This window comes from Larus michahellis, chromosome 10 (assembly GCF_964199755.1).
Source record: "Larus michahellis chromosome 10, bLarMic1.1, whole genome shotgun sequence".
NCBI classification, from domain to species: Eukaryota; Metazoa; Chordata; class Aves; order Charadriiformes; family Laridae; genus Larus; species Larus michahellis.
The window spans coordinates 4,539,042-4,602,100 of record NC_133905.1 but is presented as its reverse complement, the minus strand read 5'-3'; the positions used below and the strand labels follow the sequence as shown (position 1 = coordinate 4,602,100).

The window sequence follows — 63,059 nt, the reverse complement described above, 5'->3', positions numbered from 1 at the left end:
CTGGTGTGTCCCTTCATCGGGGGATTTCTGGGCAGAGCTCGGCTCGTTCTGGTTGTCACTGTTGACAGAGGACACAGATGGGAACATGTAATGGATGCCATCTGTGTCCTACTTGTGGGACCCAGCTGGGCTGGGGTGACCCGTGCTGCACCTTGCCCATGCTGGGCTTTGGGGTTCCCCCCTTGCAGGAGGGGCTGGGGCCATGAGCGGATGTGGTGCGACTAAAAGGGCACAGCGAGACGTGCTGTTCTCTGGGGTACCCCTTGGTGAGCAGCCAAGCGTCAGCCTCGTGCCCGTGCACTTAGTGCAGGGAACGCACTTAATGCTGAAAATTGCTTCCAGCCTCAAGAGAAATGATATAACCAAAGGAAATGGTTTCAATAAAAGGGGATTATTTTTTTTTCCCTTTTCTTTTTCTAAGGGCAGCAAAAGGCTAGTTATTTGCCTGTTCAACCTGTTTACTCTTTCTCTTTCCTCCTTTTCTTTCTTTCCCTGTCCAAATGAGAAAGGGCCTTTGCCACCAAAGGTTATATGTAACCCCGGAGCACGGCTTGGATCAGCGTTCATGTACCTCCGTCTGAACCTGCTCCTCCAAGAAAGCACCTCCAGCCCTTCCAGCGAGGGGCAGCACTGCTCCCTCCCCCGGGAACCGCTGCCTGGGTGGCACTGAGCGCAGCCCCCATCCCAGCAGGGCGAGAAGCCACTGAATCGTACAGGCATCGTCCCCCTTCCCTTCCCTTAACAGCAGGGAGTCGGTGCTGAAATGCCTTAAGGATCCTCGGCTTTCAAGAGCTGTCGGTACATCGCAGCAGGCCCTGCCTGCCTTTATGCTCCCCATGGTGGTGTATTGGAGGGATTTTGTTGGGGAGGAGATACGGGGAGGGGGTTTGCTTTCCTCCCTTTTCCTTCCCAAAATTCACATGGCTTCAGAGCCAACCTGTGTGGGTAGCAGAGCCCAGACGGGGTGTGGGCGTTTCATAGTGATTTCTGTCTTTAAACCAGCAGGAAAGTCCCTGCCAGCAGTGGGCCTGGCTTCTCTGCCGCTGTGTCTGTGTCATTACTGGGCCCAGCTTTTCACTGGGTTGTAGCCACCCCGCCACAGTCACCAGCACCTCTGTTTGAGCTGACAGTGACTTTTCTTGGTATTTATTCCTTACAGCTCCCAAATAAGCAGCTGCCTTAAAAAAGAGGAGGTGGGAGGAGAGAGCTCCTTTCTTTCTGCTCTTCAGTCCCTGGCTGCTGACCAGCCCGTTGGGGCTCGGTGCTTGACCTGGGCTAAGAAACCCATCGCATGCTGCGAGATCCCAGTCGAAGGCTTGCCTTGATTTAATCTCTAGGGGGAAATAAGGCAAACGCGGCGTGTCAGCAGAATGAGACTGGCTGGTTTTGAATAAAGCAGAAATTTAAAAACAACCCAAAAAACTGCTTTGGGCTGGATCCTCCAAGCCCAGTGCAGCCATCAGCCAGCTGATCTGGGTTGTAGTAGGCAGTGAAAAAATCTAAAATTTCTTTTTTTTAATTTCCCTTGTTTTTCCTTCACGGTGTATTAGCAGCGAGGTTTAGATTCAGTCCTGAGATCAGCCACTAGTGGTCCCCGAATAAACTAAATCTCAGGTTCGTGTCAGTGCTGTGGGATGGGGGCGTGGAAGGGCCCGGGAGTTTGGGAGGGGGTGGGTGCCTGCCCTGCACCACCGCCAGGCCGGTGTGTTGGGGTGCTGGGGTGGCAGCTGGGACCTCGGGGACATCCCAGCCACGTGGAGGAGGAAGGTCGGTCAGGGGCTCCCTCATTCCCAATTGCAGGAGGGTTTCTCTTCACAAGCAAAGAAGGGGCTGTCACCAGCCGTAGAGAGAGATGGGAGCAGGGGGTTGTTTTCAGGGGTAGTCAAAGCATTTATTTTCCTCCCAGCTTCCCCTCACTGCCTCCATCCTAATACAGTAATTTTCCAGAAACTCTACTTTGTGCGAGATGCACCATCCTTACCGGGGACAAGTGAAGTGCCAGCCAGCAAACACAAGCAAGTCTGAAAAGCCTCCTTCAAGCGCGCCACTGCTTCCAAGGCATACTTGAAAACATTTTATTTTTTTTTCCCTTCAATGGAAGTCTATTTAATCCTCCAGCTGGTAAAAGACCCAATCTGTGGTGCACAGCAGGCTCTGGAAAGAAACACCCCTATCGCTGAAGCTCTGTCTTGTTCCACTCTAAGGAGAAACTCACATGGGCCACCAGGGATGGGGCCAGTGGCCAGCGGCTGGAGCACGCAGAGCTGTCAGCGGCGCTCGGAGGAAGGGGCCGGCTCGCCATTAGCTGCTGAGCCACGTGTGACTGTGGCAACGCTCAACATTGCAGGGAGGGGGGTGCGTGTGTGTATATAATAAATAAGATGTTGTCCACACACGCATATGTAGACATACATAAACCAAATGGCTATTAATTATTACAATCATACACAAACATGATCACTCAACACATATATAATAACATATAATATGTAAGTATAATCATAAATGCTGTTTAATTATTCTTGTGATACATACTTTATACACATTTACCTATTACATATAATGCATGTATTATTTATTCCAATTATTTGCAATAATTCTATTATAATATAATAATTATTTACATTGTATATGGACATATCAAAGTGAGGTTGATCTTGCTTTTTGCATCCCTGGTGCTCTGACAGCTCCCCAGCAGCTCCCAAGCCTCGCGCCGAACCCCAGGGCCAGCCTGGTGGGGTGGGCACTTGCCCCCCGAGCCCCTCGCCGAGTGCACCTGTGGGGCACTCCCCCCACATTGGCTGCGTGACGCAGGTGCTCTGCGACTCAGAACGCCGCTTCATATGGCAGCAGCCATGTTTTATTTCTTTAAATATTTATTTTTAATAAGCACTTGATGGGGGCGGGAGCGGAGAAAGGAGAGTTTAAATAGAGTTTGCAAGGTTATTCCTTGCCTGAGGCTGAACCGTGCACAATCGTCACGTCTAACGTGGATTTTTCCGTTTGTCTTTGGGCTCCTGTTGCTGAGACGGGGTGACCTTGGCAGCATTAGCTGCGGTGGCTCTCCCTGGGCTACCTTGGTTCTCCAGCCCCAGCCCATCACTGCCAAAATGCCAGTGAGGACTCCAGCCCGGTCAGAAAACAGTGCTGCCCGGCCAGCAGGTCCCATGTGCCCCCCACACCCCAGCAGACCAGCTGCTTGGTTCTGAGGTAGGTGTCTAATTGCAGCCTCGCTAATTGCAGCCCTGCCTCTGCTCCTTTTGGCAGGGTCGGTGCACTTACTGCAGTGGGGACGCCTCCGTGCTGCTTCGGCAGCCACCTTGTCCCCCAGCCACCTCGTCCCCCAGCCCAGCTGCTCCCCACACTCCCTGGGTATGGGGCCAGCGGGTAATGGCCACACTTACCCCTGGGCAGGGAAGGTTCATTTCCCTGCAGAAATACCAACTTGGGGTTTTTTTTTTTGGCAGTGTGAGGCTTGTATTTAGGGCCCCAGGAAGTCCACAGGAGGAAAAGCCTCTGCTGCCCGGGGGGTTCTCTCTTTGCTCTTTGTCCAGGTGACAGCAGCTGAGCTCATTCCTGGTGGGATGTTTGGTCCTGTCTTCACCTCGTTGGTCACGGGGCTGCTTGAGAAGAGTCTTCACCTCTGCTCATCACCAAACCTTAGCCAAAATGCAGCGCAGTACATGCCATGTGGCCCCACAGCGCAGCTGCCCCAAAGCCCCATTGCCACTAAGAAGCAGGGTTGCGTTTTGGTCCCATTCCGGATCCTGGCAGTGCATTCCTGCCCTTCATCACCAGACCACCATCTTCCTCCTGGAAACGCTCCCAGCTCCCAGCAGGGTGCTCGGGCAGGGCCGAGGGAATGACACTCTGCTCCGTCCTCCTGGGGGGCAGTCACCGGGCATCTCCTTGTGGCACATCAGGTGTCACCACATTCCCAGTCCTAAAGAGAGGAGAAAACCAAATCCAATTACACTTTAGAGGTGGCCTAGGTAACCTTGATATTTTTCTCATCTGGCAAGAAAAAGGGATGCAGGGAAACAGTGAAAAAAAAAACAAACCACAACCCCAAGCAACTAGGAGCCCCTCGGAGACGTGGTTCCCAGCACCCGAAGGACATTAAAATGCTTGCAGTTGGGATCACCCGTCACACGGTGTCCTCCTAACTCCGTTTCGCTGCAGCCCTGCAGTGGGTTTCGGTGCGACCCGGGGAGGGGTCGGGCCGTCTCCGCCCGGGGGGGGCCGGGGCTGCCCAGGGCCGGGGCTCCGCCGCCCCCCGGCACCGACCGGCACCGGCTGCTGCCCGGTTTTGGCACGGGCGAAAGGTTTCCAGGCCCGGAAAGCTCCAGCCCCGGGCTGAAGGCGGTTGTTTCAGAAATAAAAAGTGGCCATTTTCTGTTTGCATGGGCAGGTTTTGCTTTGGAAAGCGGTGTTTAGGCAGGGGGAACGCCAGGGTATGACCTAAATGGGTTGGGTTGTGGCTGTTGGTTGGTGGGGGTTTTTTGGTTTTTTTTGGTTTTGTTTTTTTTTTTTTTTTAAAAAAAAAAGCCCAAAGGTGGGTATTTCCAAAGGTCCTACGTGTCCTAAAAGACGCCCTGTTGTAGGCCAAATCTCAGCAGGGTATTGCCCTTAGCGGGCCATGGCTGAGGCTGCATTCACCCCATACTGGTGTGGCTTTGCTGTTGTCTGGGGCACTGGGTCAGCTCCGATGGGGATGCCGGGGGGACAGGCTGCCGCTCAAATAGCCATGACAACCGGGACCGTCTCCAAATCGCCACCACTGTGGGAAAGGTTAGAAACCAGCTGGCTAAAAGACAAAGCCCAGAGCGTGTCGGTCCCTCCTTTCACTCCAGAGAGGGCCCAAAGGGGCTCCCAGCCAGCCAGATACTGCCTAAACACCCACAGACAGCACAACGGGGAGAAAGGCTGTGTATCTGTCCTTGCCACTCACTTTTAAGTGCCATCAGCTTTTAAGACCTACCTGCAGGGAACAGTATTTAGGAAAGAAAAAAAAAAAAAAAATCCATCCAAAAATCCATCCCTTTGTGACTCTGACCCCAAATTATAATTCATGACCAAAAGCGATGAAAAGAGCTTGTGGTGACTTGAACAATGATTTTTCCAAGCAGAGGCAGTGCTAAGTGGGGAAGGCGAGACTCCTGAGAAAGCAGAAGGAATGCACTCCAAGGCTGGACGCTGCAGATGAAATTTGTTGCATCATATAATCTGATTCTGTGCTCTGAGTTTCAGCTAGACGAGGACATACTAAGATAGCACGAGAAAGGCCATTTCCGCGAGATCTCCCATCCAGATTGGGAGAATCTGTCAGGCTGCCAGAATCACCAGCAATTTTATTTACTTTTCTTTTTCATTGCTTTGCTAAACCCAATCTCCAAACGGAGCAACCAAGGAGGGGAGTGTCAGTGTAGAGGCGCTGCTCAGAGGCAGGGAGGAAAAAGGTTAAGATATAACAGCCAAAAGTTGTTAGATGAAAACATTATTTTTTTAAAAGAGCCTGAGAGCACTGGGGTTTTATAAAACCTCCCATTGTATTGCACTAATAAGTCAAGTGTTCGCAGCCAAGCCGGCAGACACACTCTACAGCATCTATTACTGGCGTGTTTATTTACAAAGGCAGCCACTGAGCCAAAGCCGAACAGAAAAGAGGAAAGACTGAAATATGGTTTTAAAGAAATACAGCTCCTTGGACTGGTTTTAATTTAAAATCGTAGGACTGCATTTGTCATTTTCTTTTGTGTTTCGCCCCCTCCTTCCCATTTCTTCTTCAAGGAATGGAATGTCCAAAGCCAGCCAGGCAAAGGGGAATTTTCCTCTAGGTGTCTCTGTCCCCATTTTTATTCTCAATTTTTTCTCATACACACACGCCCCCACACCCACACCCACACCCCCCGTGCACACGCAGACGACATACACACACTCTCTCTTCTTCCTTGGCCTTCCCAGTCCAGCATCACCTTTTCATTACCACAGCAATCATCTCCCGTGTCCCAGCACAGTGCTCCCCAAGCATTTTCTAATTCAAACCTGCCCTGGCACCTTTCTCCGTCCCCAGGTGTCATGTGTTGACCCCATGCAGGAGGCACCGGCTGCGCATGGGAGCAGCGCATGGTGGCAGGGGACGAGAAGCCGGTGCTGCCAGCTGGGTCCCATCAGCCCAGCGGGGCCGTGGGCAGGACACCGTGGAGGACATGATTTCATCTGAGCAGACACCTGCACCCGTGCTGTACGTACAGCTTTGCAAAACAGTTATCACCTGCTCTTAAAAAACAGACAGCGTGGGACCTGGATTTACTAGATCTGACCAGAAATCCAGAGACACGCACACACAGAGGCACCGACTGATCTGCTGTTGTAGTTCAGGAGAAAGACTGTGTCTCTATCAGCCCATACCTGCTGTAAACCTGCTCCTCTCTCTCTTTGGAGTATTTTGCATCCCGACCAAGAGTGTGTGGAAGGAGGGGAACAAAAAAACCCTCCAGGCTTTGTCAGGGAGAAATGCGTGGTCACAGTAACACATCACCACCTTTCCCGGCAGTGGGGACGGCACGGGGAAGCTGGAGGAGGAGGGAGGAGAACAAGGCAAAAAGAAAAGGTGGGAGCACCTTTAAATGAAAGGAAAAACTTACATTAAATTATTGCTTTATTTCTGGTTCTATGCAAGTCTCTGACATGCTCCACCCCACCCCCCAAGACACCATGTCCATCCCTAAACAGCCCAGTAAGGAGGAGAAAGACCTGAAGGGATCCTGCCCGAAAAAGGAGCCTTTCCAAGACTTGGATCTACAGAGGAGTCTCTTAGTTAAAAGGAAGCCCCCAGCCAAGGCAAGCCCTCCTACCCAGCAGTGTCCAGCCCCACCACCATCCCTTGAGGATGTTGAAGGGTGAAAAGGAAAAGCTCCGGCCCCGGTGTTGTGAGAGGTGTCCTCCCTCCAGACCATGCATGAACAAGGCATCAGGATGTGGAGCAGACCATAACGGAGAGGGCACGGGGGTGAAGTCAACTAAGAGATGAGCACAGGGTGGGAGGAGAGGATTTTGGCAAGATGAGAGTTACCCAGCTCTCCTTCGCCTCTCCCCCCAGCCCCTGCCTCATCGGATGCGGAGGTACGAGGGGATGGAGTAATTGAAGAGCAAGTAGTCCATTTTGTATAAATTAAAGAGTCTCCTTTGGTAGAAGGGGCTAATGTCCTGGAAGAACTGGGCCGTCATGTCGTCCGTCGTCCTGGTGGTCTTGGATGAAGATGGGAACTTGACGCTTGTGTCAGCCCCAACAAGCTGGAGGATGTAGTTGGCGTCTTCAGCCAAGGTCTCATACTTGCCCACCACATCGTAGTGGACGATGCAGGGGTGGCAGAGCGAGTGCACCCGCTCCCAGTGCTCATTGAAGGGCTCCTCCCGCTGCGTCCGTGGATCCAGCAGGTAGTAGACGAACTCCTCGAAGCGCACATCATCCCCGCGCTCCAGGGCCTTGTCACTGGGCTCCTGCCGGTGTCGCCGAATGATCTTGGTCCCGTAGCGCTTGTGGAAGGCTGTGTTGTAGCTGCGGGTGAACTTGTTGCGGTACGCCGAGACCAAGCGCTCAAAGGGCTCCCGCACGAAGATGAACTTGAGGTAGCTGCGCAGGCGGTGGTTGATCTCGGGGATGCTGTACTCGGAGAGGGTGCGCAGGTTGGACGAGACGTGGGCCTCATTGGCGGGGATTTCCAGTGGGTCCCGGTACTTGCCTTGCCCCGTCAGGACCATCATTACCCGCTTCCAGTTAGTGCAGGCCACTTTGGGCACGTAGCAGTAGAGCAGCCCATGCGTGTCATCCACCACCAAGTGCCGCAAGTCATCCGGCCGCAGGAGACGCCGCTTGCGGGTGTAACGGTTGCAGATGTTGCTCAACAGCTCACGTCTCTGCTGGTGAACCGCCTGCAGTGATGACTGCTCAAACTGAGGAGAGAAAAAACCAGAGATGGTCACTAGCTTGCCCAAGCTGATCATGGCCTACACACAACACTTGCCCCAGAGCTGTCCCCATCCCCTCCCCTTTCCAGGGTTTGGCAGTCACCCATGTGAGATTTCTGGGGACAGCATTGATTTTGAACACAACTTGCCTTGGTGCATTTAATCCTTGGACCTGCTGGGGGCAAAAGACAGAATAAAATGTGATGAGGAGCCAGATGAGAAGACAAGCCAAAGGGGGTGAGGGAAGAACAGGCGGTGCAGAGAGGACCAACATCAGAACATTTGTTACAGCACCCCCCCACACACACACAGTGGGCTAAAGCTCTCCTTTACATCCGTCCAGGGGGGCATACATGGCCCCTGGTGCCACAGGCCTCCCGGCTGCCATGGGGCATTGCCACGTTGTGCCAACGCCTACACCTGCAGGCTGGCTGCAAGCACCGCAGCCAAGAGGCAGAAACACGGCACACAAGTGTGGGCATGCGTGATGAAACCAGCGCCGGCGTGCTGCCAAGGAAAGGCAAAGGGGTGGAGGAAAATGGTCTTTAAACAGAGACGGTCGAACCCTGGGGAGCAGTTGGGGAGCTGGAGGGGATGGGGGGTGGCAGGGCGTGATGGAGAGGAGCGAGGTGCTGCTGGAGGTGGTGGTGGGGCTTTTCCCGAGGGCTTTGTGTTTCTTCTGCTGAGGGACTTCTTCCGCACAGGCCAGTCCAATGCCTCAGCTCTGGTCATATTCTCCTTTCTTCACAGGGATAAGAAATCCATATATGGTCCTTTTTGTTATCCCTTTTGATCTTTGCATTAAGGCCTGGCAGCTGCTGCATTGGCTTCCCTGGAGCCCAGAGCCCCCCAACTCCAGCCCCAGCTGAAACTCCCCTCCAGATTTGGGGACATGACCTTTCCTGTCATGGTTTTCATCAGAAATCCCAAAATGTCGCTAAAACATCTGGGGAAGGAAATTATTTCCAGGAACTCAGAAGGGGAAGGTCCCCTCCTCCTCCTGCCCACTCCCTCCCCGTTTTGCTCACGAGGGTTGGGAGATTTCGTGTTCAGCCCCAAGGTCATCGCTAGGAACCTCCAACAGCCTCGTCCGGGCCACGACCGCTAACGGCTTCACCGCCCCTTTGCTAACCCGGGGCAGCCCTGTCCCCGCAGAGCTCTTCCTGTAATTCAATGCAATGACGCCCATGTCACAAGACGATGGTGGCTTCCACTTTGGGGTTGTGAAGACAGTCCTGCTGGCATCATAGGGTGCCACGGCAAATGTGTCTGCAGCCTGGAGACGTGACGACCTCAAGATGATGGGCAAGGGCAGGCCACCTCCTTGGATCCCTACATCCTTGCTGCTGACTGCTGTCATCGCTCAGGCATGCAAAAGGACACCCTTTGCCAAGCTTCAGGTGCACCCTTGCCTCTCCCTGGGGACCATACGGGGTTTGGGGAGGCACCAGAGCCTGGGAGAGGCAGTGTTGTGGAGATGGGGCTTTGTAAAGCTCCTGCCAGGAGTTAGGATCCGGAGACAAACTACCCATCCTGTGGATGATCCAGCAGACCCATCACCTTCAGAGGGGCACTAGCATCTGGGCAAAAAGCTCCTCCTGCAAGGGACGAACAACAGACAGACCCTTTTGGATCTCATTTACACTAAGAAAATAATCTTATCCGGGTCACCTTAATGACCACCTTCTCTAGGAACCTGCATGGCCAGAAACCTGACAGGGGCAGGAGAAAGAATCCCATCCCTGCACCTTCCAAGAGGGAGACGATAAGGGAAAATGCTCAGATGGAGGAAATGCAGGTCAACAGACTCTAACTGCCACCAGGAGATGACTTTGACATTGTTGGCTACTTGGATTTGAAGAAGAGAGAGAACCTAGGGAGGTGACAACCATAGCTGAAGAGTTATTCTTATGGTACACCTCCCTGTGACACAGTCAAACCCTTCAGCAGAAATGTCTTTTGTTTGGAGGCTCCCTGTTGCCCTTTAAAACTGGAAACCCTTTTTGCAAGTGCTTAAAAAAAAAAAAAAAAGAAGACATTTTAATAATGTGATTTTTTTTCAGGTGGTTTTCCCTGTACTTGCATAATTCAAAACTATTGGACCAGAGAGACAGACAGACACACTGTCTGCAGGCATGGCAACAAATAAATGTGACTAGTTTTCAACAGCCGCCCACTGGAATAAGTGCATGTCTTGCAGTTATTTCGGAGCAAAATTGCTCCCTTCATTTCCTTTAAAAGCCAGAGAAATTAGGTATCACTTTTAAGGAAATAACACCATGACATTCCAGTAGCGTTAGGGTTTGCCGGCATCGGGGCCAAGGAACTTCACATCTGCCATTTTTCCCAGAGCAAAGGCAATTCCGCTGCTTATAGACATTACAGCATCCACCTAGATGGTAGCACGAAGCGTTGTCTATGGAAAGGAGACCTGGCTCCAGCTGCAGCGGGCACCGCCGGTGGGTGGCAGGGAGGCAGCAGGGATGGCAGCCAGCTGCAGGGACCACCAACGTTGCCCTCTGCTTCTTAGGGGCTCCAGAAGATGACTGCCCCGTGGACGTGGGGAGATGCAGGGCACAAGCGGTGGCTGGGGCATGTGGCCACGGCCCGGCCCGTTGCACCAGTGGGTGGAGGGTGATTTCCTGCAGGGAAGTTGTGGGCGAGGATCCCTCTGCAAAGACAAGTCTGGCCGCATGGGGGGAAAACTGCCTGCCATAGGGGTAAACGCAGTAGAAGGAAATAAATACACTTTTTGGAGCTTCAACCACAAACCCCCAAGCTTGCACTGAACTGCTAAAGGGCAAGCGGGTCACCTTCCCCGATGCCGTGTCACTGATGCCGGTTGGGGTGCACGCACCGGGGCCTGGCAAGGGCAGGTGCTCCCTGCCTCAAGCATTGACCATGGCTGGTCCTGCAGCAGATCCTCGTGTGGGGATGGACCCGCTGATCCCACCTGGAGTGTTTGCCTGCCCAGACTGTGCCTGGCTGCCCCTTTCTCCACAGGTGCAGCTGGCACAGCTCCGCGTGATGGTGAGGACCGAGATGTCCCAGGATTACAAACCACTCATCACTGAGTCCAGCTTTGTATATGCGTGTATATAGAATCATAGAATCATAGGGTTGGAAGGGACCTCTGGAGATCATCCCGTCCAACCCCCTGCCAGAGCAGGGTCACCCAGAGCAGGTGGCACAGGAACGCGTCCAGGCAGGTTTGGAATGTCTCCAAAGTTGGAGACTCCACCACCTCTCTGGGCAGCCTGTGCCAGGGCTCTGCCACCCTCAGGGTAAAGAAGTTCCTCCTCATGTTTAGGTGCAACTTCCGATGCTCAAGTTTGTGCCCGTTACCTCTTGTCCTGTCCCCGGGCACCACTGAAAAGAGCCTGGCCCCATCCTCCTGACACCCACCCTTTATGTATTCATAAGTGTTGATGAGATCCCCCCTCAGCCATCTTTTTTCCAGACTGAAGAGACGCAAATCCCTCAGCCTTTCTTCATAAGAGACATGTTCCAGTCCCCTAATCACCTTTGTAGCCCTTTGCTGCACCCTCCCCAGCAGTTCCCTGTCCCTCTTGAACCGGGGAGCCCAGAACTGGACGTAGTACTCCAGGTGCGGCCTCACCAAGGCAGAGTAGAGGGGGAGGATGACCTCCCTCCACCTGCTGGCCACACTCTTCTTGATGCACCCCAGGATGCCATTGGCCTTCTTGGCCACGAGGGCACATTGTATATATGCATATACATATGTGTGTGTGTATGTATAGCACCCAACATAGAAGCATCTATCAATTATTAGCTCGGAAAGAGCAGCAATGATGCTCTTGCCCTGCTATGATGGCCCAGAGTTGGCTTCGAAATCTTCAGATGGCAAAATCTCCCGGGTTTGCCCAGCTATGGCTCAGCCCACCGGTAATGAAACCATTTGCCCAAGTCCCAGCAAGGGCTATGAGGTTTTTTTTTTATCATCGATTACTCCCCAAAGTGGTGTGGTCTTTTCTTCTGGACATGGACAGAGGTTCAGGCACGGGGACCTTGAGGGTGGCTGGAGACAGCACAGTGCCCTGCACACCAGAGGGGTGGAAGAAGGGGTCAGCCCCCAGCGCCCCACTCCCTCTTCACCCCTCCACCTCCCTCCCCCTGTCCCCTTACCTGGTCACTCTCGTACAGGGCCTGGAGTGGGCTGCGACCGGCTTTCCCCTGCCAGGTGGATCTCATAACCCCATCTTCTGCGGCTGGAAAAGGAGCGAGAAAAATCAGAGGGGTTGAGGGTGCTGCTTCCCTCACCCTCTCTGGAGACGCCCCAGTTGGGATGAGGCAATGTCCCCCAAGAAGAGACAAATCCGTTTGGCTCTGGGAGAAGATCCCCCTTATTTTTTAACAAAGCCTGCTGTTAGGGTTGAAAAGGTCCAGCCCTAACCTTTAAACAAATAAAAGACAATGGCTTTTTACAATTTCAAGAGCAACTGGGAACAGTCTGACCCATTGCATTTGGGGAATGCCACTGCGTGCAGGCTGCATTGGCGAGGGAATGACCCAGGAGGTGACAGGACCCTGACCAGCATCGCTGTGGCCCCACGAAGGGCGAGATGGAGTCTGTGCTCGGCAGAGATGCGGGGCAGATCCAACACCGGCAGCTCTGTGCTGAGCCCCCACCGGCTCGGAGTTTGCATTTCCAGGCTCAGAGACACAACCATTAATAGACAAATTGGTCAGATGCTTCATCGGATTGAAAAGTCTTTTTAAGTTCTTTTTTGCCTTTATTTTTTTTTTCTTCCCTTCTAAACCAGCAACATCTCCTTGAGCTTTTGAAGCTGAAGACAGCACCCAAGCAGTCCTCACCCCTTCCCCGACATGCAGATCAGCTGGTTTGGTTTCCGAGGTCTATTTGCCACAGCACCAAACCCGAGGCTGGATCTGGCCAGCCACGAACACAGTGCTGGACACCCAGTCGGCGACAGATGCTCAAGTTCTCAAGCTCATAAATTATGTAGGGATGCAACCACCTTCCAGGCTATGAAGCATTTGCTTCAGCTCCATCCCTCAGCCCCAGGGACCTGTTTCCACCACGGGCAGAACCACATGGCCTGGATATCCCAAACCTAACGTGTGGAGCCAGCCGCGATAGGGCACAGGCTCTCGCTTGCGGTAACACCTCCAAGCAGCTGCCCCACTTCTCACCCAGCCTCTCCTTCTTCTATCTGCCCCTCTCCGTCGGCAGAGGATGCCACAACAGTTCTCATATGAGAATAAGGTTTCTAACCATGGGGGTTGTTCAACCCTGGAGTTGGCTTCCTCAGAAGAAATCACACTGTGAATTTTAAGATGGAAGATGATGTTTTTTTCTGAAGGGGATGATAGGACACATCGTTCAGGAGGTCATGGCCTGGGAGGTTCTTCCAGTCCTCCAAGTTCCTACTCATACAGGGACCTTCTAAAATCTCAGAGGGACGTATGTTGTGGAGGGAAAAGCATCGCTCACAAACCATTTCTGGCAATGTGAAGGTTTCTAACACAGAGGCTTTTTGCACCACAATTTGGGGCTCTGGATGTTTTTGTTCATACAAGCCGCAGGTGGCATCTTTTTAACCAAAATAACCCGAAGGAAAAATCCAAATCCCATCTTCTTTTCCACGTGCTTGTATTTTGTTTAAATGAAAACGGCTCCAAAGCACAAAGTCACCGGGGTCTAAGCTAACCATTATTCATTCCTGGAGCTGTAATCGGGGGGAAGTGACTGCCTGACCTCACGAAATTTCATCAGCGGTGCACGTGCACTTGCGCGTTCTTGGGAAACGACACTTCCTGCAGCCCTGGATTGACTGAGATGCGACTCAACAAGAAGGTACTACGGTTTCTTCCCCAGTCCCCTGTATCCGTTACCCCACAGGAGAGTGAAACGGCATCTGTGCTAACGAGAGATAAGCGGACGATCCAACGCACACAGGGCTTGTCCCAGAGGAGCCCCGTTTCACATTTCCAGACTCGCTCCTCTGCAAATGACAGGGAATTAGATCGACCTTGAAAACTCGACTCAGCGCAGCTCGAATCTGCAAGCAGAGAGCATTAAACTCGAGTCCCTTTCCCGTCCGGGGATGACAAACTTCTGTTCAATTTAAGAGCATGACCTCGCCGTGGGCTGTCTGCGAGCGCCCTGCACCGCAGCAGACACTTGTCCTGTACTTAGTAAAAGCAGTGTGGAGGCGTTTGTTTTCGAGATTAACACGTGCATCAACCAGAACCTTTCTTAGGCGGGACATAAGCAAAACTCCAGGTGGTTCAGGCTGACACGAAACTGCTAGAAATGCAAATTGCTCACACCAGGGCTGCACAGGGGCGCGTGGAAACGCGTTCCCAAGGAAAGGCTTCAGCGCCCGGTGCAGGGTGAGGTCCTGGCCGGGAGGAGCAGGCTGACTCAGCAGAAGGCTCTTTAGGGTGAACAAAAACCAAATCTGCAGTAAAGCGGGGAGCGAGCAGAGGTCGGGCAGGTCAGATCCGTGCTCTGACTGCTCCAGGCTGCTGAGGCCGAGGGACAAGCCTGGCCAGGGACTGCAGCACCTCGCCCGACTTTCGCCCACAGCCCCAGCAGAAACATTGCAAAATAGATTTCTTCCAGCCTTTCCCCAGCGCAAGATCTGGCAGAGAACAAGCCATCTTCTCCGGATAGCAGCGAACCCCCCGCTAGGATCCCTGCTCTGCTCATGCTGTACAGGTACAGAAAAAAAGGGGGAAGAAAAAGGGGGAAAAAAAAAAAAAAAAAAAGGAAGAAAGCTGCCAGGCTGCTCCCGTGTGCAGCCGGTGGAGCCCGGGAGCGCTGAGCTGGCGGGGGGAAGATGCCAGCGCTCCACACTCGCTGCAGCTTGACAGCTTCTTCTCTCCGCAGCGATGACACCACCCCCTGCCCGGGGCACTCGCCAAACCCTTCACAGCAACCGTCTGGCCCAACGGCGGGGTTTTACAAGGCTCCAACTGCAGGAAGTCTCTCCCTTCAGAAACCCTCTGCTTGCGATACACGTCCCAAGGAGAAAAGCAAACAGGCTCCCGGCTGGGCCATGAGGATGACTTTTGAAGACCGCGTTAAACCCTGCAGTGGAGGGGGAGATGCAGCAGCTGGAAGTGTGTAGAGCTCAGCACAGCACCTCGCCGGCACCGGTGCACGGCGAGGGCAGCAGCTGATGGGACCAAAGCATCCGTCCTTTGCAGGGCTGGGGTCGGAGCAGCTGCAAATGCCTGCAGCCGGCAGCATGCGCTTGAAGTCCTGGCCACCTGTGCCCAAAGCATCCCCAAAGCATCTGGGATTGCCTGGCAAGAGCAACATCAGCCATCACAGCTGCTGCGTCCTGCCCAAGCCAGCTGGAGGCTGCAGACCGTGATTTAATGGAGTCCAGCCCCCCTCAGACCAGGCTTTGCCACCTGACACAGCTCTGCCCCACGACCCCACACTGTGGCCGTCCCCTGTTCCACCATCCATCAGCCCCAGCACCTGCAATGTCTCTGCTGCTGCGCCCCCCGCCCAGTCCTCCCCCCGTCACCAGGCGCCGGGTCCTCACCGCGCAGCTCTACGAACGCAGCTCAGCCCCGTTCAAACACAGAGCCCCTCTCCTCCGGCCGCTCCACCCCAACCACCTGATCGTGCAATCCCACAGCGTGCTCCCGTCCTGGGGTCTCCCACCATCCTGTCCCCTAATCGCTGTCCCCGTCCTGTCCCCCACTGCCTACCCCAAACAGGCAACGGCCCACCTTAAGAAGGCTGGAGCTCAAGGGACTCCACAGCTGGCTGAACTGCACAGCTGGAGAGGAAACCAAACATGGAGAGGGAGCTGGGGAAAGGTTCGATTCTTGACCTGTGCCTGTTTCTTCCATCAGATCTGGGATACAGCCTGGACTGCGAGGAGGAGGAGGGAGGAAGGGGGCAGGTGGGCAATGGCATTTACACATCCCTCTTCTTCCACCCGTTCATGCTGAGAACAAGTCAATCACCCCATCCCCTCCACCGTTGGCTTACCCATGCCTGTGGTGCTCCTGAGACTCCAAGAAGTTTGTGAAGGCCAAGGAATACCGTAATAAATGACAGTGCTGAGGAGGGAGTATCATCAGAGTAAATTAATGGTTCGTGCTGCATTTTGGCACCACGGCCCTGAGTACAGCAGGATCTTCCATTATGGGGGAGCTGCCAAGATCTTCGCATCCTGGCTGTCCTCCTCACTTTATAGCTTGTTACTGAGGTTCCCAGATTCCACCACAGGCAATGGTAATCCTTGGAAATTTAGCATCGCCACAATTGCATCCGAAAGCAGGGATGTCACTTAGCCAAGGTCTATTGAGTTTCTAATGGGGAGAAAACATCAATCTTTGGCAACCGCTGGATCACCATTTGGATAATAAGTATCAAGACAGTGTACGTCTGTGATCCAAATCCAAAATGTTTTTCACTGAGACGGGCAGAAGGCAGTATCACATTTATCCTTTGCGTCTTCAAAGGATGAGGCAAGGGAATAGGAGTGATGCAGAGCAAGGGACCAAAACCCCCATGCTAAGGCAGTAACATCGACCAGAAATCGCTGAACGAGGTGAGCCTGAAAGGGAGCTCAGGCATATTTCGGAGTCTCCTGTGCTACAAGTGCTTTCAGTCTTTCCTTCGGAGCTTAAAAAGGCAACACACTCCCTCCCTCCTTTCCCCCTACAGACCACATTTTCGTGCTGTCCCATCAAAACTGAAGCTCTTCTCTTGCGGCAGCGTGACATCAATACTGCAGCAGGATCCGGGGTTTCCATGACCTCTTTGGAAAAGGGAATAGATTTTAAAGCTGTGAATATTTAGGTGTACTTGTTGATTGTGAAGACAGCCAGACATGTGTGAGGTGAGGGAAAGACTGGATCATGCCCATCCCAGACTTCTGGAAGCAGCGGTGAAAGAATTTGCTGTTTTGGCTGCAGAAACTCTTAATTACGGAAGGAGGTTCTCTGCAACCACAACAGCAAATCCAGTGCCTGAACTGAAGAGTTTGGCTAGGAGACAGGATTCAGGCAGTGACAAGCCTGCTCGGCTGACATCAGCATTACCCAGGCTTTAGAAAACAGTCTGAAGGAAAGAAAACAAAAGATGTGGGTGCAACTGGATAGGTGAATGAAATCACCATGGCATTTACCAAGCACAGCTTACACCCGTGCAACCTGATCTGTCTATAAAATAAGTCGTTTCTGTAGATCAAGCATATGTGGTAGATCTTCACCCAGATATATGTAACACATGAGATATGACATACCACAGGAAATATGTACTTCAAACGGAGCAGGTGAAGTTTAAAAGGTGAACTGTAAGGGACACAAGCAACTGGAAAGCAGGCGGCGTTCAAATGGGAAACACTGGGCAGAAGGCAGATTTCGAGTAAAATACCTCTAAGATTGGCTTTGGGATCAATATTTCAGGAATAATAAGTTGACATAAAAATAGAAAGATACTGATGATGGACAAAGCATTGAGAAAGGCTGCCATGGCAGAGAGAGACTGAATCACCAACCGGGGAAGCTGAAGCTTCGTCCTGGACCAGAGGAGAGGAAATTCCGCAGAATTTAATTACGCAAGTTGGAATTCAGCAGTTTCTGCTCCTTTGCTGCTGGAAGTGGCAGGAGGTCCCAGATGCATTAGTTCTGGGCTATCAGCTGCTGCTGTGACAGTCATAAAAAAGGCAAATGAAGTCCTGAAATATATCAGGTGAGGTATTTGCCATAGCAGCAAAAAAAAGCATGAACGCTATCATCCGCAGCATTGGCGACCTTCACCTGCAGCGCCGACGGCTCTGCTCTCCTGGGAGCGGGGCAGATCCAGGCTGCTGAGAAGGGCTGCGAGGTGACTGGGTGATGCTGCTGCCCCACGGGAGGGCGCGAGGGCTGGGTGGTGCGCACAAGCTGAGCTGGGATGTGACTGTCCCCTGGGAACACCAGCAGAGAGGGACAGGAGGTGTTTCGCATGCAGGACATCTTCGTGCACCGCTTGCTCAGGGGCCAAATAGGAAGAGGTTTGGAAACCCCAGATCAGTGGGAGTCTGGCTGAGATGCAGCGGGAGGAATCCCAACTCCTTTTGGGATGGAGGATGGAGCTTTCAGGCATTTTCCAGGCTGGACCCTGGGGCCACAAGGAGCCAAAAGCCCCACTCGTGATCTCCAATATGAAATGCTGGAGAGGGTTAAAACCTGGAGATTCGGTTGTTTCCAGCCAAGGGAACTGAAGAGAGAGCACGTGTGCCTGCTCACGAGTACGCACCCCAGAGGCCCCGAGGAGCTAATCCTGACCCCACCACTGTCTCACAGCCCCGGCTTCGCTTCCTGTTGTGTCTGCGCAAAACCTAAAAAAAGAGGAAAAAATAATTGTGGTGCCTGGCCACCCAAAATGATCAGGCTGAGTGCTAATTACAGCCTGCGGCTCCCGAGCGGGTGAGTGGGATAGGTCCTGGCTCGTACTCTAGGAAGACCCAGCTCTCAGGGCAGCCCCTCTTGGAAGGGGGATGCTCTCTCTCAGACCAGAAAAAAAAAGCTTGGACCCTGGGGGAGCTGGGGTGTGAGTCCATCACAGTTGTGATGGATTCACATTTGTGATGGATTCTGGATCTGAACAGAGGAAAAGGTATCGGTGACACGAATTGACTGCCTGGCACACATGGCACGTGTGCAGCTGAACTGCGTTCACAGGAGAAAGAAGAGTTTTCAGTGAGAAACGAATAAGAACAATATCTCCCCTTTTTATCAAAAGGGGAAGCAGCACCTGGGGGTCTTTAGCGTAAAGGGATCAGTACTTGCTTGAAGTCAGTCAGTGGCAGAAATTAGGACCTGGATCTCTTTGTGGGCACAGCAATGAGCTTTTCCAGACTTTGCTGGTTTTGCCTCTTCTCCGGCACCTGTCGTGGGTGAGGAACGGGTGCGTCAGTCCTGCCAGCGATGGCTCAGTCGTCCCTGACTGCAGAAACGCAGCCCCGCTTCGCGAAGATACGCTCCTTGCTGTTAAAATAATGGCACCCAAGAGACACGGAGAAGGATCCTGCCATCTAATTTAAGAGAAGATATTGAGACTGGTTCAAAGCCAAAATCATAGCTGCAGCCACTGGCTGCTGAATCTGTCCAATTTTCGATTTTAACATCCAAGAGGGGGGAAAAAAAAAAAAAAGAGGGAGGGAGAGAGAAAAAAAAAAAAAAAGAAAATAGAGTTTGACGGCAGCAGTGATAGATCCAGACAGTTCCTGCAGTCTGAGCTCAGTTTTTCCTCCCAGTTCGATAGCAAGGCCTGGGACACTGCCTGGTTGGCAGCCGGACACTTCGACATTGTGAGATTCTTTTCAAAATGAGGTGATGTGGGAACCCAAACACCAACATCACACAGCAAACTCCAGACCCACTGACCTAACATTGCTGAAAGTAGTGACCGCTGTTTGATGGAGAAGACGACCAAGTAAGCGACTGTTTGCTTTCTTACGTGCTGCATTGGGCTGTGAAAAAGTGTGGCAATTCTGGTGTTCGCATCCTTACGCATTTCAGAGATTTAGACTAGATATTAGGAAGAAATTCTTTACTAAGAGGGTGCTGGAAGAGGGTGCCCAGAGAAGCTGTGGCTGCCCCATCCCTGGAGGTGTTCAAGGCCACGTGGGACGGGGCTTGGAGCAACCTGGTCCAGTGGGAGGTGTCCCTGACCAGGGCAGGGGGTGGCACTGGATGATCTTTAAGGTCCTTTCTAACCTGAACCATTCTGTGATTCCATGACCCCGTCACACCGCCATGTTACAGGACTCGAGGCCGTAGTGTGGGCAATCTGATGGATGGCAAACGCCGGAGACCTGGCGGAGGCTGCACGGGAGAGTGGCAGTGTCAACGCGGGAGCTGTACCTCCCGCTCGGGGAGAGCCAGGAGCATCAGTCCCAGCTAAGAACATTGATCCCTGAATCTGCAGGACATGACAGGCCTCGTTCTGCCCCCAAAAGTGAAACGATAACACAACCACTGTGTACAAAGACCTCAAGCAAGTGCTTGTTCTGCAGTGCAGCCCCGACCACTGCTTTTCTGGGCACGCAGGGAGTTGGCCAGAGAATCAGGGGATGCCCGAGGCATCTCAGACTTGCCTGGCAGCCTCCGGACCTGTGCCGAGGGCCTGCAGGAGCCGCCGGGGCTGGGAGGATTTGGGAGAAGCTCTCTCAGGTAGCAGACCAAGTTTTTTCCTGCATCTCCAGAGCTGAGGTTTGTCCCCCACACAGCTGATGGGCATCTCTGCACTTGGTTTACGCCCCAGCAGTAGGAGATTGTGCCCCCTGGGCACACTCGGAGGTAGCGGGCAGCATCCGTGCCCCATTCCGGCAGGTACAATGGCAGCACAGCACATACGAGACTACGTATTTTGGGGAGACGGAGCATTTCAAGGCGAACAGCAATATTCAGACAGGCACAGGCAATGGCAAAAAGTAACCAGTCCTATGGAGAATAACCAAAAGAGACCTTTTCTGATCTTTTCCCCAGGCCTCTGTCATGCACGGCACTGCTCCTCAAGCAGCTGCATTACAGAGAAGGGGAGAGCTCAAATATTGACCTGCAATAGCCCCCACCTTGCACAGCTTCCACGTGGCAGCTAACAGATCCCTTTGGAGCAAGCGCTGCATTTGACCTCTTTTGTTCATCCTGGGGCTGTGCCCCAGGCGAGCGGCGAGCAGGAGGAGTGAGGAGGGGAGCTGGCATCAGCTCTCATATTTACAATACAAACACACGTTTCTTGTTCCAGACCAACATCCTCCGTCGCTTGGGAAATGCCCCCTTTGCTCTTCCCATCTTTGCTTCTCTTTGCACGGTGTTTTTCTCCCCAGTTATGGCTTGTTCAGCCTGTTCTGCCTCATGACAACGTCCTCTTGCAGAGGCTCAGAACGGACACAGGTGACCGTTCGTTCCCTTCAGCAGGTGAGCAGCGAGTAACTCCTGTGGAGGAGGTTATGTGGACACGGGCAACAGGCCATCAGCTAAGGCCACCCCGTGCAGCATGGTCACAGGCAGACCCACCGCCGTCCGCCTCTGATATTCCCCCTGCTGACGAGCAAGCCAGTAACCGATAACCCAGGCTATTCCTGACAGCCGGCCCTCTGCTCTGCGGGCCAAGCCTTGGTAAAGGCTGGCTGGCTCCGCATTTCTCTCTGCTGAGGTAGAGGCGGCGTAGAATCTGCTGGAGACGTCTGTCTCGGCTCACTTTTTAGGGGAAGGGAATAATCCTCCATTCTCCGTCAGACCTACCCCTGCCAGCTCCTCTCCCATTGCCTGCAGCAGAGCAACAACCCGGAGCATCCCGGGGAGCAGCAGGTCCTTCCCCTTGTTTGCTCCAGAGCATTTTCAGACACGGCAGAGCCAAGGGGCAGGATGAGCTGACTAGCTAGGGACGGCTGAAAGAACTGCACAGGGTGCCCATGGGTCTGCAGCAGGACCCAACCAATGCCCCGATCCCGCACACCTCTGCCTGGAGGGACAGGCAACGGGAGCATTAGGAACAGGACCTCCAAGGGAGCCCAAGGGCTGTAGCTGGTTGTACCCCTGCAAGGGCCCTGGAGCAAGTCCTTCCCAGACAGCCCAGCCAGGCTCACGTAGCCCATCCGAAGGGCAGGATTAGAGTCACCGTTGTGATCCTGCTTCCTTGAGCAGGTCAGCAGGAAGGCACATCCCTGTCCCCTGCAAAACCACTGCGTGATTTAATGGCATCCCTCCATGTCACCAGCTGAGCCACAACCCTGAGGCACTGGCATGGGACCTGGAAGCTCAACCACTGGATAAGTATCTTCTCTCACCAGCACTGCACCCTAACTCTCAGGCTCAGAAATCGCCTCCAGGTACCTTGGGCTTGGGCCATAGGACTCTATTTTCAAGCACAGCCACCACCTGGATGTTGCCAGCCTCGTTATTCCCCACGGCAAAGCCCCATCTCCAGCCAGGCACCATCTCTCACAAGGAGCATCGCAGCAGCTTGGAGGCTGTCACTGGTGTCACGTCCCCCCAGGAGGACGGACAACCAAAATATGTCTGGTCTCGCAGGGATGGGGAGTAAAATGCACACATGAGCCTGAAGCTCATCTGCTTGTCCATCAGCGGGCTTAATGAAGCATTTAATTTCTCTTACCATTACGAGACTGCTGCTACAAGTTTGCACAAGGTTCGAGAGCACCCACACGACACGGTGGGCTGGAAAACATTTTGGGGCCGAGCAACAAAGAGACCATTGGAAGTTTTGGCTCAGGTGGTGCAACACTCCGCCTTGTCTGGAGGTCCTGCTGAATCAGCCAAGCACAGGATCGTGCCCAGAGACACCCTGGTACCAGCAGCCCAGCCTTCCGGGACTGCTCCCCGTGGGAAGGGAGAATGCTCCAGTCGGCAGCTCATGTGGTCCTGACTTAAAGCTGTTTCGTTCAGCAGAAGTTAAACCAACCGAGTGACTTGAACTTGGCTGGACCAGAGAGAACCGAGTCCCAGCAGCACGGCGATGCTTGAAAGCTTAGCTCAAGCTTTTTTTCCCACCGCTACACACTTTGTACCATCCCCCCCTAGCCCTTTTAAACAGCCAAACCAAATAATTAACACCCCCCCACACACACACACACACACACTCCCCTCACCTGCCAGCACTTAGAAACTGCGAGGGCTAAAACAGAGATGCGTTGTGAGGAGGTTACCCACAAAGCTAAGCTAAAAACCACAAATAAAAGCAGCTCGGAGGCAAATCTGAGCAGGGCAAGACAGGACGTGCACATGAAGAGGTTTACACCGAGAATAGCCCACGTACAACAGCCACCACGACCTGCAGCAGCGAAAGACAAATCTCTCCCATCAGCTCGGATGGAGGAACCCACACACGTTTCCATATGGGAGAAGGTGGTTTTGTGGCACCAGGGTCACCCAGAAGTGATGTTTTAGCTGCCATGATAAAGTACCATTTCAGGGCAAGATGAGGAAGGGATGCAAAGGAGGGATGAAGGCTGCACAATGGTTCAGCCTCTTCCTCTTCTCCGTACCTGGCTAAAACATGTCCCACCCCCATGGAGCCGATGAAAGGGTCCTACCAGCCCCTATCACACAGACCCTCCTCCCCTGGAAATCTCCCCCTTTTCCCCAAATGACTCTTTTGGCTTTCTGGGAAGCTACTTAAGGCTGACTCCGTGCAGCCACAGATGGCTCTTGAGGGGTGATGGGGCACCCGTTTTCAGACCACGTCTCTGCTGATGAGGCATTCCCCAGTGCCCCTTTCCCAGCCACATTCCTCAGAAGAGGTACCACAGGCAGTGACCTCTAAGGTGACACTCCCCATTCTGAGGAGACCCAGCTATACAAACCTCCTAGACAAGAGGGAAAGGAATATTTTCCAACCTCCTTCCACCAAATGCACACACTTCACACCTACAGTCCCCTGGGACAAACGCTTCTGCAGCACGTCTATCCTCAAACCACACAGTTCCTACACACACGGAGATCTGAAGGTATTGGGGATCCCCTGACCGCGCTGTTACAAGGTGTGAACGGGCTCCCCCCAGTGCCCAAGATGACTTCCTCTGGGAAGGAGATGAAAAGAGGTGTCACCCCCTAAAAATAATACCCTTGTTTGCAGCAACTGCCACCTTGCAGCTCCTCCAGAGTCCCAGGGCCGTGTGGCACAACTGGATGGTGACGGCAGCCAGGCTCCCTGGCACTAATGACAGTCTCCCTCTAGCCAAGAAACACAGTCTAAGAGGGGACGATGAGTCACTATTTTACATAGGATAATTCGACGGACCGCACTGCCTTTAACAGGAAAAATCGCTCACTCTTCTCGGTATGTGCTCTGCTGGCTGGAAGGCAGCGCTCCATGGGCAAGAGAGGGACAAGGGGTGTGATGCCTTCAGGAAATGTTAATTCAGGGCGTGGATGAAGGTCCTAAGATGTTCTCTGTAGAAAGTGATGGATGGGAAGAGCCACGCAGAGGGGTGAGTACACGTCCTGCGCTCCTTCCAGCCAGACGGGGAATGGATGCGCCTGCCAGAAGCAGCAGTGGTTGTGCTGAACGTCTAGGGGTGGAAACGCACGGCTTCAGGGAACTGAAGTGGGACCAAAAGTCCAAGCACACCTGCCTCCACCTCTGCGTGAGATCCCTGACGTCTGTATGCAGCTGTCGGCTGTCTGGGACCCCGTGCCTGGGGCGCACGGGACAGGAGTGGCATGTGGCATCGGGGGACGGAGCGGCAGCAGAGCTGCATCACTCGTCTGTCTGATACTGGGGCACTCACACCAGCCACAAAGTGCAAATTACTCCCAGCACGGGGTCCTGACTCACAGAAATACGAGGGGAGACAGGCAAAAGGACAGCCCAGGAGCCCTAAGCGTGTTACATGCACTCACGCGGTTCCCAGCCTGCTGGCGAAAGGCAGATGGATGCTCCCTGCTTCCTCGCTGCGGGGTTGCAGCGCCCCTTCTTCATGACTGTCACCTACCCATAAACATTTCCATGCTTGATGACTTACGCTGGATGCAATAAAACTGCAGACAGCAGATACGGGGCATTCACTCAGCCTCCAGCGCAAAGTGCCACCAGCGCAAAGTGCCACCGGACTCCAGGTTTCTCCGTCCGGATCCAGCTCAACACAGACACATTGACTTTCATAGGAAAATGCCTGAGCCCAGCCTCCCAAATGCTGTGGCAACCTTTGTAGGGACAGCAACGCCACTGTGCCAAGGAACAACGGCAGACGCCTCCTGAAGGGCTGGCGAGACAGAGGCAGCAGCCTTGCAGCTGACCCGACCCCCTTCCCAACCGCAGTCTCCTCCTGACTGTCCCCCTTGCCACCGACTTCTCAGTATCTTCTCTTCTAGCTCAAACATGTCCCCACCAAGAGCCTTACCAAGAATCACACCTGAACACGGTTTTCTGACAGGTGACACACAGGGCTGCCACAGAAATGTGACAGTAAGACCTATTTCACATCACCACCCCCTGTCCTCCACTGAAAGGATCCAGCAAATACCTCTCCAAGGGGCAGTTCCCGCTCCTCAGGGTCTGCCGTCCCTTTGGCACAGACCATGGCGGGAGACGATGCTGGGCGAGCTCCACCGCCGCCGCACCGCAGCCTGCGCGCCCCGCTCAGCGCCACACAGGGCGTGGGATGGGAGGGGGGCAGCGGGCCAACGTTCAGAGCTATTTCGGATTTTTCTCCAAACCACTTAAAGAAAGAGGAGTCTCCGCTGAAAAGCTCTCCAAAGAGACCTGGCAAGCACTGCTGACAATGTAATCCCCACTGTCCATTTCTGTTAATCCTCTTAGCGCTTTAACAGGAACTGGTGGTGACTTCTCACCGTCCCCAGCGTGCAAGTGCTCCCAGGGTCTTGCTGGACCCCTTGCACGCCCCCCCACCAACGCCCTTCGGAGGGGCACGTCCCAGCGGGCTGCCGGAGCGCTGGCGTGTCGGAAAGAGACAACGGCCCCGTGTGCGCGTTTCCCTTTCTCGTGCCTGGACGACAAAGCCAGCCCACAGAGCTCCCCGCTTGCCGTGCAAACTCAGCACTCCGCAGCTCACGCCGGAGCTGAGAGATGATTGAGCGTTCCTGCCTCTGCAGCCAACTCCGTCTCGCACGTGCTGTGCACAACGGCTCAGACAGCAGCCACGGAGGCGGCTGGGAGATTTGAGGGGGCGTCCTCAGATGTATGGATTTTTTTTAAGCTGCTACAAAAAAGAACGTTAAACTCCTGCCGTGAGATTGGGTCTGGACATCCTGCACTGCTGCACATTTCTACTGCCTGTCACAGGCGCTGGGCAGGAAAATAATTCTCTTTCTAACTTTATTTTTTGCCGTGTTTCCCCCCCACACACACACACCTAACAGGAGACTGCTCAGCCTTTAACAACTGCCTGGAAGAGACTCCTGAAACCTGAAATCCCTGGACAGTCCAGGCTTCAGCCAGACGACTCCTGCTGGAGGAGCGCTGGCTGTACCCGCGCCAGCGCAGGGACCGGCACTCACTGGTTCCAGAAGTGACTGTGATTCAGAAATCTCTCTGCTGGACATAATTTAAAACCACTTGAGCATTACTCTTGATGCTCAAGATCCTGGGAGGTTTACTTAGGAAGAAGTTATTGCCGTTGCCATTAGGAAGAAGATACTAAAATTACATATGGAAGCTCCTTGTTTTCTACAAAGCCTCATGAAAGCTCTTTCCTCTCTTGACTCCCGCTTCCTTGCACAACTTACTTTGCCTTTATGTTTCTGAAGGTAATTTTTCTTCATTTTTCACCGATGGCACCTCTTGGGCCATCACAGTGTCAGCAGCCATAGCCAGGCAGAGGGGTTGTCACAGCTGCCCCTTGGCTGTGTGGCTCCCTCCTCCCCAGAGACCCGGAGGGCTCAGGCTTTGTTTTTAAAGGAAGGCTTTGTTATTCCAGTTTAGTCAACTTGAGTCAAGGATCAGCCAGAGAAACTGTAATCAAGTGATGGAAAAGGGTGACAGCTATAGGATTAGCTCACAATAAATCATGCAGAGAGGGAAAGAAAGAATCCAGCTGCTTCAAGCAACCTGCCAAATGCCACAGCATCGTCTCTGGGGATCAGAGCAAGACCAGAGCCAATGGCAGCTGGACACTCTGTCCCATTCCTCCTAAACCCACACGTGCCCTCAGTGGCAGGAGGCTCTGGTCACCGGTGTCAGCCTGAGGCAGGTGTCAGAAAGGTTTAATAGAAGGATCACAGGCATTTGAGGTGGTGGGATGTATTTCACTGGGGCAATGTGCTTAGCTGTCTGCTGTCACAAGGAATGCGATTGAGATCTTTATAGGAAACGGAAAAGTAACAGTTTCCAGCAGGAAGACAGCCTCTGCGAGCAAATAAAATATCTGTGCACAAGCACCGCGCAACCTTCTGATTTCAAATGGTTAATTTCTCCTGCAAGCCAAGCTAGAAGCTTTCCAAGAGCGATTTCTCTTCCCCATTATGCCTGTTGGTCTCCTGGCCCCGGCTGGCTGCTTGCATATATAATACAAGCCTGAACTGCCAGCATTTCCATTCCTTGTCAATAAACTCCTCCTTTCCAGTCTGCTGCTCGACAGGAATTGCAGCAGAAGGGCTTGCGCTGGCAGTGCCAAGGCAGAGATCCCTACCGGGATGCACAGGAGCTGATTTTTGGCTGGCAAGGCTGCACCAGAGACCCTGCTCCCCCCTGCACACCCCCACCCCGCGGTGGTGTCCATACCCCTGTAGGCTCCCATGGCCGGCGCAGGCTCAGGCGACCCGCAGCTGCAGAAAGCTCTTGGGCTCAGGTGGCCGCGTGGACCTGCCGAGCCAAGAGCCCATCTGCACCAGCCCGCTGCCTTCTGCTCCGCTGCCGAGGCCACGGCGGGCCGAGATCTGGGAGATCAGACTGGACTTGCTCAAAACCCGCCTGCAGTCAGGTCTGGCTCAGGCAGATGCCGTTCGTGCCCTCTGCACACAGGCTCCTGCACACAGACAAGAGCAAACGAAGTCTCTCCCACGCTGTATGGCTCAACGACTTGCCTGCTGAGTACGTTTCAAGCCATCTCGTCAGCTCCACGCATCTGGAATTGATGAAAGCCCCGGCAAGCAGATCTTGGGGAAAAAAACGCACACTCAGCAAACCCTTCCCAAGGCACCACCTTGCACACAGCCGCTCCCTCCCTGGCTTTGTTTCTCGGCTCTTGCCCCTCTGCTCTCGGCAGGGACAGCTGAGGGTCTGTGTCCTGCCTTTCTACGTGACAGCAGGTCCTTCACCTGTGAGACTCACTGCCACACGGTACAGAGCAAGAGGCTTTACGGCGTGTTGAAGAGATGCACAAGCTTGCAGAGGGGGACAGGAGCTAATTACAGCTGCTGGAGGCTAGGGAGAACCATCTCCAGCGCGTAACTTCTCACCGCATAGCTCCTCGTGCCTACTTCTGCTGTATCTAGTAGTGGGTGTTGCCTGAGGCCACCAAAGAGCCCCGTCTCCCCAGCCAGCATGTTTAAGAGGGGACACACAAACATCTCCAGTGTCACTGCAGCACTGAGACGCGACAGATCCAGCATCACGAGTGTGAACTTGTCTGAGTGTTGGATCTATGTCCCTGTTGCTGGTTAATCCCTGGGAACGGCTGTCAGCATCAGGTGCTCTGAAGACCTCTCTTACAGGACACAAGCAAGGTCTAATGGAGACCTCAGGAAGAAGGGAACCAGGTGTCTTGCACCTACACCCACCCCGCAGCGGCTGTTCATGGGCAACTGAAGCAAAACTCCACCAGCGTCACCCGTCTTGTTTCAGGCTCACAGTGCCTGTGTCTGCTGGTCCCATTAAGCTACAGGGAAATCAATCTCTCCGATACTGCCAGGACTAAACTTGGAAAAGACCCAGCTGTGAATATGCTACTCCCGCGCCCTTGCCAAAAGGAAAGGCCCGGCTCTGCAGATGTCTGCAGGACTGAACTCGCCGCCTCCCTGTGCCACGGAGAAACATGACCGAGCAGAGCCACGTGCTTGCAAGGCACCAGGAAGAGAATGGAGATGGGGAATTGCTGAGGAGCTTCTGACCTCCAATTAGTTTCTGCTAATTGCCCAGCTCCCTGCCTTGAAGAAAGCCCTCTGGAAGAGGTGGGCCAGCCCCAGAGACACCCACACCGGGCAGCCCCAAACAAACATCACCTTTGAACCTCACGTCAACATTACCCATCTTCCTGCAAGGTCAGTAATTCACAGCACAGAGCAGTGAAGCAACATCTGGCCAGAGAGCGGGCTTGGGTCAGGTTTCAGGTTAGCGGTGAGGTTGCAAATCCACAGGGAGAGCAGCGCTCCCGGAGTGATCGTTCCAGGGAACGGCTCAAATCTGTTGCCGCTGCCCCCTTCCCGGAAGGGCTGGGAGAGCAGCCAGGAGATGGAGGGCTATAAATCAAGTGGCGCTTACAAAGAGAAGAATAAGCTGTTAGCACCACTGTGACAAGAGCCCCGGGCTCGTGGCCTCAGCGTCCCTCCATACCACAGGTGACAAGATGATGGGAAGGGACCCACGGGCCACGACATGCCCTGTGCACTGCTGTGACGGTCCAAAACATTCAACAGCAAATCTCCACACACACATACCATGGGCAGAGTTGCCAGCACCTGCCCATCTGCCACGTGCAGCTAGAGGCTTGCTGATCTGCACTCGAGCCACTGCAGAGACAGTGCCACCTTCAGAAGAGACTTCTGGGGGAGAGAGCAGCTTCAAGTCCAGCTGGATAATGCTCTGAGGGAGTCTGAAAATTAAGTCCCATCACGAAAAAGCTGGGTCTCACCAGCATCGGGTGCCTCTTCAGGACAGCGGGTCTCGGCACCGGTGCTCAGCCACGGTTCGTTCACATGGCCACGGAACAGACTCACCCGAGCGCGACACCGGAGTCGGGTCCGGGGCAGTGTGGTTTGCAGCATCTCCCAGCTGCGGAAACAGCTTCACGATGTGACACGCTGTCACGAGGGCGCGGTGACGGCGATGGGGCAGAGCAGCACCGCTGGGAACGCTGCATGCGTTTGTCTTTCATTGCCTCAGTGCATCCGAGGTGATCGCGATCAATGACGGGGGGGAAAAGCAGGGCACGTGAACGGAGAGGCAGGCAAACAGGGCTCGAAGGAGCCAGGTTGGGCTGCCCACGGGCCTGGGAACGGCTGGCGCTTGGAGAGCCCGGCTGTCAGAGGAGGAAGCTCTTGCTGCTGCACAGGGAAAGACCAGAGACGGTGCGGGGCGGCTGGGGCAACCCAGACAGCAAAAGTAGCCAGACACTGAATCCACATGCACTCGCACCCTCAAAACCAGCCCCTCGACCATTTTTAACACCAAATGACGATTTTCATCTCAGCACAGAGCTGCCAAAGGATGTGGCTTATGCGGCCAGGCTTTCCTGCATGGGTAGATGGTGACGAGCCACTTCGGCTGCGGATGTAGGTGCCGAACCCGGGGGTGACAGAGCTGCTGCAGTGCTAACCAGCGGGGACAAAAACTGCTTTCTTCTCCCTGGAAAGACCAGCTCCTTCCCAGCCAAATTCCCATCAATCTGCCTGCCCATAACTTTACAACTGTTTTATCTAATGAAAGCTCATCCAAATATTAAGAGTCCAGGGCACTATGGGGAAAACAGCAGCAGCCAGGCCAGCCAGCCCGTTCCTCTGCCAGGCTGCAGGAATTCCCCACTGGCTGGCTCAAGGCTGGACACCTCCATACCCTAAAGCTAAACCTGCTCAGCACCATCCCAGCAAGCTAAAGGGAACGGATTTGCACAAACTGAGCAGATTTTGAATTCCTTCTCCAAAGCAAGGAAGATCTGGTCTATCTTGAAACAAAATTTAGGCTTCTGCAGATCTTTGCCTCTGAGCCTGCAAAAGGCGGGAGTTGGAAGGGTTACAAGGCAGAGATCTTCAGAAGCTTATTCACCCCAGCTACCCCAGTAAGGGCGGCTGCAAAGGGCCTGGGAAAAATGAAACCTGCTCAGTAGCATTCAAAAGAAATGTTGGGGGAGAGCTCAGCTTCCCTCAGACTAACCTGCCCCCCAGCAAGCCACCATAAAGATCACAGGATCACAGAATGGTTCGGGTTGGAAGGGACCCTAAAGATCATCTCGTTCCACCCCCTGCCCGGGGCAGGGACACCTCCCACCAGCCCAGGCTGCTCCAAGCCCCGTCCAACCTGGCCTTGAACCCCTCCAGGGATGGGGCAGCCACAGCTTCTCTGGCAACCTGGGCCAGGGGCTCACCACCCTCAGAGTGAAAAATTTCTTCCTAATATCTAATCTAAATCTCCCCTCTTCCAGTTTAAAACCGTTACCCCTTGTCCTATCATTACACTCCCTGATAAAGAGTCCCTCCCCATCCTTCCTGTAGCCCCCTTTAGGTACTGGAAGGGGCTATAAGGTCTCCCCGGAGTCTTCTCCAGGCTGAACAACCCCAACTCTCTCAGCCTGTCCCCACATCCGTGGGTCTTGCCAGGCTGGGTGGGTCAGCAGGACAGCACCAGGTTCAAGATGAATCTCCGATGGCTCCAGATCCCACGCAGTGCTCTCGCACAGCCACTCACCAACTCCTCATACCGAAAGGCCATTTTTCAGGCAGCTGCCCAGGGCAAGTCGCAGCGATGCCCGGGGCTGACGCTGAGACGCATTTGCCAACTGCGTGTGTGCATGGGGCAGCGTGGCGTGTTTGCTTTTTGCAATCGCTCTCCTGTCTGCGGGGCTCAGACTGAAGGCACTCTTCAGGGCACTCCTGTACTCTGCCCGATTCAGCCCAGCAAGGGGGGAGCAGAAATGTGGGGGCTGTTAAATGTTGGGGTGACAGCTGAGGATACCAGGCGCTGCGGGTTCATCTGGCTACTAGGTTTCCTTGGCTTGCTCAGCTCCATGCAGAGAGGAACAGGCACTGGTAGGTCGCTGAAACCACGCTGCCTCCCGCAAAGTCTGTAGACATCCCAGTGCCTGGTGCTGCTGCAGCCCCCATTTGCTGACCCCGTCTCCTGACGGCAGGAGGCTTGCAGTGCGGTTGGCACCGGGGAATGTTGGGCATCACTTCTGTGTGGGACGCGAGCCACACAAAGCCACTTCTCACACCGTGTCCTTTGGCTCCCCTTCCCTTCCCTGTTCTCGTGCACGCTGCGTTCATCACGCTGCGAGCACCACGCTCTCCTTCCAACGCAACAAACGTAGAAGCAGCTTTGCTCCCCTGCTCATTAAAATCATCAGACAAACAAAACCAAACTACGTGTCCCAGTGCTACCTCCTACACCGGGTGATCTCCTGTGAAGAACCTGCAGAAAGAGGAGTTCATCTACCCGAGCAGTGGCCACCCAGCTCCTGGGGACACAGAGTTGCTCTTTCTTCCCACCTTTGCCTTAGACTGAGACTTTGGCTTCCCTGTGGAAGCCACGGGCAATTGGGAAAGGGAGAACAGAGCGAGCTCAGGCTGCAGAGGAGATGTCAACTGATTTTGTTGCGTAATTTACTGGAATTACTGCAAACCTGCAGCAGAGTGAAAATCGGGTTGGACAGAATAAACCTGGACAGCCAGCAATGAAGCAACGATCCCGGCATCTGAAGATGAGCATCAGGAAAGGAGGACATCTGCACAGGGCAGCAGCGTGTGCAGGGTGCATTCACCAATTAACTCCCACCCTGCTGGAAGGATTTTACTGCCAAGGAGGCAGCTGGCTTTGAAGAAGAGAAAAAAGATCCATGTGAAATGGTGGCGAAATCGCAGAGTTGAACATAGACCTGTCCCAAAGCTGCAGATCGAGACGGGAGACAGAGGCAGGGTGACCCCGTTTACAGCAGTGCAAGCTCCACGGGAGCAGGTACGTGTACGGGAGAGAGGAGACTGGTCTGAACTGGGCAGCAGAGGCTGGGAATATTGGGTTCAACTCTCCACTGACACCAGTCACTCCCCTCCACCCATGAATGTATTTACTGAGGGGGAAAAAATACCCCCAGCTCTTAGGGAAGCTCCATGTGTCCCTGTTGTCAGCATCGGCGCAAGCCGTGCAGCGAAGGCAGGACCTAGGCATGGCGACGTTCACCCCAGGCCACCGGAGCTACTCTGCGAGATGCTCCCTCCCTCTCAGATCACTAATAGTCTTTAACTGCCTCTTAACAAGGAAAGTTTTGGGCATTTGCCCAGCTGTGTCTCAAAGGCTTAATGTGAAACATTCCCCCCTTGGCCCCGCAGCGGTATTTGGGGAGTTAAGCTCTTCTCTGGGTACTCGGCTCCGAGTGGGAGTAACGGGAGTTCAGCACCTAATGCCTTTGTAGTTTCCTGGCTTCTGATAGAGGGTCCCGGGAAAGACAGCTGTGTTTGCGCTGGGATTAAGATGGAGGGTTTGTCACGCTCTCCATTCAGATGCTTGCGGGCAGCAAGGACCAAGGAAGAAAACCCAGCACATCATAAACCCCAGCACCCCCAGGAGTGCCCTGGCCACCGCGTGAGCACTCGCCTCCAGCCTCAGACCTGACTGATGATCGCCACAAAGTCCTTCCCGCACCAACACAGGCAAAGGTCCTGCTGCTCCCAGGAGACGTTTTTGTGGAGTCCTTTTTGCAGGATAAATAGGAGTGATGGGGTTTTGGGAGCGGGGACAGGGCAGAAAGTGCAGGTGCAACGTGCTGCCGGTGAGAAACAGCCGGGCTGGGATGGCAGCGGGATGCGGGGCCGCCGAACCGAGACGCAAATCTCTCCCGCAGGCACAGAGTTAACTCCTGGCGTGCTAAGCCCCCTTCTTCCCCCTCCCAAACCCCTCGCACGTATCAGAGATTCTCAGGAAACTGTAGAAAGCCAAGACGGACTAGAGAAAGCATTCCTCATGAAAAGCCTGGCTCTCGGGAGCAGATGGGCTTCATTACTGTCCTGCTCTCAGCAACGGACCGAGCAGATTTTTCTACGACGACAGGTCATGGCTACAGCATTTCACATCTTCCTTAAACATGGCAGATCTGAGGGCTTTCCGGCCCGCGTTGCCCAACGCCTCAGCTGACAAACGTTGCCGTACTTCGAGCACTGCCTTTGTGCGCTGGCTCCTCGAAGGGCAGCGGCTGCATCCTGGGCTTCACGACCCCTGAGACCGGGAATGCAAGACAGGCGAAACTGCCCCACGACAAAAGCAAGCAAAACAAAACCGAAAAACCAACATGGTCTCGGAGGGCGTCTTAAATTTCGCATTCATCCCTGCCCGCGCTTGCAGCGTTAGCCAGGGTGAAGGCAGCGTAGCCCTCGTTATCTGGAAGGCTGAGGACACGCGTCAGCCAGCTGCCAACACGACCCAGTCTCTTAAAGCCTTCGCTGGCCGAACCGCACTCCTGTCCCAAGGCAGTGCCTGAATTTCAGCCTGAAAATACCTTTAAACAATAGGGAGGAACTGAGGTCTAAAATAGGCTCTTTCCTGTTCTGAAAAAAAGATAATCCCTGGTTTGTAAAGGTCTGCTAATATCTGTGTGTGTGCGTAGCCCTGTTCAGGCTAGGTCTAGGTGCACTTGTAGGTCTAGGGACTAGTGCACTGTGGGACCTCAGTCAAATCACGTATGAACTCTATAATCTCTATCACTCCATAATAACTCTTCCCCCCCGAACGAACAAATCTTTAAGCACAAGGTCAGAGATGCCTGACAGTTCACAAGGGTAACTGCTGACTTTGGGTTCATAGCTCAGAAAACCTGAAAAGCCAGATTTGCAAAGATCAGTAGCAAGAGCTTCTCCGGGACCTGCTGGTGCTGAGAGATGCTGGGCTGGGCACCAGAAACCACCCCAAAGCTGGCAGAGAGTGGTGGCAATGGGTATCTTCCGTATCCACCTTGGCATATCAGAGGGCTGCTGAACGACGAAGTTCAGTTTCCCGCCTGTGACACATGCTACGTACCGGTGGTGCGGCCTCTGGCATTGCTGCCCATCTCCATGGAACACCCCTGTCTTCCACCCTCAGGCTGGTGAGGTGGTACCTCCACTTCGGGAGTAGCTGGAGGAGGCTTTGCTCTGTCAGTGACCAGACAAGAACCGTCTGGTTGATGCAGGAGCAGACGAGGATGGAGAGAGGGACCTTTGGTGCTTCCCTGCTGGCAAACCTTTCTGGAGCGGTATCGCAACCTTGGCACTACTACGATCCTGGTTCTTGTATCTCTCGTCATGAAAGAGTCAGATCGAAAGCTGAGTACGTCTGACCCACAAAGCCCCGTGGAAGTCCAACAGCTCATGCCCATTGCAGGTTGTGAAAGATCACGGGGAGTGCAGAAGCCAGCGCTAAGCAAGCGCTGCTACAAAGATGTAAGAAGCAACGGCCGGATGCTGCAGTCAGACAGAAGCGGGGCAGAAACAAAGCAGCATTTTGAGATCGAGGGTTTTTCCTTCTTTCTTACTGGAGAAGGTGATTCAGCGCTGGAACGAACTAGAAAGAAGAGGAAGCGGAGCACTCCCCGTCCCGCAGGCTGCCTCTGTGCAAGGTCTGCTTTTGTCCCCCCCCGTCACCTCCAGTACGCACAAGTCACTGGACTGGACACAGGAAGGATGGGGCAAGAACGGAACAGCCCCGCTCTTACGCAAGGGTCTCTTGGGATCAGACTGAATTGCCGCAGGCTCCCAAAGGTGCCTCTTCCTCCAAACGCTTCTGGGACTGTCCCCTGAACGGCAAGGGGACTTTTTCCTCAAATAACACTGGTCAGAAACGGAAGCCTCAAGAAGGGGAAGGTTACGTAAAATGCTTCATATAGCACCCAGTTGCCTCTCATTAGGAAATACGTTCTTTTGGGATGGAGGAGCTGGTTATTCACTGCTTAGGAGACTACAGGTTTGTGCACACATCCCTCTGGCCCCGCACTCGTGGCCTGAAAACTGCCAGCTCTCTCGACGTCAGTACAATTTGCCTACTCACGGCTTCACCGAAAGACCTACCATTGGGGTGGCCCCACAGCACTTTTAATTAAGGTCTGCAGAAACCGCAGACGCAGATGAACGCAGGGCCTTACCACCTGCCACTCACCTCCCTCTGACTCCTTCAGATGTTCTCCCTTCTCTCTGCCCCACATCGGTACCAGCACGGTCACCCACAGCTCCCCCACCGGTGCTAAAATCAGTGTGGTTCCCCCGAGAACAGCAGTGACCAAGGCTCTGATGTAGACAAGGATCAGCAGCCTCCAGCATTTACCGCTGTGCCAGTCTAGACACAATACGACCGGAGTTAGACGAAACAACAGGCCAAGAGCCGCACTGCTCATTCCCACCTTCTCTGTACATAAAATGTACGGCGTGCAGAAACCAGCATAGCCACCAGTAACGACGCGCCACCCCTGGAGGAGGCGGCAGAGGAAGATCAACTCAGAAGACGGATGACAATCACGCTAAGGCCAGCTGGGATCTCCTGGATGGACACCAGTACAACCAAGTCCCCCTGATGGACCGCATCACTTCACGCACCAAGCTGAGATGGCGTGAGGTTTGCCCAGGAGATGAGCATCTGGCCTGCCCACATCACCAGTCCGGATGCAGGAGGGCCTGGAGATGCTGAAAGGTGACTGCTCCAGCCAAACGCCACAACTACCCGCTGTGGCAGTCAGTAAACTCCAGCTGCCAGCGTGCTCAGCACCACTTTAATACCTTCCTGCCATGCAGACATTCTGCCACTGGCCACGTGTCTGCGAGCCTGGAGTGAGACAGCTGAAGGCCAACAGGACAGACAGGTCATTACCATCCCAAAGAGAGCAGGGGACACTCCGCGTGCTGCAGCTGCACCCCACGGCCAGGGACAAGGACTACAGCCCCCGCGGCCACCCACCGGTACAGCCAGCAGCGAGGAAAGCCAAAGGGAAGCAATCGGGGATACGAAGTCGATGCACGCTCAAACCCACACGCGGATGCTCTCCCTGGGGAGCACTGAGACTTCTCTCACCTCTCCTGAGCACCCGTGAGGTTGGCAAACACACCCGAGCCCATTTCTGCCTGCGAGGAGGTACAACGGGGCATTCTGCCACTGACTTCAGCACAAACCAACTCAGCCCAGCACCAAAATAACCAACTCAGCGGCATTTAGGAGCAGAGTTATTTCAGCACACGCTGGCGTGTGGGTGTTCCTAGGGCAGAACAAGAAAGCCTTATTTCAGCACAGCCACGGAGTTCAGCGCAAACCACCCCAACGCACGACTGCCCGGATGGAGTTAAAAGTGGGAAATGCAAACGCAGGAGTCAATTCCTGCTCCCCGAGAGGAGTGAGCCCTTAGCACTCTCAAACGTAAAGGTTTCTGCTTATATCACCTTTCCTCCCACGTTGTACGCCTTGTCGGGGTCACAGGATGGTTCGGTCTCTAGGCGGTTAGCAAGGATTAATTGAGCACGTTACACGTAACGGAGTGTGGGTGGCCCAGGAAAGGCGACCTGCTGAATCCTGCTCAAGACGGAGAAAAGGATCTGACTGCTCCTGGGGGAAGCTCACAGCCCTGCTGCTTTTCCCAGCATTTTTCTTCATTATTATATAGAAACCAAACGACACCAGGCAACTAGAACTCCAAATAACCTCAAGGCCACCATCACTTTAAACACGGCATTTTTGCCTGCAAATTGTTTACCTATTATTGTAACTTGTACCTTCTAAAATTCAAGTAATGGGCCTCAGTTTGCTTTTCTTTGGGATAAAAAAAAGAAGCGGTTTTTAGCTTCCTTCTTTTCTGTATTTGGTAACGACCTTTCCTCTGCTAGTGTGAGTTTTTCACAGAACTAGACAGGAAAGGAAAAACTGTAAACTGAAAAATAATAAGGGAAAGAAATGGCACAAAAATGAAGGCTGGAACCCAGCGAGACAACTATGAGGCTACAAAATAACCAGATGTCAGAGAACACAAATAGCACTTTAATTCACCTCTCTTGTGAGCCTTAAGGGGCAAATCCGCAGAGGGTATTCACCACCCTCGCAAATGGGCTTCCACCGAGCGACAAACACCACAGGCCTCCACCAGGTTGGGATCCCTACCCCAGACCTATCACCATCTACAGGACCTTGCAAAAATCACACTTGCCCAGTATGAAGGAAACAGATTTGCAGCCTGTTAAGGGCGTCGCATTTCCCAAAGCCTCAGCTGGCCAGTGCCTCTCAAGGGAGCGTTCCAGACCTGAAGTCCTCCAAACCCCTCGTGAGATGCCATCGCCATTACCGTCACCTGGTTTGCTCTGACCTGACGGGAACTCTGCGTGAAACTGTGTTGAGATCCTGCAAGGGATTAAAGTCAAGTAAGCACAGAAAGTTCTGCTGACTCAGACACGCAGAAGTCTCCTTTTGAAAACCAGAGTCCTGAAAAGAGCCACGTTTTCCAGTCAAATACTAGAAAGCGAATCCAGTGTAAAACGCGATCACCTCTCTGTCAGGAGCCCTGGAGATTACAGCCCCATTCAGGGCTGAGCTTTTTACTGAACAGTCCCAGTACTAAAATAAGATACATATATTGTTTCTTTAAAAAAAAATTACTAAGGAACACAATACTGATTGTGGTCTTCTGGGATTTCTGAATTCATTTGACAAACTTCATGTGCTCTTCTAGAAAGAACAAATGCTTGCCGAAACTTAACTCCTTTTCAATCTTACTCAGCCAACAAGTTGAGACTTTTTTATTTTTAGGAAAAAAACACATTAAAGTGATGGAGCAGCTCCTATAAAAGGAAAATCACATTTAATTTAGTCTACACTGATAAAATTCCACTAACGTTTCAGTCAAATCAGGCTTCTGGATTTTAAGACGTAACTTTAAAGGCCCCCTTGATGGATTGCTGCTGTAATCAGAAAACATTAGTACATTGTTAAAACTACAGGAATTACCCAATAACGTCTCTTAGGAAAGCGGAGCTAATTTCCCCAAAAGAGCAGAAAGCAGGCAGGGAAATAAATAACCCCTCCAGTACAAAACTGTTTATATTTTAGTTCTCTTATTACTGAATTGTTTCCCAGCATGGCAGATATTTCTAAGAGCACACACTAAAGAAGTCCCTTGAGCAATTCAACCAGATTCCCCAGGACTTTTAGTGACCGTGAAACAGGCGCTTGTGGAAGGGGGCAGCTCCTCTCCCTGTCCCAGCCCCAGCGCAGCCCCGGCGGGACTGCGCGAAGCCGCACGCAATTTCACGCCCCGCTTTCACTGAACGGGACGGGGACCCAGAGAAAAGAGAAGGAAAAAAAAAAAAAAAAAAAAAAAAGGGAAAAAAAAGAAAAAGCAGCTTGCCTTTAAAAATGAAAGACGAATTCGGCTGCCAAACAGCAGCGCTGCGAGATGGCAAGCCGGTCACGCGTGGCAAGCAAACACACACAGCGGCGAAGTTCAGCCGTCCCAGCCCAGAAACGTGCAACCTCCGGGAACCCCGGCAACGTTCACCGCCGGACCCGAACTTACGCTCCCCCGCGGATCGGCCCCTCTGGACCAGACCGGCCCCCTCTGGACCGGAGCGGGGCTCGCCGGCGCCCAAGCGGTTTCGGGAACCGGCGAGGGGCTGCCCGCGGGTCCCGCCTCCCGCCCGTCCGGGGGTCCCGGTGCGGCGTGTGCCGGCGGACCCACCTGGGTTGAGGCTGCTCTGGAAGTAGAAGACGATCAGCAGGAACGAGCCCAGGCAGGCGGCCAGCGCCAGCCGCGGCGCCCGGCTCCGCCGCATCCTCCGCCGCGGCTCGGCGGCGCAGCCCAGCCCAGCCCAGCGCCCCGGGCCCGCCGAGCGCCCGCCGGCCCCGCACCGCCCCGGGCGCCGCTCCGCGCCCCGCCCCGCCCCGCCGCCCCGTCCCCCCGCCGCCAGGAAGTGACACCGGAGCGGCTCAGCCGCGGGAAGGGGAACTTGGCCCCCCGGGTGTCCCGCAGCGCAGGGGATGGCGCTGGGCGGCCGGTGGCCGCGGCGCGGTTCGCCCCATCCAGCCCCGCCGGAGCGGCGGTGGCAGCGGGGGAGGGGGGGGGGACACGCGGTGTTGGAGGCGGGGGGGAGGGTTTCCTCGCCCTGCCAGCGCTGGGGAGTACGCGCTTCCCCACCAAACTCCCGTGATGGCTTTAAAACTCCTCGCAGGGGAAGAGAGAGTTACTGGTGTGCTGGCAGGGGGCGGGAGGTGCCTGGTGGCTTTTCTCGTAAGCATCACAAAGTTGTGCAGCCTTAAAAATATACCTCTTCTGGTTTATTATGTTTTGGCTAACCCCCTGGCCCTGCAGACTTTAGCCGAAAGCAATAATGCTTCTGACTAATTTTGACTCAAATCGTAAAGTTATGCAGGAGGAGGACACAATTTTCTACCAAGCTCTGCATGTTTTTGCAAAGCCAGAGCGCAAAGCTCTCTTACCACGTCCTCTAACCCCCAGGCTCTGTAATTGCAGGCAAAACAAGCTCTGAGCTTCTGTTGCCCCAGTTTTGAAATAGCAGTAATGCTGTTGACCCACCTCTGTAAAACACTCAAGATCTACTCAAAGGCCACTTGCCAAATTAGAAAGTCCGGCTGAGCGCTGGATTTCCACTGACAACAGTCAATCACTGCTTCTCTCTTCATCCCGAAAATACTTCGCTTTAAGAAAAAGAGGACAGCTCAAGGAGGAGCCACTCAGAATGACAAAGAAAGCCTGGGTGTGTGCACATGCTGGGCTTCATTCTGCCCTCATTTAGGGCACAGTAAACCAGGAGAATAAATTCATTGCAGTGAAGGAAGCTGGAATGAAATAAGAAGCCGAGCAGTGCCGTGTAGGCCAAGCTGAGCTATCACCATGCAATTACACAGCTCTATAAAGTCCCCGTTGGATGGTCTAGAGGGGGGCAACAGAAATGAGACCACCGCTGAGATCCTAATGTACTTACACCTCCTTGCAAGGTCACAGCAGTGTCTGCGGTAACCCGTTGGAAGGATAACCTCAGCTCCTGAGCCCTGTGCCCGTCTGATGTGCAGGGAGGGACCGTAACCCCTGCCACCAGGGAGTGAGACAGGCAGTGCTGGGAGAGAGTTGATGGCTGATGGCCGGGAATGGCTCTGCAGACGCAGGTTGTATTTCATTGCAAGTACTTCAAGCAATTTTGCCCCCCTCGACGAGTGCGCAAAGAGCTGGGATCTGCCTTACGTGCAAAGACGGGCTGAGAGACCCCGGGGACAAAGGGACTGGCTGAGTCCAGGCGGAGAGGAGGGACTGGTGTGGGTGAATACATTTTGATATCTGCTTACAGGCATTACCCTTGTGGTGGGGATGCACTACAAAGTGAAACCTCCCCTGATTTTTGTTTCTGATAGAGGCTTCCAACAACCTCAGAGGGGAATAAACACCTAAGGGTTTTGTCAGTATTAGACGAGACCAGAGCGGTTTTCTGGGTGTTCACTACAGCAAAAGGGACGTCTGGTGCTGCTGTCCTTGAACCTCTCAAGGGACAGAGTGAGGTTCAGGGGCTGAAGGTGCATCCAGCCTGTGCAGTGGGAGCCCCCTTCCAGTAGCTTTTCAGGAGCTGGAAGGGGCAACTCAGACAGTCGGTGAGTTTTTCACTATTTGTATCTCCCAGTACTGAAACACCAGAAAATTTGGACCACGGCTATTACAGGAGCTAAGGAAAATAATCACCTCTTTAACCCGACTTCCCTGGGCTCAACAGAAGAACTAAAAACACTGCCAAGTGACAAATCCTCACCCATAGTTGGGCATTCCGTTTAAAAGAAAATACAATAAAACACCCCAGTTGAAACTCAGACACTGACCTGTTGAGTCCTGCTGACTGCTGTCTGTATTTCACACCCGAGGGCAGGGCCGGGGCCATCTGTGATCACATCAGCTATGCAAGGCTGGTCTTCCAGCGTCCGAGGTGAACGTGCTGTTCACATCTGCGGGGTTAGATGAGGTAAGGGGAAACATGCCACGAAGATTTTATAGGAATCCTGCTTGGACTCAGCTGCAAATATGATCGGCTCCAATGCTAAAACACCCTTTTTAGAAGGACAAACACATTTTCAAGGGGGAAGGGGGACATTATGGCATGAGCTGTTGGGTGGTAACGACACCAGCTGCTGGGAAGTCAGGGCTTTGCTGTTGCCTGTTTCCGTGTGTCTGAGAAACTCCCCCAGTCCCACGTGCTGATGGCTCGTACCATCCCCCTTCCCCTGCATCCCCATCATACAGAAAGAAAAGAGCAACCCCAGCCTGTAAGGCAGACGATGGTGGCTGTTGCTTACCTGGGAAGAGAGGTCACCCCAGGAGCGTAGAATGGCAGAGGATTAAGCTCAAGCTCTCAGACTCCCAAATTATTATCCCAAGACTATTTCTAAGGGAATCATCAGATTCCATCTGCATTGGAGAAGCCCCTCTCTCCCTCCCCAAGCCCCACTGGCGACTGGAGAACAACTGAGGCATGACGCACGCGTGAAAATGCGACTGCTCAGCGGCACGTGTGAAATGAGTGTGGCAGTTTTCTGTGGGCGAGCACTGAGCCTGGCTCCCTCCGTCTGCTGCTTTGCTAGGTTAATTGGAAGAACTGAGAAATGAGTATTTCCTAGAGAACGGCAATGGCTCCTTCCCCGCCAGGCGGTGAACTGCCCGTGGAAGGGCCACCCTGCTCCCTGTCTGCACGGTGCCTCGCATCGTGGGGTTCAGACCATGGCTAGAGCTATTTATGGCTATAAAGGCAATATGGATAACCAAGAATAATGGTCAAAAGGTACTAATAACACGGCATGGTAGAAACTCGTTACTACCAAGGCCTGGAACTGCATCTGGCTTGTAGGTGAAGAGGGAGTGCTTTTTGCCTGCAGAAAGATGCTGGGCCTTTGATGCAGTGCACGCTTGATTCCCTCCCTGCTCATTAGCAGTGCTCGTTACTGTCTTCTCAGCAGGTTTCTCCCAAATGCCTTGCTGTTTCCCAGGACCTTGGTGCCACTGAGTGAGATGAACCCCAAGCTTTGGTCGGATGACCATGTTGAATGGAAATTAAACATCAGCTAGTTTCAGCTGGAAACTGAGGAATCCATTGGACTCCTCCCCAAGTCCTAGTTTTCTAGCTACCCGGAAAAGGAGCCTGTCCCAGGGGATATTTTGATTTTGCACCCAGTTATTTAGGTCTGAAGCCTGAGTGCCACGGAAATAGTTTATCCTGGCCTGATGCTGGTGAGACCTCCATCTGCTGGTGGCTTCGCCCCAGTGCACACTGTGTTTGCAACCAGAGCCCCCAAGTTTTACCAAGCCAGCAAGGGCTTGGGCAGATATGTAGGGAATTACACCGATGCGGTACAGGCTTTCTTCAGAGAGCAGCACCTGGGGAGATACTCACAGAGACGACCGTGGGTCATGTCCTCTCTGTTTTCTAAGACGGGCATTAGGCATCACCCTGCCGCCAGCATTTCTATGGGCCCCAGTGTATCCTGATACTCAATGCTTTGTTTTTAAATTTTATAGCATCACTGTAATGTGCCAGCTGAGAGGGACCTTGCAATGCCCCAGCTCATCCCCTACGTGAGCAGATGTATGCGCACCTTGTTCTGAAAGTTTCCCCAAGAAGGACGCCTTATGGTCTCGCCCAGCGATCCCTTCCAGCTCTGCAAACCCTCAAAAATTTTCCTACCACCTTATCCAAACCGTCCTTGTCATAACTGGGACCCACAACATTTTGCCCTGAAAGACGAGCAGGGTGCCCCGTTCTGTCACATTCTTTTGTATTAACTGGGAAAGATCAATTCTGCCAACATCACCAAGCTGCAACGCTTGCTTTCTCAAGCAGTACATTATTTTTCCACCATCTCCTGTAGTCCTTTTCACCTGCAAAATGTGAGTTTTCAAATATTACTTCATCAAAATGCTAGTGTTTATGCCCACTTTACACTGGTATACAACAGCCGCAGTTCAAAGCAGCAACGAATCACGCTGGGGTGGACTTTTCACCATTAGGTGCTGGACTAAATATTTGCAGGCCCAGTATATAAGAGAAACAGGTTGGATAAAAGGTAGAATTTACATTAAATACCTCTGGAGAGGTAACCAAAGAGTTAAAAGTATATGTAATAAAACAAGACGCTTGGTGAATCTTTTAAATCCATGGCCAGATTTTGCCACTTGTTCATACGGAGTAGCACTAATGCCTTGAGCAAATCTCCTTGGTCTCAGGGGGACAGGGCAGGGAATAAGCAGCCGATCCCAAAGACACTCCACACCCTGGGGAATCCCACCGATTTGGTGGGTACGAGAGCATACGTTGCCTGAAGTTACGCAGGTTCATACGCCTTGTCAGAAAAAAAGTAGTAAGCGTTAGGATAGTGCAAATAGCATCTGGTCCTGAGTAGTTAATATAGTTACCTGGCTAATTCCATAGCTTGCTGACCTTTCTGTTCCCAAACAAAATGCTAATGACTTCCCAGAGATCCTTTTGCAATTATCTCCTGATCTCCTGGGAAATCTCCCTAAGAGAACAAGAAACGAAAAACTGGGCTCTCGCTTCTCGTCGTGGAATGCAGGCCTCTGTCAAAATAGATTTTAAGAAATCATTCATTTAACTTTCTTGCTGCCACAGTTTAAAAAAAAAAAAAAACAAAAAAAAGGAGAAAAAAAGGCAGCAGCTGTTTTCTTTTAAAAGCACTAGTGGTGATGGGAGCAAACCAAATTACAGGCTCTGAGGACTAGTCTCTGCCTGCAATGCTTGCATCTACTGGAAAGGTTGTTGGTGTGATGGAAACTCCCATTCAAACATTTTATTCAGTGGTGGCAACTGGGGACCGTGTTTGCCTTTTGTACCAGGCATTTATATTTCATTAGTTTATATACGGTTACCAGCTGGGAGCTTGTTCTCTGCTGATGCCTGATTTAGAGGCCCGCGTGAGGAGGGGATGTGATTTACAGACACACGCTGGAAAGCCAATTGCCCTTGATCTTCGTGCAGCGCTGGGAGCGGCGGTGACTTCCGACAGCAGGAGCAGCAGAGCTGTCAGGCCTCCCGCTAGCAGCACGAGACTCCCGCGGTCGGCGCTGGCTTCGTGCTCTGCTGTTCCTTGCACGTTCGCAGCAGAAAGCCGCGGCCTCCCTCCCTGCTGCCCAAAGCACCCCTCAGCTCCGTCTGCCCCTGCAGTAGCAGCTGCATGCAGGGTTACACAAAGAGAGGGGGACGCTGGAAAATCACTGCACGGCTAACGACCTTTCTGCTCCAGGGAACCCTGTAAAGCCCTGGAGCAAGCTGCTACGGCTGCCATCCTGCCCGTCATGTGTCAGCGCACAGCGGACAACTCAATACCTAGCTTCTCCTGCATCGCAGGGGAACACAATTCAGAGGCGGGAGATGGAGAGAAGCAGTTTTTCTAGTGCGTCACAGAGATCTCCTGCGAGCAAGACTCCGCGCAGAGCAGGGACTCGTATACTCCATGCTCTTTTTTTACAGTCTGGTTATGGCGGCTGGGAAAGAGGACTCTGAGTATTTTAAGCACAAATAGGTCTTGCAAGGAAAACACATTTCGAGTTTCCCTCTGGAGGTGGGAATTTCTCCCTCTCATTCCTTAAGATGTTGCCTCCTCCAAGGAAGGACTGCTTCTGCAACATCATGAGGGCTCTGAAGGGAAGGGTAAAAGCTCCTGAGGCAGAGCCCATAGGGTTTCACCTGGCGCACAAATGCCTAACTCACAGCAGGTACATTGCCAGACTTTTCATAGGGCCCAAACTACCTTCTCTTGCAGGTTCCTTAGGATTAGTGAGCATTGAATATTCACTACTTAGTAAAAATATCCTCTGTCTCATTCTTATCTTGTGGTGTGAATTCCAACAAATAACACCAAATGCTGTTGTGGGGAAGGAGAAATACAAATACTGCTATAGCTATGTACCCAAATCCCTCAGGGCAGGATGGGCTCTCAAAGGCCCAAGCTGGTCGTTTTTTTGAGCAGATGGAAAAGCCTGACTGCAGCCTGGGCCTTGCTGCGTCGCCTCACAGTGCGGCACAACAATATTGACGTCCCTGGGGCATTACGAGCGCTGCCCTGCTGCCTGGGTTTGGGATTAAAAACAAGTCATGGCCGAAGAGAACAGGCCCTTCTCCTGATGGCCAGATCCACGCCGGGACTGGGACATCCCTCGCTGGCGATGTGGTGCTTCTCCTGATAGAAATGACTGGGCTCAGGCTGGTCAATAGAGATGCCACATGAGTGCCAGCGTGTTTCGACTGGGCAGCCTGGTGGCACTAGCGCTGGAGAGCATCCACGGAAACAGCATCCAGGCAGCCTGCCTCTGGGAGCTGCCGTTAGCTTCTAGGAAAGCAGAGCATGCACACAAATCTCTTTGTTTCGCCTATCGTAGCATCACAAACAAGATACCGATGGTCCTGACGCCAAGTAACAGGCAGTGGAGGAGCTGCCAGCTTTTGTTACACTGATAAACATCTTCTAAAGCCAGTAAAAGCCACCGAGCTCCCTTTCACCAGTGCAACGTGGCGATGCCTTCCAGCTGTGCACCAGGAGAAGAGACTCACAGCTGTCCAAAGTTTGTTTTGAAACCCCTCCATGAAACAAACACTCACCGTGCGCACTCTTTACTCCATGGGGTGATAAGAAGAGCTGTTTTCATGCGCATGGATGCAGGGGACACCTATTTTGCAGGCATGCTATCAGGAGCACCGTTCGGAGTGGAGGATGGTGGAGGCTGGTGACAGCCCTCCTCTCCTGTGGGGATTTCCTGTCTTGGTCCCCAGGAAAGCCTTTTCCCAGACAGAAATCCCTTGGTTTTCCCTTGGGCGAAAGCTGAGGGATGGAAGAGGTTTATTTGGTGTAGTGGCCAACTCTCAAATACTTTGCAAAGCATCAAGACCCAGTGAGTTGAGTTCTATTACCTGCTCCCCTGAAGCTCTTCTAGAACAAGAGAAACTAGCCTGCATCTTGGTTTCCTGCCATCTACAACTGGGGCGAACGCAGTGGGGAGTCTCATTACTGGGTAACACCAAACCTTGCAGTAATTTGTCGTGACCGTCCTTGCAGTCTTTGATCTGTTCAGCCTCTGTCTGCGTTCAGGTCCTACTGGACCTCCCCAGCAGTGGCAGGTGAGATGGACACAAGACCTGCCCCATGTGCTGACCTTGCTACCATGGTCCCAGCACGTCAGAACAAAAAATTCTCTCCTGGGAGCCTGGGCAGAGTTTGCATTTAAAAGATTCCCAAAATGGGGAAAAACTGGGGTTTGGAGATGCCATCAGGAGATCTCTCCACGTTTCAGGGCAATTTGAGCACTGTGCTCTTTAAACCGTTTGGCCAAAGCTGGTGATAACTAAGGGGGAGGGAGTGTTTGCCCACACAGGCACGGCGCCTCTGCTGATGTATTTGCAAGCCCAGAATTGTTAGTTTGAAGCCTGTAATGAAAAGGCCAGATCTTTGGCTGCTGTAAGCATTTGCTCAGAGACTGTATTCATTTTTATCCCAGCCGAGGGACCACGTCCAGGAAGTCTATACATGCATTTGATAGAAAGAAATTTGTTAACAACATGCTTTTATACCTTCACAAAAGGTATAAACCAGATTATTCTAAGCTGGGCTTTATTTGCTTGGAAGCGTGGGACTCAATAGCACAGCCAAGCCAGGTATCTTAGGAGCAGTGCAGGCAGCAAAGAAATTTCTTTGAAAAGTCCTGTTTCCTGGACTTCGATCTATTTACGTTGACGTGTTCGTGACCAGAACCCCAGGACCAAATGGTCTGAGGTCTTGTGATCTTATATACCCACGCAGCCAGCAGCCAAGATATAACAAGGCAGAGAGACCCTAGTTTAAGTGCCTCGGCTGGAAAGTCCCCTTTCTTAGCACAGCAGCAGTGAGGACAAGGTTGCGATCTGGGGTGTTTCATTCTCCAGCTCCCTCGGTCCGAGCAAAGGCAAATTTATCCCTGAGAGCGGAGGCGGGGGGTGTACTGCGGCGAGAAGTGCTCCTGGCCAAACGAAACAGCTTCTCAGCCTGGTGGGGCACGGCGTGCTGGAGAGTGCTCTCTTCCCTGCAGCGCTCACTTTGCTGCTATTATGCACACATCCATCTGAATTGGCTCCAAATACAAAGGAAAGAGGGGGGAAAAAAAAAAAAAAAGAACCAAGCCTGTAAATAACGACATAAATTGCCATCAGTGGTCAGAGCAGTGCTATAAAAGACTCCTCGACCACGGAATGACCATGCTGAGAAGGTTCCCTTTCTCCTTAAAACCTTGTGTTATAGGCAGGGACAGAGGGCCTCTGTGTTCTTGTCCCTCTTGCATCAGGGAAGCTTGGGCACGTCTGTCCCTTGTCCCCCCAGCACTCCATATCCTGACAGCATAACCAGACCTTCCAGAAACACTGACATTGCTGAGACGCCCTACAGCAAAGCAGCCTGGCCCTGGAGGAAGAGGAGAAGACAACAAATGGAGCAATGTTTTCAAAGAAACTAATACGACTTAGGTACTGCCCTCACTGGCCACATTTAGATGAGGCTTTAGGTTCCTAAATCCCTTTACCACTGCCGAAACATTCCCTCGTGACTAAAAACAGAGTTTCTTGTTTACTGAAGGGGGTACGATTAAAATAGTCATCGTCACTTAACTACCATTTGTGAGGCTGTACTCTGTGCATACTGCCACAAAGTCAACCCCAGGTTTGTTACTGCAATGTTAAGCACAGACAACTAATTGCACATGCCTAGACGTGACAGGGCTGGCCAAAGCCAATCTAAACAGCTTCTATTTCATGGAAACCCTGGCTAAAAAATCATATAAATATTCTTTGTCAGAAATCGTCCATGACACTCTGTTTTCACTATTCCAGGAAGCCTGAGATACTATTTTTATTTAGACTAAAAATAATAAAGGCTTTTCTCCAATCCTCTGGGTGCCCTAATTGAATTACGTCTGCATTAGTAAACCCCAGCACTGCTAAAATCAGACAACCACCTACCCAGAATATCTAGGAGGCATGGTGTCTGTCTCCTCCAGAAACTCTATCCAGAGGTGTCTTCTGCAAGAAGTTTAGTCCTGGAAAGCTACCAAATCAGCTTAGTATGGAGCAGAGAAAGCACATTCCAAGTCTCCAAGCCACTGCAGGGAAAGCCCAGCCGACTGGCTCCTCTCTTTTACAAAGAAATCTTTCAAACAAGGATTTTGGTCCAGTGTTTGCACAGTCCGTCCTAGCTGGAAGGGGACAGGGCATTGGATTTCCAGCTGGAGCTCTTATTACTACCACCATTAATTCAGGAGAAACTGTCCGGGTAGCCCTGCAGGCTGCAGCCCCAACAGCTCAGATCAAAGGTTTGCAGGTAATGCCTCAGCCTCTTCTTGCAGGTATTAACCATGGAATGATGATTCATGAGTTTCTGCATCGTGTGCTCCCAGAAACTTAAGCCTGTGAGTCCCAGTCTTAGTTTCCTAATGCTTTTTGTCGCAGCCTAGAGAGAATATGCCTGTCCACCCTACCACGGGTGACCCTGGAGGACGTATCAGCACGACCTGCAGGGTAACCTCCCGTTCAAGCCCGGAGAGTCTCCCTGGCTGAGTTACTGATGCTCTGCACTGCCCAGGGCATGGCCAGGCTTATCTCAGAGCTCTTGGCTTGTAATGTTAGCACTGCTGAAAATGTTAAAGAACAGCCTGACTGCTACCAAATCCATACATTGACGGCAGATAGCTCCTGTCCTTTTTCAGCGGTTGCTGTATTTCCAGCTGGTTGCAATGAGACGGGTTCTACCCTTTTCAGCGTAGCTAAAATAATCCACAGAAAGACCCAGGAGCCTGAACTTCTCTGAAGTTTGCTTTCAGTGAGGGGGGGGAGAAGAAAAAGCTAATTCTTTTCTACAGATGTTCTCACAAATACTGTGATTTCAGGAAAGCCAGAGAGAATTCAAATGCCCCTCTCAGCTGAGGAAGAAAGCACATTCATATGCCTTCCCCAAGCCTTCTTTCCAACTAACAGTGCAGCCAGTGTCATTGAAAAAAAAAAATAGGAAAAAAATGAAGCAAATAGTAGGGTGGTTTTTTTTTTTTTTTTTGGCTGTTATTTCTGTGGTTAAAGCTACAGCTAAAAGCAGCGGTAGCAGGTTACGTCAGAAACTGAATATGCTACTGTGCGGAGGTTCAATTCAGTGAACTGGGCAGCCTTATAAAGAAATTGGTTTTCAAACTTCAGAAATGAATTTAAACAAAGCATGATTATCTCTTCCAACGGAGGCACGTTTCAGAAAACGCCAGCCGTACACAGTACAAGATCGCTCAGGCATATGTTGCAATGTTTAAAAACCTGAAGCAATGAGAACTGCACTGAAGCTTGCTCTGTTTTACTCTCAGTTGGCATCCTGGAGCTAATGGAGTGGAGGAGCTCGAACAAAGTGCTTCAGTCAGGCTCTCTGCGGCTCATGCCCTGAAATGCCCCTGCCCAACAGTTCGGTACTGCAGTCCTCCAGCCCTTCGGGGGGTCCTCCCAAACAGGAGATGGGGGAGCAAAGCCACCCCCCAACCTCCTGGTTTTGCCAAAGCAAGGCTAGGAATACCTAATAACTGATGAGGAAAGAAAAACCCGCTGCTCGAATTTTGCAGGGGTGGCAGAGAAGGACATGCTCCTAATGAAACATCAATCAGTAGAGTCCTGCAACGTGGCCCTCATCCAAGCTCGCACGGTGCGTGCGGGCTGGGGCTCCTCGGTCAGAGCTCCCCTTTGCACCACGAAGCTGGTGAGATCCAGTGGCTGCTGCTGAGCATCAGCCCTGTGCTGAAGGGGGGTCAAATCCCGCTGGGCTGAAAGCACCAGGCTTGTGGCGCTTTTTAGTGGTGTCCACAGGCCACGTGGAAAAGCTTCGTGCTGCCCAGCAGAGCAGCTGTAACTGAGCAGTAAGATAATCAGCGAGAGGGAACCGTGATTATACATTATCTAGAAATATGGCTGGCCCAGCATATAAACTCTGGCTCCGTGCAAGGAAAAGATTAGGAATTGGGGAAAAAATGTAATAAAGCTGTGTTATTCTGACAGTTAATTCTCATCCGCGCTGCGGTGCAGTATCTATGGCTTTACTGTCCTCTCCTATTCTGCTCTCTTAGCTTTATTTCCTCTGGTAGTTGGTTTGTAGCCAACCAAACTATTCCTGCAGAGCCCAACAGGGGTTCGTGGTGCTAAAGCAGCCAGCCATGCAGCCAAGGCTGACGCTGGCTTTGCAGGACCTCCTCTCGAGATTTCCAAAGCGGGCAAGTCTCCATGGATCTCGTGAGCCACTGTTTGACTGCACAGGAATTTATAGTTATGTGACCATTACAGCTTTAGCCGAAGAAGGGATATATTTTACCGGTTAACATTTTCCAATGAAATCTTAATTGAACTGTGCAGAAGCCAAGGAAAGAAAACCATTCTCAGCTGAAGTCTCTGAAATGCGTTCTGCAATCGGTCAGGTCAAGTGCACACTGGCCTAATCCTAAATCCCACTGTTTTGCGACCAGGGCTAGGAATGGCAATGAATGACACGAAGCAAAATCTCCTGGGTTTGAATGCAGCGTCTCAAATACCTGTCCTGAGCTCAAAGAAGTCTGATCTGCGACTGCGCGTTGACATTGGTGAACGTGACAGCGAAACTGAAAAAATTACCATGAGAAGATTATCAAGGAAAAGGTATCAATCAATGGCGACATGAAACCACTTCATGTGCTTCCTTAATGTGTTAAATAATGGCTGAATAAAGTAAGAATACATAACAGCTGAGTGAAATATTAGACTGTACAGAAACACATGGCAGTGCTAAAAGCATCAGCTTTTCCTGCCCAGAGAAGCGGTACAGGCTTAGCCAACAAAACTTTCCATCCACTCCAGCTTTTGAAACAATTAATCTCATGGAAACCAGAGCGGGAAATCCTGCTGGGGAACCAAATGCTTTAAAAACAGCACTTTGGTGAAAGATCCAACAGCAGGGAAAGCAAATGCACCTGACTTTCTGGGCTGCACTCAGAGAAAGCCCCCTCTAGCTGCAGTGACAGATGTGAATACCTCTGTTCTGCTGTATCAAGCCTTTCTTGCCAACTTTAAATCACATTAAGTGCAAAATAGGGGGGAAACCTTTCCTAGCCTAGCCTCAGAGATCTGTTTTTCTCAAAAAAAGCCCTTGCACGCGCCTGCCCTCAAGAGCATTGGCTGCAAAATTAATCTTCAACCTGGAGAAACCTGAAGAAACCCACTTAGTGTGAGCGTTTCCCAGGAGATCGGTGTCCAAACCCTCTCCAGATGCAGAAGGTGCCATTCCTGGCAGTACAGGACTCGGTACCGAATCAGCATCTGAATTACCCCAGTTCCCAGGACCCCTTCACACAGCTGGGTAGAGGCAGGTGGCAGAGCAGCACTCGGAGACAAGAATGAACCTGGCAGCCGGGGAAGATACTGAGAAAGTGGGAAAGGCAATGTCATCTCCCAGTTTGGGTGGCTGACTCCGCAGGGGTTGTAACAACCGGGAAATGTTCAAAATGGGATTGTCCAGGCTCATACGATCAACTAAAATCAGCCCATTTGCCAACTTCAGGGAGGGCAAAAAGGTACGTCTGAGCGCACGAGATGCTCTCGTATCATTATCCTCCAGTTCAGGAGCCAAGGACAGATTTGCCAAGATTCAGCCCTGCCACACGAAGGGGACGGGGGAACGAGACCCCACATGGATTTGGTAAAGAGGGGGAGAGAGGGGACAGCAGCGAGCTACTTGGCTCGGATGGTGGCAGAGAGGACCAGGGAAAGCAAGTTATCCAGGAGACGAACTGTAAAAGAAGACAACAAAACGTGCCGTGATTTTACCATTTGTTTCATCCTGGCTCTCAGGACTGCCCTGCCTGACACCAGAAAGCACATCCAAGACGTGACAAGTTTCAAGTCCAACGCATGTGGGTGGTAGAATTTCTTTTACAAAAAGGAGAAAAAACCTCCACCGTAACCCACTAAGCAGTAAGGACAACATTCAATAACGCTTCTCCTTAATCTTGGTCACAGAACAGCTGAAACGTTTTTGCTGAAATTTAAAGCAAATTAATCAGCATGAAGCAGACGCTCTCTGGTTGGGAAGTTTCAACCCAAATAGTTGCAGTTCGGCAAAACTATAAGCAGCTGAAATGAATTATCGTAGCTGGAAGTGCTAGTCTATTTTAACAATAGGTGGTGTACCTGCATCACTTACCATGTGCACAAAATCCAGTATTGCGACGCCAAAGACAGAAATGAAGGCTGATACTGTTAAGCACTAACACCTAAAGCATTGTAAGGAAGTCAGGGAAAGCAGGTTTTTTTCCTTGGAGTGGAGAGGTGGTAATTTCACCCTCTCTTGCAGAGACTTTGACGAATTTAAATTTTCACAGGTAAAAAAAAAAAAGCCCTCCAGGTGGCTTCTAATCCATGCAGTTAACTGAGCCTATGTATTCTGGGACCCCCTCAGATAGACGGCATCTCATTTTCCAGCCCTTTTTGAAAAGCCTAATAGAGATGAAATGAGCAGCATTTTTATTACCCGTTCCAACACGGAGGCCGGGAGTGGAAACATCAGGGGACACCGCTGGGTCGGTAGGCAGGTGCTGTGGCTTCTCTGCGTTAGAAGCTGGAGGACGAAGGCGTGGGTATAGTTTGCATGAAGATGTGGGCAGAGCTGTGCAGGGGACCGAGGTTAGAGGAGGAGATGATGGAAAGCAGCGGTGCGCAGGAGGAGCACGCAGCGGGTGCGCCAGCCTACAAGCTGGATTGACAGTTGCGTAAAAAGAGATTAGTGTAATGACAGCATCCCGGGTTTTGAATTTTAATTCTTCAGCCAGATTCTAGGGGAATATTACAGCTATTACCTAAGCAAGGCGGAGGTGAGTTGTCAAAGTAACTTCAGTCACGAAGAACCCTGAAGACTCGCTGGGATGGACGTTTGCAGGGCGATACCCTTCGGGATCAGACTTGTATTCAAGCACAGCAAAAAGAGGTGCCAAAGAGAGTCCTCCCAGGCATCCAAAGCCAGCACAGGCAGGAGGAGAGCCCACTGGCCCAGGGGTGTCAGTAGCTTCCCCCCCACACTTCTGCTTTGGAAAGGGGGTACTCAGTGCTTCATGGCAAGCTCCAAAAGGGTTTTAGCGATGCCACTATACAAATACTTGATTCAGAAGAGGGCTTGTTGCCAGACAAGTTAATGCCATAGGGAATACGACACATTTATGGCTCTTTATGGCAAAAAGTATGCAGCCAAGCATACAATGAATCTTGAAAGCTTTGTAGGAGCCCCATAAATGCTCCTGTGTGCTGATGAGGTGAGAACGTGGAGCTCTGTGCCCTAACAGTGGCCACAGGTTCCTTTCCATTTAACTCACTCTTTAACAAATTACACATTCACTACCATTTTAAACCCTCTGTTGCACGTTTGGCTCTTGTAACATGGACTTCTAATCCACTCTATCCTCTTCCAAACATGAAATCCGTAACTCCACAACAACAGAGACAGACAAAGTAGAAAGCAAACAGAGACATTACTAGAAAGGCACGAGACCAACTTTTCTCCGGGAGGCATGTTCGCACTAATCCTTGGATCAAGGTGAAGCGACTTGCCCGTGATGGGAGAATGAGTCAGTGGCAGAGCAAAACAGAGGATTGAGGTAACTTGATTCCCAGCAGTTTACTCCAAAAAGTTATTCTGTGCTCCCTCCTAATCCCCACGTAGAGAACCTTCTCTGTGGGATTATTATTACCAGGTTTATTATCAAACCAGTCTCCCGCCCCCACCTCCCTGGAAGGTCAGTGGTGCAGCAGGGCCGTGTGCTCAGTGCTGGAGGTCAGTCTCCGAGGATGGGCAGATACCACCTTTTGGAGGGTGTCGGTAGGTGATCCCTGCCTGTCCTGCACCCTGTCAGGGCAGCAGCGGTCACACGCTGCAGGAAGACAAATGCTTTCAAACACATGCTCCAAAAAGCGCCCCATATCGTGACAGAGGATCCCTCCCAAATGAAACCCACGGGGAGCTTGCACGCTGCCATCAAAAGCAGCCTGCTCTTGGCTTGTACTGAGCACCCATCCCGTGTGAGTGTCATAGACCTGGGGGGCGGTTTCTGGCTGTTTACTGACCTGCGGAATTGCCTGGAAAGGGTGAGGCGTCCTCCTGCAGCGCAGTGTGTGGATGGGAAGGGATGCGGGACTGCCGGGAGCAGCCAGGCAAGCTGCAGTCGCTGCCTCCAGGACGCTTTTAGAAGACAACAGGCTTCGCTCTGAAGGAAAAGGAGAGAAAGAGAGTCGCAGAGAAGTCAGGCATCTGGCTGAACCCACGCAGGTACCCACACAGGCATGCGAGCGTAACAATGATCTCCGTGTCTCTGAGGTGAACGGAAAACGTTCACCCTTCTACTAAATTCTCTTTATTTGCAGGTTTATTTTATTTATTGAGGGTCTCTCGCAGTTCAGGAGCGCACAGAAGAGTTAATTTAATTTACTGTGAAGTGCCACAGTGTGGTATGGAGTGTTTCATAGGCAGGCAGTATTAAAAGGTTTCACTGAATTGGAAAGCTGAGTTACTTTTGATTACTTTCAAAGGGGACAGAAAACAGAAGAATGGGAGGAAAATAATTTTCCGTAGGTGGAAGGAGATGGAAGTTAATGATCTCTCACGGTTAACTTACTGCCTCTTATGCTTTCTGGTTGTTAATGTTAAACCAGTGAGACTCCTGCCAACTTATCTCCTGCAAGATACCTTTAACTACTAATACAATATTTTTTTTTTTTGTTCCGTTCAAGTTCTTTTACTTACGCATTTCAGAGTGTAAGGTCACTTTAAGTTCACTTCCAGGGTAAAGGGTAAACTTGTCACTTTGCTTCAACTTGCCCCAGGAAATATTATATTATGAGCGGAGCAAAACGTGAGCATGGGTACGTCGCCTGGGTTTTTATCATTTTTGCAAGTTCTCCCTTGTGCACACGTGCAATTCAATCCAAACAAGCTCTCCCAGTGGGTTTGTTCTCTATCGCAGCACACAGGCCAGCCTGCTTGGATGTGCATTGGGACACTCGAAATGAAGCGTTGCTGAGACGCTGGCTGAATCTCGGGAAAATGAGGCATTCTCCCTGGGGAGCACACCTTCACCACGAGAGCGGGAGCATTTTGCAGAGATGCACCCAGCTTTATCCCCGCGCTGGGAACGCTCTAACCCCAAAAAGCCGCACTTTCCCGAGGATGCCCACCGCAGCGGGAGACCAGGTCCGGTGCGGATCAAGCCCAGGCTATCATATCAGGGTACTCACGTCCAAACCTGCTCAGGACATTGCTGACTGACAGAGGGAATGATGCCATTTCTAATACAAAGACAACCTCTATCTGCGGAGAGGTTATGCTGCTCTTTAAAGAGCAGCCAAGAGCAGGGTGTGCTCTCCGATCCCCCCGGCCGCCCACGGACAGCGGGAGCCTCTCCCGCCGAGCGCCTGTGTGCATCCGGAGGGACCGAGCCCCCGGCAGCTGTACCGATGCCGCGCTCAGCTGCCAAGTCTGCTCAGACCCACAGAGGCGCCCCGTGCTCCCGAAAGCGTCCCCTGCGCCTGCCCGTAGTTTTGTCTAAATTCACCCTTGAACCTTGCGACTTCCCCCGCCTCGCCACCCCTCCAAAACGCAGCGCGGATAAACCCCCTCTTCATTTCATTTAAGGGAAGGAATACGTGTAAAAGCCCTAATACAGAAGAGCACACTGCCCTCTTTGTGCATGGGGAGCATCAACTGGAAAGAAGCCAAGCACTTACTTAGTCCTGGAAGGAAAAAACAGCAAACTGGTTACCCTGAAGAATTACCAAGGCTGAACGAGATTAAAAAAACCCAACCCAACATCCAAAGAGGCATAAGACAGTTACAGCAAAGCAGCCACCCTTGGGAGCAGGAGGGTTTAACCCCCAGCGGGTGCCACTCTGCCGGCAGCCTCTCCCAGCCGCCCGCTCGTCAGTGCCGTGGCTATAACGAGTTCCCCTAAATGTCCTGTGTAACGCAGGCTGGCCGGTTAATCGCACCAAGCCGAGAGGAACTGCATCAGAAGATGTATGGCTGAAATCAGTCAGAAGTAAATTGTCAGTGGGGGGGACGTTTCTCTGGAGGTCATTAATTTGTTGATTACAAAGCCTGCTGACTGCCAGCCACATCGGGCGGGCTGGCCTGGCTCTTGCAAAGCACTTTCTGTTGGCTTTTGACCCGACTGAACATTTACACAATCTAAATATTTCTAGTATTTATTTCACAATGCTCTTTTGACTCTTAGGAAGCGTGCGCCATCCTTGTTTTGGTTGTCTCCTCCCCGCTGACGTTGCAGAGAAGGCGATGGCTCCCTGGTGGAGACCAATTTGGCGTGCGCATCATAGGATCATAGATCCTCCGTCTCAGCTCCAGCAATCCTTACAAGCAGGCCCTGGTTTTCTCAAGTATATCCGTTACTCAAGCTGACCTTACACTTTCTGCTGGCATGTTGGGTTTTGGCTGTTTTCCCCCCTCTCTGGGCTTGTTACAAGGAGCTCAGTGACAGAGCAGGCTATCGCACAGCCTTCGGGCTGCGATTGACCATGTAAGATCACAAGACCTTTTTGTTATAACCCCTATAAAGCGGGGGAAAGGCATGGCTTTGAAGTAAAGAAGGTTGTTGACTTTTTTTTTTTTTTCTCTTGAGAACATCAAATCTTCTGGATCGGACGGGCCTTGCCCAGGGCATTGTTCCTAGAAAAAGGATTGTTTTAGCTGTAACCTCAAACTGCACCCTGAGCAGGAACGGGCCGTGGGGGCAGAGGCATATAAATTCCTCCGGCTGAGTCTTTTGCTGGCCAGATGCGAGCCGGCTCCAGGCCAGAAGCCGTCGGGTGTGAGCGTGGCTGCGGGTCGGAGCACAGACGCAGGGGCGGGAGTCGACTCCCCCTCGCCATCCCAGGCTCTCTCGGCATGGGAGGGTGCCAACATCTGGACGGGGCACATCTGCTCAGCCCAACCCGCGTGCTCACGCAGACCAACCCCTCTCTAGCCCGCTCTGAGACTGGCACAAGGGTGATGCCTGCCTCCGGACTCAACATTATGCATTTTCATACCTTTTTTTTTCGTTTTCCTTCAATTGAAATGAGCAATCTGTTCTAGTTGAAGATGTCCCTGCTGACTGCAGGGGGGGTTGGAGTAGATGACCTTTAAAGGTCCCTTCCAACCCAACACAAGATTCCATGAAATGCACATCTCTTGCAATTTTACTCAGAAACATTTGGCTACCAAGCGCCTTGTGGTTTCTAGTGAATTATTTGCAACACCATCCATTCAGGGGAAATGCCGAAAAATAAACCAGCAGAAACTGCAGGGTCACGTGCAGCGTCCGCCACGTGATGCCAGCGGCGGAGGCGGCGGCTCACTCCTTTGTCGCCGTGCCTCCATGCCAGGGATCTAACAAGGCAGCTGAGAAACTCCAAATGCTGCGTGAAGCAGGGTTTCATTAAAATAAAATATACCAAGCGCATTGCGTGTATTGATTTGTAATTCTCGCCAGCGGTTGTTTTCATAAAGTAATTGCAGATGCTCGCTCTTGTTGCTTGCAAAGAGAGCATCAAATCTGAGTCTCCCTTGCTGAACAGCCCCTGCATCAAAGACCTCGTGAGAGGTTTGGACACTTTAGAAGGATCAGCAATTAGCCGTGGTGCTGGCTTTGCATTTACTTTCCTTGCATATTCATGCCAGCAATATTTTAGCATGCCTCTAACAGGAGGAAGCAAAGACTGACAGTGGGGGAGACAGCTGAAGTGAAGCAGATGTCTTTTAAATTCAGAACACATACAGCACAGAAACACGGAGTGATCGAACACAAACTAGAAACGAAACCAGAAAAAAAAAAAAAAAAGATTTTATACTTAAAACGGAGCGCTGCAGAAAGAACAAAGAGACTAAGTGGTGCAAAACAAACTTATTTTAAAAAACCTCTTCACTCTGAACACCCTAGTGCATTGCCAAGTAGCACAGGTAGAGGAATTTCAATAAATTTAGTTTTAAGTCGACCGTGTCCCTTTAATTATTACTTTTTTGGCACAGCACGTAGGACACCTCCAGGCCAAAACACAAGCGATGTTGAAAGTACAACTGTTCCTTCCCTTTGGGAATGAAAGTTTTCTGACTGTTATATAAACATATTTGGATATATTTTTTAGAGAGTCATCCCTTTAGCAATTATACTATTAACAGTGAGTCAGAGAACGTTTTGCTGACGTTTTTAAACAAGTAACTTGAGGTCGGAACCTACTAAACTTCACCAACAAGCAGACCTGATGTGAAACAGCCTTGTTCTCTCCGGTGGGATCGCTCTAACGAGCGAGGGTTTGCAGCATGTGATCTTAGATCGTGAACTATATAGAGCCGCTTCGTTTTAATTGCAAGGCACTGGGCACATCCAGGCAAGAGCCAAACAGAAGGATGAAAGAGCAACTCTAGAGAAACAGCAGATAATTATAAAACGAAAAAGAACCAAGGGTGGAGGGTTTCTCTTTTTCCTGGGTAATCTGGGAAACTTATTCAACCAGTGGTCATCAGAAAAGTGCCGTGACACGCAGGCAGTAAAAAAAAAAAAAAAAAAAAAGCTCAAACCCAGGCTTTCACAATAATCACAGACCTGAAGACAGACGTGCAGCTTCTCCTGGAACAGCTCTCTTCTAAAAGCAGACCTGAAACGTAACCCACGCGCCGGAGGCTATCTTTGGTACAGGAGCCCTTCTGGATAAACCGAACGCGACGAGTTTCTTGGCAGTGGAGCGGAGTTACTCGTAACTCTGATTTGGCTTTTGCACAAGGCAGATGAGGCCGCGGAAGGAGGCAGGCAGGCAGGCTGGTGAAACTCAGCTGCTTCCTCTTGCTGCAACGCAGCATTTTATGAAATTTTGATCCATATGGATTACAACTGCCTCCTCTCCCACGCTTTAATTTCACTTGGGTTTTGGAGAAAGCTAAAAAAAATGGAAATAAACCTCAGATTAAAACACAGCTTCTGTTTTGTGCGTGTGCCCATTGGCTGAAATCACAGAAAATGGTCGGGTTTACCCGGGTTCGATAGCATCCCAAAATATCAGCTTGATTTTTTTCTCCAAATGCTTGTGAATTCCCTGGCCGCTTGCACGGCCGTGGCCTTGGCTGCTGGCTGCGTGGCAGAACCACACAGGTTTTACACTGTTTTCCTTTGTGCCTGGGTACGTTTCTACTAAAGCTGTTTCCCTGCCAAAACCACAAAGGATGAGGCAAAGAGGAAAAAAGCTCCCAAGGCTGTCAGTGAAACCGTTCTTGAGTAAGGTGACATAAGCCTCGCCTACAGGAGATTAAGCTTAATCTCTGAAAAGGACAGCAGAAAGGCTGGTAGACTTCAAAATGAGCTACAACAGCTGTGTTTGGGTTGGCCGACAACCGCGCTCCGCTTTGGCTGCGGCTGGCTCGCCTCATGTGAACAAGGCAGATTGTTAAAATACAGCGTTCGGCGATCCCATGCTTGGAGCACTTGACAGAGCAGCCTTCTCCTTTGTGTTTCGCTGCGTTGGCTGGGTGTAGTAACAAAGCAAAGCGGGGCAGTAATGCGATGTGCCCGTGACAACAGAGTCAACGGTAATTGTGCAGTGCTGTCCCCAGTTCAAAGATAAAGACACCCATTTACTGGCTTAAAGCGCGTCTTTTTGTTTCAAAAATACCTTTTGGGTAGGGAAATGCATGCCCTCCTGTCTGTCTCGCTTAACTGCTGGGCTTAATTGGCCTTATTTTAGAGCATAATAGATAAATCAGCAATACACGGCAGAAGTCAGAATAAATCAAGCTAAAAAGCCTTTCCTAACTTACTAGTCACCACAGAAGCAGAGAAACTGCCAATTTTCCACAGTAATAAGCTATGCTACCAACCTGAAGAGTAGCTTAAAATAATTAACAGTACCAAAAAAGAAAGGGTGTGTTTACGAGTGTGTCTGCGGAGCCGCTCCACCCAGTACAAAGGGAAAAAATTAACTGGGTGGACCTGCATTCCCGTGGCAGCTCAGAACGACTGCGCTCTCTATTTCTGTGCCTGGAGATATGAATTTCTTGCACATGATCACAGCTGATGAGGAAAAAGAAGAGCCCGAAAAGCAAAGCAAGCCAAACCAAAGCACTCAAGAAAAATAATGGAAATAATTTGTACGACAAGATAAAGGGCAACTCACTGTGTGTTTTCGGGAGTGCTGGTTTTCATCTTTGCGGTAATTATATCGCTTATTAGGCGCTGTTTCCTGAATGATATTTAGAGCTACTGTGGGAGGATGTCATAACATCCATGTTTATTAGATAACTTTGGGGACCTTGCCGTGGGAGACTCTAAGAGGAAAGAAGGAGAGAGAGAAATGGTCTAAGAAGGACCAAGTGCTCTGTTTGAATACAAAGGACACAACACACTTAACGGAGACAGGGGAAATAAGCAGGCAGTGCCCTTTTCCCCTGCAGACGTAGGATGTCTGGTATTCAGATCTAACCTGGTATCTAGGACATAAAATCATCCTGACAAGAATCAGGAAAAAAGGGATGCAAGCTCCCCAGTTCCTGCTGGGAAGGAAGGAGTTCAAAGGAGAGATGCAGGTGCTGAAAGGCCGGGAGATCTGGAACCGGAGAAGACTGGGAGGAACGCTGGGGGGACCGAAAGGCTTGTGCCACACACGAGAAAAGCACGCGGTGCTGTTAAGCTGTACTTCTTACGGAGGAATTGCTCAAAATGAGTTTTCTTCCTGTTGAAGGGTTTCAGGATGGCTCTGCTCTGGGGCCCGGACATTTGAGGCTGATCAATAACCCTGCTGTTGACAGCAGCTCGGGAACCACAGAGCTCTGTGCCACCAGTTTGGTGCAGGGACCTGAGGTTAAGGTCAGATAAAAAAATGGGCTGGGCTCTGGCGCAGGTTCAGACAATGATTTGTACCTTATTAGAGCTTTGTTTGTCCAGGTCTGGTCACCATCGCTTCTTTGTTGATAAGTTTGTTTCCTCGGGAGAGTCTGAGGAGGAAAGTCAGCACCATTCCACCATTTACTCCACCTTCGTGACCAAGGTACTGAATTAATACTTAAAAAAAAAGAAAAGAAAAGAAAATTGAACTGTAGTTTTTGTTTGGAAAAATAAAAAAACCCCAACATTATATCAGTTGCACAAAGAGAAACATTCAAAGTATTCAATTTTGATTTCTGGAGTCAAATCAACTTGATTTCCTCTCCCTGTGTAGGATGTTCCTTTGGTATTTGATATCTTTTCTCTATTTTGAAATGCCAGTTTTGTTATTCTTGTTAGTGAAAAAGATGTTAAGAATCCTCCCAGAGTGTGCTCATGAATAAATGTTAAATTCATTCATTTCCTAAAATCTGTCGTCTTGGCTGCACAATGTTACTTGAGGCAACACTACTGCAAGTTTGTTGTGGGGCCCGCTCCAGGTCTCCGTTCAACCTGCATCTCTGCGCAGAGCTAAAGGCATCGCCGCTGTCGGCTTTGCCAGCGGATCTCAAACAGGCAACGCCAGCCACGGATCACTTGGCAGAAGCAGAATCTCCTTGGCGGGCCTCGAGGAGGAGGAGTAGGAATTAAATCCAAACGCTCAACAGTGCATAAAGAACGGAGGTGCCAATTTGAGAGTGGGCTCATCTGATCCCAAGAGCTTGGGTGTTTCCATCTCTTGCTCCACTGTGCTCTGCGTTTCTCGCCAATGTTGCGTGCAGAAGCCTACTGCTGTCTCATTCAAGCAGAGCACACTTGGCGAGAAGAGTACAGGCTTCACGCGTCCTTGTCCCTTGGAAGTTGGTTCCGTAGGTCAGCGAGCGGGAATGGGGGGCACCACACATCAGAGCACTTGGGATGCTCGCGAGGATAAACGCTGCACACAACTGTGTCTTTAATGTGCAATTGTTCTTCATAGCCGTGTCTGGTTTATGGAGCTGGGAAGCTTTTTCCTTATTTAAAAAGTAAGCTTTATGGATCAGCAACAAAATGGTAAGGTGTGTAATGCTTTTATTTACAGCAATGATGGAGCAGAGAAAGGAAAACTTGGTTTTTAGCTCTTCAGAGTTTGGAGTGACTGCAGTTAGAAATATCACCTTCTGACTTGTAGAAAGAGCACATTTGATCTGGGAATCGCTCAGGCGAGAAAAATCAATATGGACTGCTATAATTTGTTATTTACACAGAGTCGTTCTACTCTTGACTGCTAAAGGCTTTACACCTTTTAGTAATAGACATTTTTCAAATAGATTGCACCGAAGACTCTAAATTCCACCCGGTTCCTCTCCTCCTCTTGGTTGCTGGTTAAAGTTTTAGGTTCAAGTAGGCAGTAAAGCAGCCAAGAGAAAGAGGCAGAACTCTGCCAGGAAGATGCCAAACGGTGGCACGGGTGACATGAACTCCTAGTTGGGAAAAGGTTTATGCTCCACATGAGAGGTCTGTGAATAGCTGTCAAGCTCTTCTGTCGAGGTGGGCTTTTTCATGGCAGCACCATGTCCTGTCCCAAAGAGCCACGCTGGGCAGAGCAAGAGAAAATTGCATCAAGCTCTGCTCCTCAGCAGCATTTTAAAGCTGAAGACAACCGGGCAACCAACCAGCTTTGCTCATCTGGAGAGAAGAAACTGCTCTTTGCTTTTTGAATGCCGGGTTTGTTCTGCACTGCTGCTGAGCTCGTGGATTTTTGTTTGGTTTTTTGTTGCCTTTTTGGTTGTTTTGGTT

The 63,059-nt window shown here is 51.7% G+C and overlaps 1 protein-coding gene across 3 annotated transcripts; it reads right to left on the bottom strand.

Annotated features, from left to right (window-relative positions):
• Nucleotides 1-3,624: 3,624 nt before the first annotated feature.
• Nucleotides 3,625-54,595, bottom strand: CHST13 (carbohydrate sulfotransferase 13). 3 transcript variants are annotated; one of them, XR_012589371.1, is made up of 5 exons: nucleotides 39,000-39,153; nucleotides 12,118-12,200; nucleotides 7,076-7,956; nucleotides 6,412-6,623; nucleotides 3,625-3,943 (listed from the first exon to the last, which is right to left on the bottom strand). XR_012589371.1 is itself a non-coding variant. In XM_074603080.1 (4 exons), the coding sequence occupies exons 3-4, from the start codon at nucleotides 12,181-12,183 to the stop codon at nucleotides 7,111-7,113; spliced, it is 912 nt and encodes a 303-aa protein (XP_074459181.1). In that variant the 5' UTR covers nucleotides 12,184-12,200; nucleotides 41,144-41,266; nucleotides 54,448-54,595; the 3' UTR covers nucleotides 6,647-7,110. The 3 variants fall into 3 exon arrangements, 2 of the variants coding, with proteins under 2 accessions (XP_074459180.1, XP_074459181.1); XM_074603080.1 differs by lacking the exons at nucleotides 3,625-3,943; nucleotides 6,412-6,623; nucleotides 39,000-39,153 and adding exons at nucleotides 41,144-41,266; nucleotides 54,448-54,595 and having other exon boundaries at nucleotides 6,647-7,956; XM_074603079.1 differs by lacking the exons at nucleotides 3,625-3,943; nucleotides 6,412-6,623 and having other exon boundaries at nucleotides 6,629-7,956.
• Nucleotides 54,596-63,059: the final 8,464 nt, after the last annotated feature.

What these genes read in the sequence shown, in the direction of transcription:
- CHST13 (XM_074603079.1), bottom strand. Translation starts at nt 39,093, where the DNA reads ATGCGGCGGAGCCGGGCGCCGCGGCTGGCGCTGGCCGCCTGCCTGGGC. An exon ending in CCAGAGCAGCCTCAACCCAG is followed by an intron (nt 12,201 to 38,999) that starts GTGGGTCCGCCG and finishes CTCCTTTTCCAG; the next exon opens with CCGCAGAAGATGGGGTTATG. An exon ending in CCCTGTACGAGAGTGACCAG is followed by an intron (nt 7,957 to 12,117) that starts GTAAGGGGACAG and finishes TTCTCTCCTCAG; the next exon opens with TTTGAGCAGTCATCACTGCA.